The 67565-nt window shown below is 38.1% G+C and overlaps 2 protein-coding genes across 7 annotated transcripts in view; both read right to left on the bottom strand.

The window, feature by feature from the left end:
* Positions 1-5049, bottom strand: part of LOC131153552 (protein ANTAGONIST OF LIKE HETEROCHROMATIN PROTEIN 1) — a 10007-nt gene extending 4958 nt beyond the window's left edge. For 3 of the 5 annotated variants that reach the window (XR_009136255.1, XR_009136257.1, XM_058105933.1), the window contains exon 1: positions 3445-5028. Coding sequence is in view for 2 of the 5 variants with exons in the window: in XM_058105933.1 (XP_057961916.1) it covers positions 3445-4884 (1440 nt within the window). In the remaining 3 variants the exon portion in view is untranslated. Of the gene's footprint in view, positions 1-3301 lie in introns of those variants that run through there. The other 2 variants (XR_009136256.1, XM_058105932.1) reach the window with 2 other exon arrangements.
* A 1806-nt stretch (positions 5050-6855) lies between these two features.
* On the bottom strand, positions 6856-56932 carry LOC131153551 (uncharacterized). 2 transcript variants are annotated; one of them, XM_058105930.1, is made up of 11 exons: positions 56626-56932; positions 55954-56062; positions 50760-51158; positions 46245-46355; positions 45741-45831; positions 34212-34280; positions 33743-33820; positions 30575-30667; positions 21014-21064; positions 20281-20517; positions 6856-7313 (listed from the first exon to the last, which is right to left on the bottom strand). In XM_058105930.1, exons 2-11 carry the CDS (start codon positions 56034-56036, stop codon positions 7179-7181), a joined length of 1347 nt encoding a protein of 448 aa, XP_057961913.1. In that variant the 5' UTR covers positions 56037-56062; positions 56626-56932; the 3' UTR covers positions 6856-7178. The 2 variants fall into 2 exon arrangements, with proteins under 2 accessions (XP_057961913.1, XP_057961914.1); XM_058105931.1 differs by lacking the exons at positions 55954-56062; positions 56626-56932 and adding an exon at positions 51406-51681.
* Positions 56933-67565: the final 10633 nt, after the last annotated feature.

Genomic DNA, 67565 nt, shown 5'->3' with positions numbered 1-67565 from the left:
AGGGGAGTTGCATAAGGTTTTCCAATGGAATAAGACAATCTGTGGACTCAAAACAATCCTCAAGAGAATGATTTAATAAATTCAATACTGTTGTGCCTGAGATTGGAATGAGGCAAACAGTAATTGATCACTAGGTGTTTGTCAACCATATGAAGAGTGGCAGCATACTTGCTGTTGTGTATGTTGATGACATTGTTATTACAGGTAGTGATACAGCTCACATACCAAAGCTCAAAAGCTACCTGGCTTGTCATTTTTATATTAATGATCTTGCAAAGCTCCATTACTTTGTAGGGAATAGAAGCTGCCAGATCCAAGGTGTTGTTCTCTCCCACAGAAAGTATCATACGATCTGTTAGAAAAGACTAAGCTCCCATCAAGGCTGTGGATACTACTAAAGAACCTAAGGCAAAATTAGCAAAAATATGACAAACAGGTGTTTGAGAGGCATGGGAGAGTTCCCAAGCTTATTTATCCAGGTGTTATTCATCCTAATAAATCTTTCACGCTTGGAGCTGTCAGTCAATTTTAGAGTCCCACACAAGAACATTGTGTAGCAGTCCGAAAATTCTGATATGTCTCGAGAAAGCTCCACTGCTCCAGGGAAAGGATTGTTGTCGAAGAGTAACTCTTTAAATATCATTGGTTTTCCTTCAACTCTCATATGTTTTACGCCTTCTGCCCTAAAATCCTTTGTAAACCCTCCACAAAAATGCTCCACCTATGGCCTTGTAAAACCTCAAACAAAAACCAAAAAATCGTTTACTTTTGAAACCATACCCACTACCAGAACTTTTCCAAATCAAGTCAGTCTACTCATCACCAAATACCAAACATTCTCCTATAAACAAAGTCATACAACCAAATAAAATAGAAGATAAATTCTAAACTATCAACTGAACAGCCAATAGAGGCAATTTCACCGAATTACTTCATATCCAATCTAAGACGGCCATAAGACCAACTATGCTATATAAATTATAATTTTGTACAACCAAGAAACAACATATCCCAAATGTAATAGTCACTAAAATGAGATTACTAAGGTAGATGAGTGGTATAACTCTTAAGAAAAATTAAGGAATGAATATATTCGCTGTAAGTTAGACATAGCAAGTATAAAAGAAAGATGAGATCAGGGATGGGCGGTTGAGATGGTTTGGGCACTTGCAGTACAATGTAGGTCAAATCATGCACAAGTGAAGAGATGTAAGCTAGGTATAATGTTAAAGGCAATATAATGGGTAAATGCAGACCTAGAATAACTTGGAATGAGATAGTAAGGATTTAATAGTGTCCTCTGTTGTTAGAGATATTGCCCAATATTGTGCAGATTAACAGAAAAAGATTCATGTAGCCGACCCCACATAGTGGGATTTGACGCTGGTTCTTCTTATTGTTGTTGTTGTGATTTCATATACAATTTCACCTAGTATTCTCTAGCCTCATATTGAAGGCTTTCCCTTCAACTGAACTTTTTGCAAAGGAAGATTTCTCTCCATCACATAGAATCATCATCCTTCAAATTCCATCTACTTGTCCAGGTGTTTCTGGTTCACATGCTGCAGAGCTCAAGACATGGCAAAGGCAAGAGATACAAAGATAAAAACACCTGAGGCAAATTTGATAGGACAGAGAATGATCCAAAATGATTCTCAGCTGAAGCAGCAATATGTAGATGTTAGTGGACAATGTGCTGGATAAAATATGAGATGGGACAATGCATGCGAGATACAATAATGTTTCTGGGCCAGGAAGATCAGGTAATTTGCAGTAAAAAGAACAGTCAAACAGTTTCCAAGTTTCTTTGTATCACTGGTGATCACCAAGACTACTCAATCATCCCACAGCGGCCCTCCTCTGGGGAAGCTTTTTGTCTTTCCTCTGTGACGTGATCACGGAAATATATATTCTAGTATGGCATTCCTGGATAGGAAAACCTGAAAGTTTGATTTGCTTAGTGCAATGAGAGTAGTTGAATCACAGAGTTTGCTGGACAAAATAATTGTTTTTAACATTGACAGAGGAGAAATATAAATGGGAAATGGGACATATTCAGCTTTTTTTGGTTGGAAAAATCGGATTACACTTCAGTAAGAAGTTCCAAATGGTCTCTTGAACATGATATATGACCAATAAGAGTACAAGATGGAGCATTTCATCTCCATTGAGAAGATTTTGGCTGCAGGGAGGGAGTTTTTCAGTGAGGATTCCAGGCAGGTATGAAGAATCGGGGTAGTGGCATTTTTCAAAGCTTGGGAGTATTTGGTATATGGTAATCCTAAGGTTAATCAAACAGTTAATACCAATGGGCAGATTCATGAGAGACTCCAGCATACTGCGAGACTGGACTGTGTTGCTTCATTAATGCTGCTTTGTGGGGTTTTTTTTTTTCCTTTTCTTAGTCCTCTCCTAGTGTTGTTGGAAGATGCATTGCACTCCACGTTGTATTTTCCATTTCTTCTCAATAATTTATTTGTTTATTAAATAAATGGGAGGGGTGTTACATCCAAGATAAAGGTCACCCATTCAAGTTACAGAGACAGCATTTCCAAGCATGGAGGTAAGGCTACCTACAGCATGCCCTCACTAGACCCCAATATGGCGCTGGAGCTTTGTGCATCAAGCATTGCATACATGGGATGGAACACAGTGAAGAAGAGGAGGTCAACACAGAAGATGGAAACTCTCCTGACAAAAATTGGACAGAAACTTCAATTTTGAATCTGCAAGAAACAAAGAGTTGTAATGAAGAAGAAAGCAGACTTTGCAACCCAAGAAGTTAACCTTGGGGGCTGAATGGAAGTGGTTAAACTCAGCCCACTGTTTTCAGCCCCACGGAAAGATCGAGCTCAGAGACGAGCTTGAAGGGAAAAGTAAGGAGATCAATCAGATCAATATGCCCGGTAAGTTCATGCATTGCAAGCCAGCGGGAGCTAATGTAAAGTAGGGCACTATGAAAGGAGTAACACAAATAGGGAAGACGGAAAAGAGACTTGAGCTCAATGAACAGGCGGAAGGAATGGCAAGTGCAGTGAACTCCATGAAGAGGAAGACAGTGAGATAAAAACAACAGGTTTTGATGACATCATCCTAATTAAAGAGTGCTTTCCATTTATTCATAAGCTATAACTAAACATAAACAAATACCATAAAACGGTAACCTACGATCCCACTGTGGGGGATTGGCTAGCACTGTTGGCTTGATGCCTTCTACTTTTTTGTTCTATTTATTTTGTTACTTCATTTCACTTTTTTTTTTTTTGGCTTGTTTCTTATGATGACACAGGGGAATCACGCATGCACAAAACTCAATTAACGGAGACAATTCTCAAATTCAACTAATCCAAATTCACTAGCTACCAAAATATACACAACAAATTAGTCACTAAATGCGAGGGATAACAACATACATAAATACAGCACTCATCTCCTATGGCTTACCCGGCTCAAGTGCAAGGCAAGCGCATCCCTGATCCTTCTCCCACTCTCATTCACCTCTCCTTCAAATACAGGAAGATTTTGTTCCTTCAATTGTCCTAAGAATTCATATGGCAGCGGCTCGCTACACTTTATCAGAAAATTGTGCAGCAGGCAACCAGTGACAATAACAAATGGGAAGAAATCAAGACATTCTTCTTTCCACCGCTTTGATAGAAGCTGCCATCGAGCACGAAGTCTGCCAAAGGCTGTTGCAACTAGTCCCATCCCGCGGCTATGCACAGAATTGAATGCTCGTTCTGAAGAACTTAAACTTCCCCTCTCGCCAGATCTTGTAAAAGGTGTAAGAAGCCATGGCAAGAGGGGAAAGCAAGAGTCTCCCAGTATGTATTGAGAAACCGAACTCCCATCACTAAGCTCAAAGGATGGGCCATCCAACAAATCCCTTGTTTCCTCAACCCCCAAAAACAGCTTCGTCTGGCGCAAAATTGCTTCCGGTTTCATTGTACTAGGCCAACCCGCTGAAACATCCAAGAACCTCCCTTCTGAATCCACCAATGCTTGAACCATCAGTCCCCCATCTTTTCCCAACAATTCGCCTTCCACCGGAAAGCGACAAAGCCCCAAAACCCCGCAGCAATTCGGAAGCGAAATCCACCCAAAACCCACTACGATTCTCCCTATATCAGACCGAAACTCAAACATATGCCCCAATTTATCATTCACCACCTTACAGACAACGAAAAAAGCGCGACAAGCGCCACCGGAATCGAGCCCGAACCGCCGACCGACCGACTTATACGACGCCGCATGAGCTAATCGGAAAATGGCGGCCGCGAGAGCACAATTGGGAGGGATAGACGGCAGAGAGTGTTGCAAAGAGGGAGTGAGAATTCTGAGGAGGAGAACGAAGGACTGCTTGGACATTCGAAAGGCATCGAGCCATCGGCGGTCGTAGTCGGCGGAGGCGGCGGAGAGGAAGCGTTGGAACCAGGAGGAGGGGGGCGAAGGGAGTGGGGGAGCGATGAGTTTGGGGGGGTGGTGGAGGAGAGAGAGAAGGGTTGATAGAGCACGAGCGGTAGAAGAGAGGTGGGACTCTAAGGCTAGAACTTGAGACGGGAGGAGGTTGAGATCGTGGTGGGAGAGGAAGGAATGTGCGGCGGAGGCGGCGGAGGAGAGGAGCGAGATGAGTTGGGTGAGCTCATTCTGGCGGTGGTGCTCGGGGTGACGGGAAGGCGTCGATTCGTGGTCTTCGGAGTTGGCGTCGTCGGTAGCGCAAGCGGGAGCGATGCTAATCTTTCTCGGCCTGCCTCTGCCCCTGCCCCTGCCCCTGCCACTAACACTGACACTGCCGCTGCCTCCGCCGCTGCTTCTGCCTCCACCTACACCTCTGCCTCTGCCCCTGCCTCTACCTCTACCGCTGCCGCCGCCGCCGTCGGCCATGAATGGTGGTTTTGGGGAGCAAGGCTCGCAACCGATGTAGCCGTGGTAGTAGCAGGAAAGGCTTGTGGGTTTGTTGAATGAAATCGGGGTGGTTGGCCGGGGATCATAGACACCATGGTTGAGTCATACGAAGAGTTCTTTTCTTTTTTCTTTTATACCCCCAACGTAGTAATAACTTTTAATAAATAATTCCCAAAATTGTAGAAATTGCAAAACCATCCACTCACCACTTAAATTGAGTTTTGGGATCTCTATTTGACTTTTTAGGGTTTTGATGAAAAATAAAAGTTGATTTGGATCGGGTTTTTATTTTCTTATGAAAATAGAATTATTAGAAAAAAAAATAGAGTTATTATAAAAGGTTTTGTTGTCAAAAACATTTGAATAAATAAATGCTATTTTCGGTTTCCAACAAATATATAATTCTTTTAATAAAATAATATATATTAACATAATTTTTTTAAAAATAAACTATATATTGTTCTATTTTTTGGTGCAATTCTTTGTAAAATCAAATTGGACACCAACTATCGATTTTTTGTAAAATTCATCATCAAAACCAAAATAAAAAAAAAAACACGAACTAAAATTTAAAACGACTCATGTTTGTACACCCCCGCCCTAGAGAAAGAAAGGAAGAAAGAGATAATCAAGAGCCTCTAAGGCAGGATTAGCAGCTAATTTAAAGTAATGTACCTTCTATTATGATCAAGTCACTACTAAAATTATGTTATTAGAAACATCGATGTCATAAGTAGTAAAGACTATTCATTCTATTAGTTAGAGTCTAAGATGGACTATCTAGATTCAATAATGTACTTCTAGTCTCATTTTGCATCGAAATTTCACAATGTTAAAAAGAGATTTCTTTGTGTTGCAATTGTGCCATATGATTCCTCATATGATTCCTCAATTCCACCATCACGTATTGCAAACTCTCTACTTGGTTTTTCTAAATTGAGAATACTTTTTTATTTTCATATGCAAATTAGTATGAATGGGTCACTAATGACATTGCGTACTTTGAATCACAGTCGACCATTTAACATATCCACATTGACTAAATAATTTATGGTCGACTTTAACCTAGTACCTAATATGTCGGAAAAAAATAAACATTTATACGAAGAATATGTAAAATTATTAACACTAATTCCATCACATTCCATTTTATTCTTGTGTTTCAAATAAATCTTGAATGACAATTGAAATTTCAGTTTATTTACCAAAAAAAATTAAGCATCAAACTTCATTTGACCCACATCGAACTTACTTACAACAAAAATAATTCAATTCAAGATAGACTCCTATTAATGCAATTTTTGCGAACAATGAATGTGCTCAAATTTACTCAAATCATTATTTACCTAGTTACTACCTTACCTCTCTCTATTTCATTGGACATCCAAATCAGAGTTAGGCAGGATAACGAGATGTGTCGATAACCAATCTCATATTTTCAAAGTTTTTCGAACTTAAAACCTAAAACATGAATACATTAACCTATGTAAAAAGGTTTTTTTTGCAGGTTAGGTTTAAAAGGGACGGTTCGAAAGACATTACTCAACAAAATCAATAGAAGAGGAAGGTTCTTCAAAATCTTTTAAGTCTTTGTTATCAGTAATCAAGAGCACTATTTGCATTAATTATCATGAAAAATAAAAACTTATATTTTTTTAATTATTTTACCATCTTATTACCAAAACATTTAAATAACCAATATTAGCTTTCATGGATTGAATTATTCATTTTACAAATAAATGTCAATCAAAAATAAAATAAAATAACCAGGTAGATTTAAAATATAGTTAAAATCCAAAAAATTTACAAAAAAATTTAAAAGATAGTGTGTTTAAAAAATATTATCGTTGAACATTACAATTATTTTTCTGCATATTCTCCATTCATACCATGTAGGGAAAATCAACTAGCAAAAAGGTTGCACTAGAAACCACCAGAGGAACAAGCCCGGCCATCAAAATTTAAAGTTCTCATACAGAAATAATTTGAATTAACATAATTTTGTTCTGTTGTTTCTCTTTCAAGCAATTCTGGCTGCTTCAACATTATCATAAGATATGAAAGTTCTCAAACACATCATCCATCCTAAATCAGCAAGGAAAATTAAAATGCTGCATGCTGCATTTTCAACCATGCAAGTATGGATGATCCAAACTCATTGAACTAGAATTATTAGGTATGTCAGTTCACAACTTGAAAAAGTACGCAAAAAATAAATGACTGAAGGATAACATCATGCAGCAAAGAGAGTTTGAATTCTCTTGATACAACTGTTAAATGCTTCCCTGTAAGTCCAGTAGAGAGTTCCAGAGAAAGGCTTTTTCTGGGGATGCCTTACTCAGCAGTGTCTTCAGGTCAAGTGCTCTAACCTTCTCTTGAAGTTCAATCCCTTGGAACTCAAAGATGCGCTTATGCACATAATGGAAAAATGTTAGGACCTAACCAATCCAACTCGAGCATGGTTTTAAAACTCAGCCACTTGACTCAAAACTTAATGAAGCTAGCTCAACTTGGCAGTATTTTGATGCAATTAGATAAAAGTATCAATTAGACAATAACTACAATGAATTGAATGCAAAACTTGACAAGTTAACTTGAAATCAGTAGGACCATGCCAACCAAACCAAATAGTCTGCAACCCCTTCCAAATTTTGAATTTTTTTTTTAAAAGGAAAAATTCTTAACAAAATCAAGGATGAATTTGGATTCGTAGTTAAAACTATTGTACAGGAAGACTTCATTGATTTGGACCATGAACAAGAAAACAAGAATTTCATTGAAAACAAAAAACACCCAAAAAAGAATAAAATTTAATTAGCCATTCCATGCTACAACTCTGGCAAAATTTTTAAAACTTGAATATTCATACTATTTGATCTCAAAGAGAGATTCATGCATACTGTAGCTAATCTTCAAATTTGAACAAAAAGATAATAAAAAGAAGGGTTCTACAGTAACTATACTGGAAAATGCAAACTACAAATTAGTATATATATTATAATATCCATACAAAACCATGTTTTCTATGCGACAACGCACCAACTGAAATATATGTTTCAAATAATGCAAGTTATACTTGCATTTTTAGGAATTTAATAGTGAGAGAGTGGCTTTTTGTGCAATCAACTGTAGCAATACATAATCTTGAGAGCAAAAATATGGAGCTAGCTGAATCCATGACTATTGACACCTCTTACCTCAAAGATCCTGGATAGCACCATTGCAGTGCACAACTAACAAAAGATGAGAATATAGTGGTGCAGTTATTGTGGTGAGAAGTAATCTAGAGGCACTTCCAAAAGTAAACAACGCATTGCTCAAACCCATGATGATGCAAAGCGATGCCCAAAAATGCAAATTACGTTTCAAAAGGCATTATGGAATGAGCAAGTAGGAGGGAACAAAATTATCAAGATGTGCTAATGAAGACAAGTTTTGACAAAGATGCAAGGAAACATGTTTGTGCAATCATTGCACTTGGTTTTATCACACTGCTATGCAATTTCATGCTGCCGATTTAGTATTTTCTTTTTCAGCCATCTCTCAAGCTAGAGCCTAGAGGAAATTATGGTCCCGGTATTATTCCACCAAGACCACATAAACTTAGGACTTCCCTCATTAAAGGTAAGATAGGTCTGTTAAACAATTATCACAAAGAATTTAAAGCTTCACAGATGGAAATGAGTTGCACCATGTTGACTAGCATGACTCATGAAGCTGAATCAGTTTAATTTATTGCTATTCTTTAGGAGCTGAATCAGTTTTATTTGTTGCTATTTTTTAGGAGCTGAATAAGTTTTATTTGTTGCTATTCTTTAGGATTATAACCCTTTCTTCATGCTAATTTTTAGGCACTTAGCTGTTATGTTCAACATGTAGCAGATTTTTCTGCAATTTGATTTTCATTATGCTGTATAAATAGATAATTTGTTGCTCAATAAAATTCAGTCTTCTGCAGTCTCTAAATTAGTTTCTCTTATTATCTATAGTCTCTGTTTTTTAAAATATCCAACAAATTGGTATCAGAGCTATAGTCTTGAGGGACCTGTGAGATTGAGAGAGCTCAAACACAACAACCTATTCAGAATGAATTCAGAAAATTCATTCACAGCAATTGCACCTCCAGTATTAGATGGAACAAATTATCAGATGTGGGCTGTTAAAATGGAAGCCTATCTTGATGCTAATGATCTATGGGAAGCTGCTGAACGAGTATATGAAGTTCCACCCCTGCCAAACAATCCAACTCTTGCACAAATCAAAAATCAAAAGGAGATGTAGCAAAGAAAACCAAAAGCAAGAGCAACCTTGTATACAGCAGTCTCATCCACCATTTTTAACAGAATAATGACATTGAAAACAGCCAAGGAAATTTGGGATTTTTTGAAGCAAGAATACAAAGGAAATGAAAGGGTCAAAGGGATGCAAGTGCTGAATTTGATCCAAGAATTCGAGATGCAAAAGATGAAAGAATCAGAAACAATCAAGGAATAGTCTAACAGACTTCTTGGCATTGTCAACAAGGGAAGACTCCTTGGTACTGATTTTTCTGATTCTAGAATTGTTCAAAAGGTCTTTGTCACAATTCCTGAAAAGTTTGAGGCTACAATTTCATCTTTGAAAAACTCAAAAGATCTGTCAAGCATTACCTTGGCAAAATTGTTGAACGCAGTGCAGGCACAAGAACAAAGGAGGCTTATGAGGCAAGAAGGATCTGTGGAGGGTGCTTTTCAAGTCAAATCACAGAACAACAATGGTGGCAAGAACAACAATGGTGGCAAAAAAAACAAAAAAAAAACAGAACAAAAACAAGCAGCCTGGAGGTTATGCAAGCAACAACAAAAAAAGAACAAAAATAGCTAGAGCAGCAACACTCAAGTCTTTCCACCTTGCTCCTACTACAAAAAAAACAAATCATCCACAGAATAAGTGTTGGTGGGGGCAAAATATAAGATGTCACAAGTGTGGTCAATTAGGGCACATGGAAAGGATATGCAAGACTCAACAGCAACAAGGAGAAGCCAAGGCTGCTGAGGATCAACCACAAGAGGAGCAGTTGTTTGTGGTATCATGCTTTGCCACCAACAGCTCCACAAAAAGCTGGCTTATAGATAGTGGTTGTACAAATCACATGACTTATGATCAAGAGCTCTTCAGAGAGCTTGACAAGACTGCTATTTCTAAAGTCAGAATTGGAAATGAAGCACACATTGCAGTAAAAGGCAAAGGAACAGTAGCAATTGAAGGCCACACAGGTCTGAAATTAATTTCTGATGTTTTATGGTTCTGTAAACAAGTACAAGGCAAGACTTGTTGTCAAGGGATATGCCCAGATGTTTGGGATAGATTTTTTTAAAACTTTTGCCCTAGTTGCCAGGTTAGATACCATAAGGATGTTGCAAGCTCTTGCTGCACAAAAAGGCAGGGTTATACACCAAATGGATGTTAAGTCGGCCTTTTTGAATGGATACTTGGAGGAAGAATTTTTTGTGAAGCAACCTGAAGGGTTTGGTTTTCAAGGACATGAGGAGAAGGTATATCGACTGGAAAAAGCCCTGTATGGTTTAAAACAGGCACCAAGGTCCTGGTTTAACAGAATTAATGCACACTTAGTGAACTTAGGCTTTCAAAAAAGTCTAAGTGAATCAACTTTATATATCAAGAAGACTGATGATGAAATACTTGTGGTATCTCTGTATGTTGATGATCAACTCGTTACAGGAAGTAGCAAGGACTTGATTGACAAGTTTAAAGAAGAAATGAAAGATGTCCTTGAAATGATAGACCTTGGGACGATAACATTCTTCCTTGGTATGCAGGCATGTCAAAAGCAAAATGAAATATTTCTATGCAAGCATAAATATGCAAAGGAAGTCCTCAAAATATACGACATGGAAGAGTGCAAGCCAATTACAACTCCAATGAATCAAAAGGAGAAGTTTTGCAGAGAAGATGGAGCTGAAAAGGTGGATGAAAGGCTATATAGAAGCCTAATAGGCTGCCTAATGTATTTAACTGCAACCAAGCCCGATATCATGCATGCAGTGAGTTTGCTATCAAGGTATATGCACTGTGCTAGTGAAATTCATTTACAAGCACCAAAAAGAATTCTTAGATATGTTAAGGGCACAATTGATTATGGAATAAGATTCAATCAAGTTAAAAACTTCAGTCTCCATGGTTATTCTGATAGTGATTGGGCTGGATGTGATGATGATATAAGAAGCACCTCAGGCTACTATTTTAGCTTTGGTTCTGGAATTTTTTCATGGTGTTCTAAGAAGCAAGAAGTCATAGCTCAATCCACAGAAGAAGCAGAATATGTAGCTGCTGCTGCTGCTGCTGTGAATCAAGCCCTTTGGCTCATGAAACTTATGACAGATTTGCATATGGAACAACAAGAAGGCACACAAATACTTGTGGACAGCCAAGCTGCTATTTCAATTGCTAATAATCCAGTGTTCCATGGCAAAACAAAACACTTCAAAATAAAATTTTATCTTCTAAGAGAGGTACAAATGGAAGGAGAAGTGCAGCTGATCTATTGCAAAACAGAATATCAAAGTGCTGATATCCTAACAAAGGCACTTCCGAAGATTAGATATGAATTCTCGAGGAAAAAGCAGTGTATGCAGCTCCGGAGTTGAGGAGGAGTGTTGACTAGCATAACTCATGAAGCTGAATCAGTTTTATTTGTTGCTATTCTTTAGAATTATAACCATTTCTTCATGCTAATTTTTAGGCACTTAGTTATTATGCTCAACATGTAGCAGATTTTTCAGCAATTCGGTTTGCATTATGCTATATAAATAGATAGTTTGTTGCTCAATAAAATTCAGTCTTCTACAGTCTCTAAATTAGTTTCTCTTATTATCCTTAGTCTCTGTTTTTTAAAATATCCAACACACTACCATGACTGATGGATGGAAGGAGTTGACGAACAAACAAGAAGGGAAATCAGGGTTTTATGCACACAAGAAACAATGCCTTTTTTTATAATAAAATAAAAATTCCTTAAAAGAATAAGAATATACAGCTAGGAGAATAAAACATCTCCTAAACAAAGTCTGGAAAATCCAGAAAAAAAAAAAAAAAAAAAAAAAACACAAATGAAAAACCTACAGACTAAAGAACAAAAGAGAACAGAAACCATCATGAACACACACTCCAACACATAACGCCAATCGTGCTGAATATCAGAAAAACTCACCCCCTTAAAATTCCCTTGTATCACACACCAAAGAGAAGCTAAATAATGTATCTTTTCATAAACCAACAACTGAGCCGACTTCTTCCCTAGAAAAATGCACTCATTACGCTCCATCCACAACCCCCAAAAAACTGCAAAAAAAAAGAAGGAAAAAACACATTTCCAAAGCACTGCCCCTTGCTTTTTCCTGCCGAATCCAGCAAAAGTCACTGCCAAAAAATCCTTCACTGTCTTAGAACTCATCCAACATTCGCCTAAAATACCAAATAACTTATTCCAAATACTCCCAGCATAGTCACAATGAATGAACAAATGCGATGATGATTCTGAACAATTAATGCAAAAAAAGGCACATGAATCTGGAGATATAACCTTCAAAGGTCTCCTAACCTACAGCAAGTTGTTGGTATTAATTCTATCAATCGCAACCAACTAGATAAAAGCCTTAATTTTAAAGGGGGCTTTGGCCTTCCAAATGTAACTATAGAGACGAAAAGAAAAATTTGACCTATTCAAAAAATTGCAAAAAGATTTGCACGAATAAACCCCCCAAAGGATCCAAAGACCAAGACCACCCATCCTCTAAAGAAAAATGACAGTTATTCAACAAGATAAGCAAAAAAGGACAGCTCTCCCATTTCCTTATCATTTAACAATCTGCGGAAGTGGAAATCCCATGAAGGCAAAGCACCACTAGGATCAACAACAAAAGAAGAAATGGACTCATCCTGCCCTGAGCTTATGCGAAAAAGGCATGGAAAATAGGCGGACAAAACTACATTCCCCAACCAAGGATCTTTCCAAAATCCAATTTTACCACATGTACCCACCAGGAATTTAATATGGGGAATGAAGAGGGGAAACTCCAAGAGATAGCTTTCCACGAACTCTCTGGAGAACACAAGTCTCAAATTAGTATCCCAACCATTCTCATCTAAATCCATACTTTCAAAAACCAAAAGGGTTGAGTTCCAATACCCAGACCATCCTCCTATTTAGACGTACCCACCACTCCCCAACTAATCAGATGATCCCTACTGCACCCTACCCCTAACTAAAAATCCCTCAATACTCTTCTCAATCTTATTAGCAACTCCCACCAAAATATTAAAATTCAAAAGAAAATATAGAGGGTACTGGAAAAACAGACCTGGATAAGAGTAATTCTACCACCAATAGAAAGAAAAAAAAAAAGAACACCTTTCCACCAATCCAGCCTCTTAGAAACCCTTTCCAGAACAGGATCCCAAAAGCTAGTAGATCTAGGGTTACCACCCCGCGGCCCACCCCCCCCCCCCCCCGCGCGCGCGGGGAAAGGAACCCCAAGATAGGACAATGACCATTCCAAAACACTATACCCCACCTCCATATAAATCTCCCTAACATTCTCAACAGCCATATTGATAGCTGCAATACTGCTCTTACCCATATCAATCTTAAGCCCTGAAACCTTCCCAAAAACATGAAGGAGACCCAAGATATTCTTAAAGGATACTTTATGATCCTCTAGAAAAAGGATAGTATCATCAACAAACTGAAGGTAAAAAACCTTGACCCCCACTCTCCCCACTTTCAAGCATTTCACTAAACCTCTATCCATTGCCCTATCCACAATCCTACTCAATGAATCAACCACTAGAACAAACAAAAACAGGGAAAGAGGGTCACCTTGCCTAATCCTCTCATAGCCTTAAACTAAGATTTAGACCCACCATTTACTAATACTGAGTAGCTCACATTAAGCACACAGCCTCTAATCCAATGCCACCATCTATCTACCCTTCCTCAAAAAAAATTTATCCAGGAACTTCCAATTCACGCTATCATAAGCTTTCTCAAAATCTAACTTAAAGATGATATCATTCTTCTTCCTTCTTTGAATATCCTCCGCAACCTCATTAGCAACCAAAATGGCATCCGCAAGTTGCCTCTAATCCAATGCCGCCATCGATCTACCCTTCCTAAAAAAAATCTTATCCAGGAACTTCCACTTCACGCTATCATAAGCTTTCTCAAAATCTAACTTAAAGATGATATCATTCTTCTTCCTTCTCTGAATATCCTCCGCAACCTCATTAGCAGCCAAAATGGCATCCGCAAGTTGCCTACCCACCCCCCCACCCTCCAAAAAAACAAATGCACTCTAAGCCTTAAAAATAGTCCTATCAAGCACCATACTCAGCCTATTAGCTAACATTTTAGTGATAATTTTATAAACACTAGAAACTAAGCTAATAGGTTTATAGTCCGAAATAATAGATTTATTTTCCTTCGACACTAGAGTTATGAAAGTGGAATTGATACTCTTACTTAAAATCCCATTCATGTAAAATTCATTAAAGACCTTAAGCAAATCATCCTTAACCACCTTCCAACAATCTTGGAAGAAAGCCATATTAAAATCGTCTAGTCCTAGAGCTTTATCCCTCCCCATCCCAAAAACTGTGGCCTTCACTTCCTCTACCTCAAAACGTCTTTCCAACCAACCCATCCTCCTCTCCAAATAAAAGGTCCCACCTTAAACCTTCTCAATCATAGGTCTGCTAACATCCTCCTCACAATACAAATTAGAATAAAACACTGTGATTTCAGCAAAAATTTGACTCTGATCGGTTATAATGACCCTCCCATCCACTTCCAACTTTGATCAAATTCTTCCTCATTTTCCTTGTCGCTATCCTATGAAAAAATCTAGAATCACAATCCATCTCATCATATCTGATCCATTTAAACTTCGTCTTCTACCTCCAACTTCTCATTTCCATGAAAATCACCTCTTCCAACTCATTCTTCAAAGTTACTCTTCTCATCTCTTCCTCCCCCCAATAGATATCTTCCACCTTCCTATCTAACTCAACCAAACTCTACTAAGATACTAACCTTTCTAAACCTTAAGTCTCCAAACACCTCCCTATTCCATTCTTTCAACTTCTCTTTTAACCTTTGAAGTTTTTCATGAATTTAAAGCCTTCCCAACCTCTTTCAACATCCTCATTACAAGAATTCCTGGCTAAAGGTAGAAAGTAATTGTGATTCAACCACATATTTTCAAAACTAAAAGGAGTACATCCTCAAGCAACCTTCCTCGTTTCCAACAAAATGGGGAAGTGGTCAAAAGTGGGCATAGGTAAAATAGATTAAGAGAGATTAAGGAACTTGTCCTCCCATCCCATACAAAAAAGGAATCTATCAAGCATACTTGCCACCATTCTAGCCCACCCACCGGCCATGTAAAATTAGCATTATCAAGAGGAAGGTCTCTCAAATCACACTCCCTAATAAAGGATTCAAAACTCAGCATAGTAGCAGTAACTCTTGTCACCTCCTTTCTTCCCTTGGGGAAACCTCACCGCATTAAAATCACCTCCACAATCCAATTAGGAGCACAAAATCTGTACACATAACCAAGCTCATCCCAAAAAGAACTCCTAAAGTGTTGGTCTAGAAGGACCATACAGCAACAAGACCCACCACTATCCTTGGCCTCTCACATCTCCTAAAACAGAAAGAGAGAAAATCTACTAGACCATTCACTTTATCAATAGAGTATCCCACATTACCAAAATATCAACTGCAGATCGTCATGAAGGTACGCAGGCCCATTCCTTATTGCAACCTTCCCAAATCCCTCTAACTACCCCCCCCCCCCAATCAACATTCTCAAGTTTGGTCTCCTGAATCAAAACCATATAAGGGGAGTATCTAAGCAGGACCTCCTTTATAGCCCTCTTACATTCCAACTGACAATTTTCATAATTTCACTTCTTTACCTCCCTTCCCTCCCCCATAGTTAATAGAAGAAACCGAATTCTTAAATTTTTTCTGCACCTTTTTTTTTTTTCGCTCATAATTTTAGGACTCGCCAGCAATTTCACCTCAATTCCTACTGGACTAACTAATTTTAAATCCAGGTCCTCTAGGAGTTTATTTGGATTTGAATTGTCTCTCTCACTACCCCCCAAGCCCCCAGGCCAATACCAAAAATGCTATCCCCAAAAGAACCCTCACTGTAGCATAAAGTGTCCAAGGCAATAACAGATTGAAAAGAAAGGGGAAGAATACCTTTTCCAAATTTGGAAGAGTTCAGACTAGCCATAGAAACACTGCCTCTTCATCGTTACCCCACCCCCCATTTTTTTACCAAAGGAATATCAACAAAATCCACCATATCAGAATTAGGCTCAGGTAAAAGGGGCAAGGACCCCTTATCTATCAATTATTTCATCAGATTCAAATTGTGCCTAGTATCATTAGTACTCCCTTGCGCAGTTTTAGAGAATAATTGAACACATCCTTCCTCATGCAGTTGTGTGCTTTGTGTAGGTTCATCACCCTCTCCTAAAGCTTCCACTCCATCTCCTTCAAAGCTTTGCTCTGCTAATTGAGCCAAGTCTTCCTCTTCATACAAGGTTAAATCATCACTCAATTCATCCACCAACAATTCCTTCTCATATTGACAAAAGCTACTCATATAATATTCCATATTGGGAACCTCCTCAGCTCCTCTACCCCCCCCCCCCCCCCCCCCCCCAAAAAAAATCTTAGTAATCTCCGGCTCCCTTTCTGATGTCCCACTAGCTAAATCAAACGATAGTTGTGGCTCAGTCTCAAGTGGCGCAATCTAAGATACTCCTCCATCACCTTTGAGTCTTCCAAGCACGGTGTTTTTAATACCTCTCCACTCAATTTTCCTTGAGAGCTTTGTCTGCCCTCCCTTTCTAACTTCCCCTCAACTCCAATCCACCTCATTTACTCATCTGACCTAGAAGGGATACCCACTTCATTTAGTCTTAAATTATTAGGTCCGGAAGGTCTCATTTCCTTCTCTTGAATGAAACCACATTAATTACCCTTTCAACCCATCTGCAAACAACCCTTCTTAGCCCATTATTTAAATGCCCACATTTGCAATCCCCACTACCATCATTAGGGGAGAAATTACACCTGAATTGCCCATTTCTTCAACCCCTTAACAGCTGCTCTTTGAGAACTTCGTAGAATGATCTGTTACCCAAAAGCCTTTGAAACACATTATGTTTCTCCAAGGTCTACTCCCGATGAACTATGTTTTTGGAGCTACAACCTGCACATCTCATGATGTGGTATCCCTCAAAGTCAATAGATAGCTTCATCAAGACTTCTAAATATTTGTGCCATCCTCACTCTGATTTCCTTCTGGGACACGAAGTGCCTGCCTTCAACCTCCAGGATGCCACTTCTCAATACAAATAAACCTACCCCTCTCATTGATTCTCAGTACTATACAAATCCTGACACCCTCTCTACAAAAAAGAGCATCCCCTGCTCACCCATTCACTACTTCTAACAAACCTGAACACATCACCCCCAAGGATCTCAAGATCCATAAGAACTCCTCCAATCTCCCAGCAAATTCAGACAGCCTAAAAGCTGAACAGTCCAAGCGGTTAGCATTCAAAATTTTTCTCTCAATCTTCACAGTAGCATGTCCAACTATCTCCTTCCCTCCCCACATACCCATGAGCGAATAGGCAGCCAGAAAATAAACATTGTTCCATTAGGCAAGCGAACACGAACAACCAGCAAATTGCCAAAACAGAAGGTACAGCAAATAACCAGAAACAACCAACCAGCCTAGGTAGGAAGTTTGAGAGCCTCCCAAAGTGAAGGTAGAAAGCTCACACAGCCCTGCTAAAGATTAGCAAGAAATCGGGTGGGGTTGCAGAACCATCTCTAACGCTGAAGAATTCCAAGAAAATACTGTCAAAAACAGGGCCATTTCAGACTCTGAAAGTCGAAGAGGGCAACACTAATGGGGAACCAACCAGAATAAATCGCTGAAGGGTACACCAACAGAGAATCGACAGAGAGAGTCAGCGAGAATCCCTTAGAAGGGAAGGAATTGCTGAGATACACTGCTCCTGTTCGATTATCACAGCGAAGGACTTGCTGAAGTGAAGCACTGCTCCAATTCGATTCTCACAATCAAGGAAGACTTGCCACTATGATACACTAGGGTTCAAAAGAGAAATATCTCTGGAGAGGGTCGAGAAAAAAAGACGAAGCAAGGTGCAAAGAACAACCCCTTCAATTGATGAATCAAGTCGCTAACCTTCGTATCATGAGTTTCGCGACCTTAAAGAACTTCAGTGATGGAGTAACAACCACCACAATGTCCTCTTTGATTGCTTCTAAGTATTACTTCCGGCGACAAAGGAAAACAATTGCAGAGCGCTGTGCTAGGGTTCAACGCAATAAAGGAAGGCGATCAGGCTAGGGTTCGAGACAATAGGTACAAAGATGAAGAAAGATCGACTTAGGTGTGTGAAGGAGGGCTAGGAAATGGTTGGCGGAAGGTGGAGCCATCCTCGAGGACTCAAAAGCCAGGGATAGGGGCACCGAGAGGAGAACATAGAGTCCACTCCCGACTCGTCTCTGGAGAGAAAAATTTTCACAAGGAACATTGCTTATTAAAGGTGGATGTGTCAAAATCATAAAAAGTGGAAGAAACATGTATTCTTTGTTGGTGAAAATTGTTGAAGAGGTCAGAGAAATAAATGCTCAGAAGTTGAACTGATGATCATTCAAGTTAAGTGTTGGTTGGAAAATAATACAGTAAACACCCAATTTATTCCGGAGTCAATTTGTTGCTCGCTGTCTTGTTTATAACTTAAAAATACTGGGAAAATGGAATGCATAGAAAAAAAGTAATATATTTCCAAAAAATGTTACACTTTTAGCAATGACAGGAAATTCCATGGGAGGGGATTCTTAGACCAAAAGCAACAAGATTTGCCACAAATTTCATCCTTACTGAAAGCCTTATTAAGCAAGTAATTACATTTTTTAAAATTGCATAATGAATTTAAATATTAATATATTTACCATTTAGTAATTTAAATTCTTTTTTGCAGAGGGGTTGAAATGATGATTCTCTCATAAAATTGGGTGACAATAAATTTCAAGAGTATGGAGGAAGGGATCACGGTTGAACATATCATAGCTGATCCATCATGTTGGAAGGAATTAGAAGAAGGGTTAAAAGTTGTCACTCCTCTAACTTCTTTGGCTAGATGACGAAGGTAAAAAGCCTACTACAGTACATTATCTATGAAGCAAAGAAACAGCCAAGATTACAATTGCAAATGCTACCTGTAACATTGAAAATCGTTATAAATACTGGGATCTTATGCATAGTAGATGGCACGAAAACCCTGACTCTCCAACTCATGCTGTAGACTATTTCCTTTAATCCCTTATTCATTACCATAATATTTTTCAAGACATGGCAACACAATGCAAGGGCTAAAAAGACAATTGACATTCTTGAAGTTGAAATGGATTTTAAAAAATGAATTATTGAGGATCTGATATTTTAAAATTGATTTCTTTTTTTAAGTTTGTTAGATTATATAACTTATATCAAAAACTAATATTTTTTATTATTAATCCCTATCCACTCAGCTGCTGCACACAACCACAACAAAATTTCAAAATCATTTTGCAGATCAAGAAGTTTGTTGATGCAGTATGCAAATTTGGAACACATTTGGCTATACAAACTCCAACAAATTGAAATTCATATTTTGAGAAAGAATTGTCCATCTTCAGACTCATAGAAATTAGAGCACCTTTGATCAAATTCACACAAAACATAGAGAACTGTTTAAGGCAGGAAAACTAACGAGTTGGTCTTCATCCATTACAATCAAAGACACGTAGAAACAAATGCACGGGCATTCAGAAAAATATGATTGAGTTACTCTTGATTCCAAGTCACTTGAAAGAAAGGTACATGAACAAATTGCTTATCACGAAGAAAGAGCCATGATGACTTTGAAGGTGATAATTGAGTTGGTTATATGGCACACATGGAAGAGACAATTTGGAGACTAGTCAAATACCAAGCCAACCAAATGCCATTTGAATCTATTGAATTTATTATTCTAAAAACTTTTGTGATTTTCTTTTTCCAAATAATAACTAAATTTGGGTTGGTTCTACAATTCTTCTCTCCTTGCATTTTTAGAATTACAAGTCCAGGTGCACATATATCAGACCAGGGTTTCATTTAAACCAGAGTTGTCAAGTTCACCATACTTAATAGAGTTTGAGCAAAATCAAGTTTTCAAACCATGCTTAAGAGTAAATACCAAGGTAATCAAAGTGGAGCATAAATGTATTACCTTTGTCGACCACAACATGTAAGTAGCAGAAAACATTGCTTGTGCTTGGAAGTCTTCAAAATCTTTATCTGGAATACTTGAGCAGTACTGAAGGAGCTGCAATTCATTGTCCATGAAGTTACTAATCTTATTATTCATGCTATTTTTGTTCTCAGACTGAGAAGATACACCCTGCTGGTCAGCTGCAAAATGCTTTATCCAACAAAGGGAAAGGAAGCGACGATGAAGCCATAAAGCCTGTTTACAATGAATACCCTGAGATATGAAAAATAACACTAAAAATAATTTATGGAATAAATTTCAACTCTGCTAATGGTGCCATAATATCCCAGGAGAGACTCTTCTCAAGCCCATTGATGGTGGATATAATGGTATTTAAGTAACATTACATACAAGATCAATAAAACTGTAAAATATGGCCTTCTTGCACACACACATCAAAAAGGAAATGTCAAGAATATAGGGCATAAGATAAATCAGCAGTTCTATCGAAGTGAGAGATGAGAAATGGACTCAATATTCCCAATAGATTTGCACAGTATAAATAAGACCAGCTTTATAAATTTCCAATGGTAAAACACCAATAAAATCAAAACACCTGTACTATAGAAAATGAAATTGCGTGAGCAGCATCGAATCTTACTTGGATCCATTCAGGAAAACCATAAAACAACCCCATTATCATGTCAATATAATCTCAATGACCATTATAAAAAGCTCCATTGCCATTTACCTCTCTCCCTACGTAAAGTTTTATTAACATTTCGTCCCAATCAATCTCCTCCTGCAACACCAACATTGCCAAAAAATTATGAAACAAAGCTTCAATACTTGCATATGCAAAGTTAAACAAGAAGCAACAAGTACTTGATACAAAAAAGTTAATTTCATTCTATAGTAATTCAAGTAACTTCTTTTTCTTCTCTTTCTTAAGAAAGCTCATCTACTTTCGGATTTTAAAATTACATTAAACTTCCAATTTTTATGCCATGATTTGTCGTTATGATGCCAATTTTCTAGCTGCCTCTAAATTTAAAAAATGGATTTACACACAAAGTCATGAAAAACAGAGCATCATGGGCATCTTGTTATGCCTTAAGGGAAAAAGTCATTTGGTATACATATGATTATGCCATTTTTAGGTAGGATAAACACTTCTCAAAGAGTAAATTGAAACTCATCAATTTTCAATAAAAGACTAAGTTTTTCTATAATCCATAACAACAATCCACAGTGGAGTATGCAATATTCGCATGTACAAATTCTTAAAAAGAACAGCATAACACCACCAAGCTTGTTAAGCCCTTGGACAAATGATACAATCCCCTAGGCTTGCTAGTTAACATAAATTATTTTAAATATTCATAAATAATCTACCATAAAATTTAACTGTTTGAAAATGATTCAATTTTGATTTTTACAATATTTACACAGCATTTTTTTTGTTGTGTACTAATGAAATTACAACTTCTTTTAATCAGAAAAGAATAATTATTAATAGAGAAAGAATTTACAAGAATGAAGAATAAGAAATACTCCTAAAAAGAACAGAAAAGCAAAACTACAAACACATAATAATAATAATAATAATAATAATAATAATAATAATAATAATAAAGGGAGATTGAAATTTTTCACTTATCAATTTTCAATAAAAGACTGACAAGTTTAACATTTAAAAATTAAAGTCCATAACAATGATCCGCAGCAGAGTATGCAATAGTCTCAAGTACAAATCTACAATCCTTCAAAGGAATACATAACATCGCCAAACTTGTTGAGCCCCTTAGTTACAAATGATACAATTCCCTAACTTGCGAGTTAACATAAATTGTGCTTATATATTCTTGAATAATCTACCCCATAATTCAATTATGTTGGCAAATCATTCAAATTTTGATTTTTACAATATTTGACACAGCATTTACTGTTGTGTATTAATGAAATTACTATTTCTTTTGTTGAAGCTTGATATACATTGTTGGCCCACAATCTACCAACTTAGGGGCCATTTGGTATCACCGTCAAAAATTAAAGAAACTAAAACCACAAAATTAGAAACCAACAACCTGTTTGGTTAACATTTATAAAACTAATACAAATTAAAATATTAATTAAAAAATACTCATTTTCATCTTTAAATCAAATAATGTTATAAAAATATGATTAAAATAATAAAATTACAAATAATACGCATTAAAAATTACTATATTAATAGTACAATTTATTATAATTATTTTACTTAATTGTTCTACTTTCAAAACTTACTTTACGATAAAAATATTTTTGGATATGACAATTGAAAAATAGTAAAAGTATTTTGTAATTGGCTTTATTGTTCTTTTTTAAAATTTATGTATATTTTTATTATATTGAAATTTATATGATTATTTAATTTTTATTTTAATTTAAAAGTGTATAAATGAATAATTTAATCCAAAAAAATATTTCTAGAAATTAAATTTCTGGCAACAAGTTGCCAAAACAACTGAAAACCATAAAATTTGGATTTCAGTTTTTTGGCAAACAATTGAAAATTGGCATCAAAAGCAAAAGACTGAAAACATAAACAAAAGCATTTTATAATTTGTTTCTTCAATGTGGAGAAACAGAAAGCAAAAAAAAAAAAAAAAACATCAATTATACCAAACAGACCCTCAAGCTTTTAGGTAAAGTGGTTATCTGACATGGTATCAGAGCATTAATCTCCTCAAAATCTGATTTTTTCTGATATTTTTCCCTTGAAACTCTGATTTTCGTTTTCTTTTTTACCTTCCCCTACTCATCTCTCAAATCTGATTTTCTGTTTGGTCTGAAAGTCGTTTAAGGTCACTTCTCATCTTGGTTTTGCTGTACAGAATCCCTGGCAGGATGCTGTGTTCATGGTGATTTGCTGATGTGAAGTAGCTCTGTTTCTGGTATCTGCTGTTGCTGTGTGAAATTGTGTTTCTGTTATCTGCATTTCATTTCCTGCTCTTGCCGGCACTCAGTTCTAGGTGCTACCGACTATCAAAATTACAGCTGCTGTGCTGCCTGGTTGTTTATCAAGAGCCTGCAGTGCTTGTTATGGGCTGCCCACTTTGCATGGTAAAGTAATTCCTTGGGATGTTGGAACTTATGTTTCGTAGTTAGAGCAGCCCTCTTGAAGTTCTGAAGTTCTGCTCTCAGATTGTGTGTGCAGCCTGACTTCATATTGTTGCTGTGTTGTTCATTCCATTCCAATAGCATTGTGCACTTATTGTTGCATATTTGCGGTGGTTTTGATGGCCTCTACAGAAGTAATTTCAACTGATAATGTTAACGTACAGATCACAGCCATCAAATTGGCTGGATCATCCAACAACCTGCTATGGTCTCAGGCAGTACAAGTGTATATTTAACACCAAGGAAAGTCGAAGTGTTTGTTTGTTTGTTGCATTCTCCTCCATCTCCAGACTCCAAGGATTATAAACATTGGATGAATGAGAATGACATTGCTTGTGTGGTTGTGGAATAGTGTGGAGCCACAAATTGCTGTGAATGTGATAATTCATAGAACAGCGAAGGCCATATCGAATGATCTCCGTGAAATCTTCTCAAGATAAAAATCAAACTCATGTCTTTGACCTGTATGAAAAGTTTTCTTTCAAATATAATCAAGAAGGTAACCTATTAAAGGGTATGTGGGAGAAACTCGCCATTTATCAACCAATTAGTTCTGACACTGAGATAATTAAGAAGCCACAACCAACAGGCAGAGTTCTTGGCTGCCAAGTTTTTAGCTGGGTTGACTCCAGAGCTTCAACCCATTTGTGATCAGATTCTTGCCGATGAACTCATTCCATCTATGAGTGAAGCATATGCTAAAATCCGAAGGATCACCAAGGGTGGCTCTGTGTCTTCTTCTCAGGCTTCTTCACGTGATAGTTCAGCCATGGCCGGCAGTGTGTTTAAACATTGTTGGGGAAGTGCTATAGGACGAGGACAAGGTTTGGATGGCAGTCATGGCAAAAGTAATGTATCAGGACAAGCAGTTCGCCATGGCAATTCTCACGTTTGCACACATTACGGCAAGGACAGTCATACTACTGATCAATGTTGGGATCTCCATGGGAAACCTACTTGGGCCAATAAGTCTCTTGCTGAGGGTAATTCTATGGCTGACAGTTCTAGTGCACCAAGTGACTCCACTAGGGAGTTGAGTACATCATATATCAAGTCCCCATAAGAATACAACAATCTTCTCCTCATGGTTCAACAACTTCAAACCCAATCTTCAACGTCTAGTGCTACTGCCCATCTTGGATCTCCAGACAAAGAAGAGGATTGGTGGAGGGCTTGAGAAGGATGGTCTGTACTATTTCGATGGTGGTGGTGGTAGTTCCAATTATTGTCATCAGCTTCTTCAATTTCTACCCATGGAATTTCTCTGGATCAATAGCATGCTCGTTTAGGTCATTCATCTAATCAAAAATCTCAACATGGTACTAAAGCTGGTTACCAGGAGATCCTGGGTCTCGTTGCCTGCATTTATTATGTTGTGTTTAAAAATTTATTATATTCCCTGTAATGGGTGTAATTTATTATATGTTTATCCCAACATCTGCTGTCGGGCTGCACGTGCAGGGGGGGACTTAAAGCTTGATATACATTGTTGGCCCACAACCTAAAAAATTAGTTATCTAACATCTTCTAAACGAGAAAAAAAAAATGGGAATGTTATTAATAGAGAAAGAATGTACAGCACTGGAAAATAAAAAATACTCATATAGAAAACAAGAGAGCAAAATTAGGAAGACAAAACATTTTTTTACAAAAAACAGCAAACCAATCACGCTGAACATCCTCAAAGGACAATCCCCTGAAACAGCCAACGCCCAGCAGCAACATCCTGTAATGGAGCCAAATACTTAATCTATAAACCAAACCAAAGACCAGAAAGTCTTCTTCCCCTTGAATATACAAGTGTCTCTTTCCATGCAAACACTGCACAAAGCGGCGTCTTCTTACCCTTAAATATACAAGTGTTTTTTCCTATCCAAACACCCCACACACAGCATACAACTCACATCTCCAAAAGGATGATTTGCCTTTGCTTATTTTGAACCCTAAAAATAGCCAACATATCCTCCACCAAGCCTGTACGAACCAAACTTTCCCCAATAAAACAAATGAGCCTATTCCAAATCCTCCAGGAGAGGAACAATGCAAAAATAATGAGGCAATTCTTAACCATAAAAACAAAGAACACACACATTCAAGGATAAAACCTTAGAAGGCCCTTTACGCTGCAAACAGACTTAGTCTTAACTCTTAAAAACAACCAACCAAATAAAAGCCTTAATTTACAGGGAACTTTGGCCTTCCAAATACTACGATAGAAAGAAAAAGACAAGTTCTTCCGCATCAAAGACTCAAAGAAGATATGCAAGAGAAATCCCCCAAAGACCCCAACCTCCTTTCCTACATCCTCCCTATTGGAAGGATAGCAACACTCCAACAATCACAATAAATATGCAAGTTCCACCATCTCTCTATCATTCAAAAATAGAAATCCCAAGAAAAATTTACCTCATTAGAAATAAAAAAAAAAGAAGAAACAGCCCCATTATGGAACGATGAAAGTCGATAAAGAAGAAACACAAAAAACATTTGAATCCCTCACCCATGGTTCCTACGAGAAACGAAAGTGAATCCTTTTACCTAGCCATTTTATTCTAAGCAAAATTTACTTTCAATCACTTTATGCCAAAGAAAATTCTCCTTTAAAGGAAACCTCCATAACCATTTATTCATCAAGGCAATGTTTTTAGACACAAGTTTCACAAGACCCAGCCCCCAAAGAACCTCCCAAACCAAATGATCCTTCTTCTCCTCCACCCCAAACCAAACAAAACCTCTCATGATTCTCTTAAATTCTTGATAGACCTAGCTACCCCTACATAAACTTTAATAATGGACCAAAAATAATATAGAATACTAGAAAAGCGAGACTGAACAAGAATAACAAGGTCACCTAAATAAAAAAGGAGCAGCCTTCCACCCATCAAGACACTTAGCCACCTTCTCTACCATAGGAGACCAAAAACCAGTCAACCTAGGGTTACCACCCAAATGAAGCCCCTAAATTCGACCAAGCCAATCTCAAGTAGAACACCCCGCTAAAGAAGCCAGCTCCAAACATCTATCAACAGCCAAATTGATGCCAGCTATCCCATGCCTTCTATATCAACTTTTAACCCTGAAACACACTGAAAAAGCTGTAAAATTTAAAAACTATACTCATAAGCAAACTGAAGATGAGGCACTATACTCCTCTCCCCACCCACTCCAACACCTTCACAAACCCTCTATCAAGTATCAACCGTCCTATCAATCGTTCTACTCAAACAATCACCTACCAAGACAAACAAGAAGAGGGACCATGAATCTCCTTGCCTAACACCCCTCAAAGCCTCAAACCATGATTTAAACTCCTCAATGATAATAATAGAATGTGCAGGCTTTAGAAAAACCCTTCATCCAAGTCCTCCAAACCCAAAGCCTTGCTCTCGAAAACCTTATCTAAAAGCATCCGACTCAGGCAATCATAAGTAATAATCCAATTTGAATGCAATACCCGTCCCTTTACTCCTTGTCACAACCTCTACCACTTCATTAGCCACTAAAATGGCATCTGCAATCTGCCTACCCCCCCCCCCCCTCCCCAAAAAAAAACAAAAGCACCATGTACCTAAGAAATCATATCTACTATAACCTTATCCAAAAGCTTCTGACTCAGTCGATCATAAGTCAAAATCCAATTTGAACACAATACCCTCCCTTTACTCCTTATCACAACCTCATTAGCCACTAAAATGGCATTCACAATCTGCCCAAGCCCCCCCCCGCCCCCCCCGTCCCCACAAACAAAAGCAGTGTACCTAAGAAATCATATCACCTAATAAACTCGTACTAGAAAACACATTTGCGATGATCTTATACATGCTACAAAACAAACTTATAAACTGAAAATCAGCAACATTAATAGATCTACTTTTCTTAGGCACCAAAGTAACGAAAGCAGAGTTAATACTCTTACCCAAAACTCCATAAAAGAAAAACTCCTCAAAATCTTCATTAAATTCACTCTAACCACAATCCTTACAATCCCAAAAATAAAAAAAAAAATAAAATAAAAAAAATAAAAATATCCATCTTGACACCAGCCGGAACCTTATTGTTGCCAATGTCAAAACTACCTGACTAACCTATTTCCTCAAAAGGTTTCTTCAACAAAACTGCTCATTCAAAGAAATGGGATTCCACACCAACCCCGCTACCATAGGCATACACTCAACCTCCTTTGAAAAATAAAAAATCTGCAGAAATCAATAAGCTCCTTGCCATCACAAGATTCACAAAGATCAGAAGTGCTGATCTCTCGCTCCTTCACCTCATCTTCAACTCCCTTATTACACTCTTTCTCTTCTTACCATTGGTCAAAGTATGAAAGAGTTTAGTGTTAAATCACCCTCCCTAACCCACTTAAATTTTGTATTCTTCCTCCACCTCTTCATTTCCCTAAAAAATACCTCTTGCAACTCACTTTTTCAACCCACCCTCTTAACCTCCTCATCCCCCACCAGAGACCTCTACTCTTTCCTGTCCAACTCAGAGATGAAGAGAATACATAATCTGGGGCAAGAACATGAAATCCTCAATAAATAAAAAAATTGAAAATGAAAGTCGAAAAACAAAAAGAAATTGAAAAGAAAACAAACCAAATAAATAAATAAATCTAAAATTAGCCAAGAAAATCGCTCTTCAAGCCCTTCCCATCATAATTCACCAAACATTTCCAATTTCCTAATTCCCTCTACCCTTCTTCACCTAAGATTTACCACCATCAAGCCAAACTTCATTTCTCCACAACCAGATAATCGAAAGCCCAAATCATCCAACAATGTCTAAGCTTGAAGGTCCTTCTCAGAAATCTCTTGAATTGGGTGGGCAATATTTAATCAATACCCTTTTGCTCATTAAAAATACCATCATCTTCAAAAATACTAATTGTCCTCCAATCTTTCCATTGAAAACAGCAGCAAATAAGTTAAATCCTCAAAACAATTAGAAGAAGAGTCAGAAATATAGCCATGCTGATCCTGAAACAGGTCCAAAAAGTAAACATGTATCACATTTAAAATCATAAACTCCTTCACTATCATCATCCAAGACATCACCCCCACCGTTTTTTCCCTTGCGAATGGTAGTCACTCACCAATTGGCTCCTCCACAATACTTAAAACACCTTCTGGATTTCTCTTAAGAAATTTTTTTCTATCAGCAGAAGAATTTCAATTTTCTTCAAAATGTTTCCTCATTTCAAAACCCATTTTGTACTTCCTTTCCGCAAGCATAAACCTTTTTGACTCCACAAATTATCTGAATTTGCTTCCTCACCAAATGTATTTCCCTCCAAATCAGCAGTAATATCCTGAATTTCATCCTAACAAGAATTATGATTCTTAGAGGAAACTTTCCCTTTTTTATCCCCAATAGTCTGCCCACTAACAACCCTCTCCGGTAAAGGAGAAAATTCTGCCTCTAGAATACATGTTGAATTTTAGAAACTAACCTTTCGAATTCCACATCTTTGCCTCTTCTATTTCAAGAATAGCTCCTTCTATCCTCTCAGTCACCACGGATCTGCTTTGAAGATAAGCGATCGGTGTTATCTTCTATACTCGCCTCAGAAGGTTGATGCTGTCCAACCACCTCTTGAATTTTCAAAGACCGCATTTGGGCTTCATCCAAAAGGAGAACCTGATGCTTCAGGAAAAGGTTTTCAATCCTATATTTAAAGGTGGCTAGGAGTACCTGGAAGATTATCCTTGTCATTGAACAAGCCCAGGTTATTAACTTCAGTTTGATTATGAGCCAGCTTCACAGACTGGCCCAGCAGCTATTTAAAAAGGTCCCATTTGCAGTCAAGAATACAGCCCATGTCTAAAATAATCATAAGAGACCCAGGCCCTACCCACCCAGCCTTCAGCAATCCTTCTTCGACAAGGAAAACCCCAGCTGCCTCTGGAACCATCATCTCACTTCATCTATCATTAACCACTTCATGCAATAAAGGCCAAAAGAGTTCTTCTTGTCCTCATCTCCCAATCTGCAGCCGTTGTACTCATCGACTTCATCTGATCATTAAGCACTTCATGCAATAAAGACCAAAAGAGCTCTTCTTGCATCTTCTCCTCCCTTCTCCCTCGCAAATTGGCTAACCCTAAATTCTCCAGCACGGCCACATCCTCCTTTCTAGCCATCAAGACAACTGAACATGTGTTAATCTCTGCCGCTGGCTTGGGAAGTTGACTCCTGAAAGAAGCCATTTTTTAACCAGATGAAGTACAAAACAACTCATCATCCTTCCTCAAATTATTTGATCCCATCAGGGTACGCTTCCGACATTTAGGTTGAAATTCCTTCGATTCTGGGATGATTGAACCCTGCTGCCCTGAAGAACATTGTAATTCATCAACAAAATTCTCCAGCTAAGACCTTGCAGACCCCCCAGAACAAAATTTGAATTGCCCTTACCTCTAGAAATCAAACCCATTTTTCTACAGATTCTGGCTCAAGTTGGTTTGATTGCCATCAGATACTAAAATCAACCAAACTTTTCCACATAAATGAAGCTACTCAACCAAGCCCAATTCGAGGTCAACAGCAGAACTTTCACCCACCGCTTGCAAATCTGGTTCTTCTCGCAAATAATCACAAACAACTGTCCCTCCAATTTTCTCTAGCCTCAGATGGATAGCTATCCATCAATTCAAACTAGAATCTGTAGAGGGCTTCTTTCATCAACACGACAACGGATTGATGGAGCATCTTCACTTCGTCAAAAGAGAGAGGTTTCATTCTTAGTTGTCTTTTTTTTCCCCTAATTTTGTTGTTTCCATAAACTTAAATATTCCACTTTTACACTGCTTCCTTCAACCTTTTTTTGAGCTTTTCTCATGAGCCTAAAACCCTCACAACCCCTCTGAACCTCCACATCTTAGGCATCTCTCATCAAATGGAGAAAAGATTTATGGACCACATATATGAAAGTATGAAACATAAAAGGAGTAGGACCTCACCTGCTTCTAGACTCTTAACAAAATAAGAACATGATCAAACAAAGGCCTAGACAAAATCATTTGAGAAGGGTTTGGAAACTCATCTACCCACTCTCAACAAAATAAGAAACTATCCATTTCAACTCGCAACTGCTCACCTCCCAAAAAATGAAATAACTATTTTAAAAAACAAGCTGGAAGAAATATACCTTCCAGACCAGAGAAATATCACAGCTGCAATCAAAAGATGCATTTTGATTCCGTTTATGGCAGTAGTCCTCTAAGATCCTGAGCAACAGCCTCTGCAAAAAATATAGAAGCTAGAGTTATGAGGATATAGTATACGATTGAATCATGAAGGCCATTGAATTTGTTGAATTCCATTTCAAAAGATCATAATTCATGCAATTTTCAGACCTTAAAAAATTTCTATTTTCTTCTAAAATAGATTATGCTCCTTCCCACATTGTGACTTTTCAATCCTGAACAAAAGCTAAGGGTACACGCACAATAGTCTAACACAGTCAACCTGGTAAAGCATTTGTCAATCTGCAGATAGCCCATACCATGATTGTTATTCCCTGGTATCTAATAACTTTGTAGGGATATTTACTGTATTTTTCCATCTTATTACTAATAAAATCGCAAGTATTTATTCGCAAGTATTTATTCATGTTTGATTAGTGTTATATCTCCATAATAAGTCCATAAAATTCAGAAGACTAAGCTCTTATCTCACCAAAAGACTCAAACATTCACAGACTGGATTTGGTAACTTGAACCTGAATATGGAGTTAGGCATGATTATAAACTAGAGAATTGAGAATAAATTTGTACCCTATTGGCTTGTTAAGGGCATTTGCCGATAAAGGGATTTATTAAAATTTGCAAGTGAATACCTTCACTATAATTCATTATAATTTGTATTGACATAATATCAATTCACAGCTATTCACTCTAATCAAAAGGTCAGCAATGCTAATTCATTCTAACTAGAAGGGATTTAATTGATACATTTACATAGATTAATGCAGTATTACAATTACCATATTAGAATGTACCTAAAAGGTCACACAATAGGTGAAAAGCATACTTAAGAAGAAAATAGAGACTTATTGGATGAGATGCATAATAGAGGAGTTAAATTGCAAATGTAAAGAATATTAAAACCATTACTACGTACGTAAAATCCTAAAAAAAGAGGGCTCTCCCCATCTTTCTCTCCTTTATAAAAGGAGGTAGGAAGGTGGCCAAGGGTACAGGCATATTATAGTGCCCCCCACTCTCCTCATGCTCATTTCTCTCGCCCCTTAGTGGATTTGTGTGAAAAGTGTGCCTAAGGAACTTTTTAGCACAAGCTCCATGCAGATACTCCACTAGGCTAATGTAGAGAAGTCAAAGCTACATCAAATCAAAAGTTGGTATGATATATCTCTCCTTTGAGGTAAGCAATCGAAACATGGTCTGATCGAGAATTTGCAAGCAAAAAAAAAAAAAGGATGAAGAAAAAGAAGAAGGCAGACATTGACCTCCCTCGAGGTATCAAAAAGATGTGCACCTCTCCTCAAGTTTCAAAAATTGCACATACCCTTGATATTTGATTTATAGGAAACTTATAGTAAGTAGCTATTAAAAATTGACTATGTTGCCCTTAATACACATGAAATAGCATAACAATGACTAGAAATTCATCCTTGCCATTTTTTGGGGAGAGGAGGGGTGGGATTACATAGTTCTTTGGTATTTGAAAGAATTTCGTCCCTAATTGAAGTTGCACTTTTTTCGGCGGAGATTACACAATTTTTGGATATCTAATTAATATTCATGTTATTTATTGCTTGTCAAGGGAAAATATAATCAAATTCTTTAAGTCAATTGATGGCAAATTGATAGAGGCGGTATATGTGTTCTAGAAATCAAATGTCAAGGGAAGTTCATGAGATTTTTGAAACCTCTAGGAAAGTCCACGTCTTTTTGCCAAACCTCAGGGAAAATCAATGTATTCTGCCTGAAAAAATTATTTCCTACCACATTCTGCATGTTCAATTTTTCCACAGGAATATTATTTAAATATCCATGGACTACACTTAGGAGAACACCAATAAAGGGACAAAACTGGGAAAGCAAAGTTTAGGATTGTCAAAAAATCTCCAAGAGAGTGCTCATTCAAAGCCAGACAAGTATATGACTCAATTAACCACTGAATGTAGCTATGGAATTTGAACTAAAGGCTTAAAGCTTTCAATCAACTGCACATGCAAAGGATCAAAAATAAAAAAACATGCACATTGTCTATGTGTTTGTGCTCACATGCACACACAATCTCTTTACATATGGTCGCATTTATCAGCACATTTCTTAGAGATGTATTGATAATTGTCTGGATCAATGCTAGCCTCAAAAGTACCATCCATTCTACTCACTTTAGTTTATCCTGATTCTTAGGGGAAAAGACAAATTCTTGAACCTTTTACTGTTTTAGAAAGAACAAAAAAATGTCAACTTTATAGTTTATTCATCCATGATAATAGAAAGGGCCATCTGCATTGAGCTGGAGTTGGCCATTTTTTGACCTTGGCCTGTAAATCAATGCAACAGGAGCATGTATGCAGAGTCAGGGGCAATGCAAAGAAGGGAAAAAAACTGTTTGCACAGGGTTCATGCTAATCCAGGCAGACTTCTTCTTCCTTTTTTTCTTCTCCCTAACTCCAACTTGAGCAGATTTATTCTGGTTGACACTATTGCAACCTAAATCTAATGAATTTAGGTCAGAGACAACAACGAACAATCAAAGTTCAACCTAATTATTAAAAAATTACAAATGATTATTTTCACAATGTAGATAACCTCATGTTCTTTTCTTATTCTCTATATTTCTTTAAGTGGGTCTGTGGGTGGGCAATAACTGAGACAAGCTCAAGTTTGCATTTTCAACTTAATTATAAGTAAATTGAATTGGATAACTCTGCAACCAAAAAAGTCACTGCCGACCACAAAAAGACCCACGTAAATTCAGCTTTGGTTTTTTGAAAGCACCAAAAAAATAAGTGAACAGAACCACCACTCAAATCAGGGTTGACCAAATAATAAACAGGTTGGAACAATTTTCCCTCATTTACAACCTGCTCCACTTTATCCCAGATGTCATCTTCACTCTTTTCCCCTATCTAATCAAAACAAAATATATTACTTTTGGTCTTCAGTGAGGTATCTCACACATGAGGTGCGATGCCGCAGTGTACCCAAGCTCACAAATTAACAAAAATTAATTGCTCATGAAAATCATGAAACACTGTCAGAGAGAATAACACCCAAAAAATTTAGATCACAGAATATCATCTGTTATTATCAGTTCCAAGATATAGAAAGCAACTCACTCTGCGATAGTGAAAGCAACAGTTGTCAGCAGCATGCAACCCAGCCCAATTTCTTGATTTCTTCAACTCAAGCAACGCCTGAGGCACAAACTAGATTCATTAGTGCCCAAAAACACTTATTAAAAAAATATATTATAATAATGATGATGATGATGATGGCAACGACAACGACGACGACAATGACAACAACAACAACAACAATAATAATAATAAGACAATTCAATTACTCAAATATGACACTTTCCAAGCCACAAACTCTCCCAGATCATAAAAAATGACTGAAAGCATGGACGCTCATCAAAACACAAAAAAAAAAACGAATAGGGAATCTGTTATTAACTGTTTCTCAGAACATGGATGCTAGTGCACAACAATTCTGAACCTTCACCATTAAGGGAATAAAATTGACAAGTAAAAATGGTTACGCTCTCAGAAAAAAACTATACAGCCAAGAATTTTGGAATCTAACCTGTGCCCCAGCCATGTAGGGAACCAACTGGCAACGATGATTCCATGCTCGGTAATTCATTTTTGATTTCTGGAAAAAATTTAGGCAAGCAACAAATTAGTGCAAGGCACAACTCTTTATCAGCAATATTCACTCTGTGAAGCTAGTGTAGTTGCCCACTTGCCAATCATATAATCACATATGCCTAGCAGTTATGTTCAAGAAATGCAGTGCTCCAAACCTTTTCAATTTAGCCACCCAACAGGCAACAGGTATGGACATAAAAACCAAAAGGTTTTATTCAAGAACACATTGCTCATGTTTTTTTTCCAGATAAATAACTAAGTTCAATAGAAATGCTAAAGTAGACAGACCCGTCACTGTTCTGTTGATCACAAAATATGCAAGATGAAAATAAGAGATCAAACTTTCTTAAAATTGCTGAAAGGAACTTAAGATTTTATTGGGTTGAGAACTAAAAATAGAGTTTACAGTAACCCTCCCAAAGATAGTGGTGAAGGCAGCAGGAGAGGAATGGCCATGACAGTTGCAGCATCTTTGCCAAGAATCACACCAGATTTAGGGGAAATATTTTAAAAGTTTCCACTTCATAGAGCAAATTATTTAAATCCTCATAGAACAATTCCTATTCATGAAAGATATGGATCCTCTCTAAAATTAGCAAATTTGTCTTTCAACAAGGATTCACAGGCTGACTACAAAAACAAGATCCTACCTTTTTTCCCCATACATCTGATTGCATGTCCAATCACTATATGTTTCTACTATGCAGAAAGGCACATTATTTTTTATCACAAAGTGAATATATTAAGAAAAAAGAAGACGAAGAATTACAACCAAGGAGAGGACAAGAGATCCTCATAGCAAGAAAAAAAAAACAAAAGGAAAAACAGAAAACGAAATCAAACATGGCAAAAACAAACAAAAGGAAACCCCTCTTTAAGCCCCTTCCCATCGTAATTGACAGTCAACACTCAACAGAGCTCTTAATTTTTGCTAATTCACATTGTCCTTTCTTCATTTTCCTTCTAGCACCATCCAAAATGAACTTCATTCTGTCCGGGATCAAGCAGCCATAATCCCATATCATCAGAAGTTTTCGAGCATTAACATCCTGTGTGCTAACCTCCTATACAGGACTCAGGAGTAAGTAAGATTGCATCCCTACACTGATTACTCCCTAGCCAAGTCCACCAAATCCCCTATCCTCGGGAATACATATATCCTCCAAACCATCAAGTGAAGGAGTCACAAAGAGGCACATTATAAAAATCCTTCCCCCATTGCTCACAATTCTGCTATTCCTTCCCTTATTAGCGCTTGCTCCCCGGAATGATTATGTGCTTCCATAGACTTATTGTAAAACAAGGACTACAAAACTAGCTAAGCAATCGATGGAACTGTTAGAGGTTATATATGTCTTTTAGTATTATTATTATCGAGCGTGTTAGTATGTCAATTAGTGATAATTAGTAAGGGTATTAGTGTCATTAGAATGTATATAATTTGTATTATAAATAGAGGAAGAGACCTATCTTCAAGTTAGGATTCATTTTAATCAAGTCTTAACATGATATCAGAGCATGATCCAACCTAAAACCCTATTCTCCTTATCCGTCGCTGAAAAACACCATTCCCGCATCTGTTCTTTCCATATCCACCTCCATCCCATATTATTTCATAAATCCAACCATGCACCCATAAATAGACCCCCCCCCCCTCTCCCGGGATAACTCACACCACAAAACCCTATTGCTGGAGGACACCCAACGCACCCTCACATGCTGGCAGGGCCGACCCCACGCACCAGCATGTGAGTGAAGTTCCAGCCACTTTTTTCTACTTTTTCCTCTGCCATGCTCTGATTCCTTCTTTAGGCTATATTATCAAGCTGTTAGGCAAGTCTTGATCAAAAATTCAACTTTTTTCGACCATGCATGTGCGGTATTCTGTTCATTTCTGTTCAGGTTTTGTGAAGGCTTCTTTGTGAGTTTTTTGGAGCCAAGACAGCATTCGTATGTTCAGTGGTGAGGCTGTGGCAGTGCTATATCCATTGATAAGTTGTTCACCTCGTCCGTGGTTGTGTCGGTGCTTCACATAGTTTGTGATTGTCCCGATTATTGATTGTTCTTCTTGCTTTTGGTGTGGTTGCTGATTTGTGAGTGCTGTGGCAGTGCTATATCCATCGGTGAGTTGTTCACATCGTCTGTTGTTGTGTCAGTGCTTCAGATAGTTTTTTATTGTCCCGATTAGTTTTGATTGTTCTTCTTTTTTTTGGTGTGATTGCTGATTTGCGAATGTTGGGATGGAATCTATGAATCCCAAAACTGTGTTCCCTACATCGCTGCCACAAATAACAACTCAAAAATTGGATGGAAAGAACTATGTTCAATGGTCTAAAGCTGTTCGAATTTATGTAGCAAGATTAGGGAAATCTGACCACTTGCTCCAATTTGATTCTTCTTATGAGAAGAGAAAAGATGTGTGGGTTTAGGAGGATGCCTTGATTGTTTCCCTTTTATGGAATTCGATGGAGCCACAGATTGCAAGGATGTGTATGCATCTAGATACATGCAAGGAGATTTGGAATTATGTCAAACTTCTATACTCCACTAACATTACACGTATGTATGATTTATCCCAAGAATACTTTCAGTTACAAGAAGGAGACAAGAGTATTGCAGATTATTTCGGAGATATGAAGCGTATTCATGAGGAGCCTAATGTCGTACAACCTATAACTGTCAACGTTCATGAGATGAAGATGCAGAGGGAGCAGATGACAGTTATTCGTGTTCTAGCAGGCTTGAGACCTGAGTTTGAGGCAATTCGGTCTCAGATACTCAACAGTGCCGAGCTGCCATCATTTGCCAATGTTAATTCTCATGTACTTCATGCTTCCTTCAGCACACATTCTCCTGCTCTTGCATCTGGCTCTGAGAGGACAGCATTTGTTGCACAAGGTGATTCTAATTCTCTACCAAATAACTGCAAAAATTATCGCAGTGGTTCAAGTGTGTGAGTCCGTAGTTCAAGTCCTTCTCATCGTCTTGAAAATCCTAATTTGCAGGTGTATTCGCGACGACGGCTCCAAAGAGGAAAGTCCCCTTTAGCTTCTACTACCACGCCTTTCTGATAATCATAGTTCCCAAGATGTTGATCCTCCTATTGTTGTTTGGAAAGGTAAACACACATGTACTCAACACCCCATTTCCAACTATGTTCCTTATGACTCCTTATCAGCCTCCTGCTATTGTTTTGTTACTGTTTTATCATCTACTACCCTTCCTAAATATTTTCCAAAAGCCTTAGCCCATTTTGGGTGGAGGAATGAACACTTTTCATGACAATGGTACTAGGGACTTGGTACCTCTTCCTCCTGACAAGTCAATGGTTGGTGGTCGCTGGGTTTACAATATGAAAGTCAACCCTAATGGTTTTGTGGCTCGTCTAAAGGCTTGTCTTGTTGCAAATGGATACACTCAGGTGTATGGTCTGGATTATTCTTATACTTTCTCTCCGGTTTCCAAACTTACATTAGTACGTCTGTTCATCTCCTTGGCTATTATTTTTCAATGGCCTCTACATCAGCTAGATGTGAAAAATGCCTTCTTGCATGGTAACCTTGAGAAGGAGATTTATATAGAGCAACCACCTAGGTTTGTTGCTCAAGAGGAGTTGGGCTTAGTGTGTTGGCTCAAGAAGGCTTTACATGGTTTAAAACAGTCTCCCAGAGCATGGCTTGGTCGTTTCAATGTTGTAGTACTTGAGTTTGGTCTTCAACGGTGTGTTGTGGATCATTACGTGTTTTATCGTCATACTTCATCGAGTAGGATCCTTCTTATGTGGATGATATCGTTATACAAGTGATGATGACAAAGGTATTCAGAGTCTCAAACTTTTTCTACAAACTAAGTTTCAGACCAAAGATTTGGGACTGTTGAAATATTTCTTAGATATAGAAGTATCTAGATCTCGTATCAGAATTGTTGCGTCACAGATGAAGTATGTTATTGATCTATTGGATGAAATTGGCTTCTTGAAATCTAAACCGATTGACACACCCATGGATCTAAACCGATTGAACTTGTTGGAAAGTTGAATTATCCAACAGTAACTCGGTTGGATATATCTTTTGCAACAAGTGTTCTGAGTCAATTTCTAGAATCTCCGAGGACAAGACATTGGGATACAGTAATTTGCATCTTGAGATATCTCATAGGTACACCTGGGAGAGGCCATTTATATCATCATCAAGGCCACACTTACATCCATGGATATACAAATGCAAATTGGGTTGGATCGCCTTCCAATCAGAGATCCACCACCAAGTATTGTGTCTTGGTTAGTGGTAATTTGGTTTCTTGGAAGAGTAAGAAACAAACTGTGATGGCAAGGTCGAGTGCTAAATTAGAATATAGAGTTATGTCTCACACTGATTGTGAACTCGTCTAGTTGAAGAACATGTTGGAAGAATTGGGTTTTTCGCATTCTCAACTTATGAAGTTGATGTGTGATAATCAAGTTGCTCTTCATATTGCCTCCAACCTGGTCTTTCATGAGCGGATGAAGCACATTGAAGTTTATTGCCACTTTGTTTGGAAGAAACTTGTGTAGAAGCTCATTACAACTGCTTATATGAAGTCGGGCATGCAGCTTATTGAGTTGTTTACCAAAGTGTTGGGGGCTGCTCGTGTTAAATTCATTTGTAAGCTAGGAGCATATGACATTTATGCCCCAGCTTGAAGGGGAGTGTTAAAGGTTATATATGTCTATTAGTATTATTATTATCATTGAGTGTGTTAGTATGTTAATTAGTGAGAGTTAGTAAGGGTATAATTGTCATTAGAATGTATTCAATTTGTATTATAAATAGAGGAAGAGACCTATCTTCAAGTTAGATCATTCATTTTAATCAAATCTTAACAGGAACATAAATTAACACTGATACAAAAAGATATAAATGCAAAAATATCAAAGGTACTTCCATCTTTGCAAAGTGCAAACGAAGTATTCTTTGCAAAGAGGATCATTCATGCCTTAAATGATCTTTCTTTTTTTCTTTTTTTTTGTTGATAGAAAAAGAAATTCATTAGATAAAGATAGAATTTACAAGCAGGAGAGAGGACATCTAAAGTCTGATAATCCTCAGGAAAACCAAAAAGAAAATTCCAAAAATAAACAATGATAAAAAACTCAAAAGAGACTTCCAATCACGTTGAACTTCTGAAACACACATTCCCTTGAAATTTCCATAGCCCATACACCATAAAGAAGCCATAAAAGAATCTTTTCCCACACCAACCAATATAGTGACTTCTTCACTGCAAATATACGCACATTATGTTCCTTTCAACAGCCCCAAAACACTGCAAATATAGCCCAATTCCATAATGCAATTCCTTCCTTCTTCCTCCCAAACCCCATAAAAGAAATTGCCGAGAACTCCTCCACTGTTCTAGGACAGACCCAGCTTTCTTCAAAGTAATTGCCTTAAATGATCTTGACCTCCAGTATAAGTCAATGCTGCAAAAAATTAATAATAATAATATAAAAACAAAAACAAGAGGAAAAAAAACCTACACCCTCATTATTTGGTGGACAATGCAAAGGATGTTATTTTCAGCTTTGTGAAGATGGAAACAGATTATTCACATTTATCACCAGGTTCTGAAAGTAATTAATTACTGGAATTTCTGCAAATATTTGTAGGAGTTTTTTTACTACAGGCAGTTTAGGGTAAGACAAATACAGTAGCCAGGAAAAATAGATTAAAACTTACAAAAAATATTATATAGTTGAGGGTTAGGTTAGGCCTAAGAATGAGTTTAAAGATGAATTAAGCACGCACAATAGATCAAGAGATAATAAAGAAAGAACAAGATATAGACATTATTGAAGAAGGAGAAGAGGAAGAAAAACTAAGCAATCATGCCTTCAATAACCTTTTTAAATTGAAAAAGAAGAATGTTATAATAGAGAAAGAATGTAAAAGAATGAAGAGCATGAAATCCTACTAAAAAGAACAAAAGAACAGAAATAGAAAAAAAAAATACAAAACAGCAAACCAATCACACTGAACATCCTGAAAAGACAATCCCTCTAAAAATCCAACAACAACAGGTCATAATGAAACCAAATATTGAATCTTATCCAAAACTGAAGAGCAAGAAGTATTCTGTCCCTTGAAAATACAAGTGTCCTCGTACAATTCACATCTCCAAAGGAATGATCTGTCTTTACTCATGAACCTTAAAAAAGAAATAGCCAACATATCCTCCACCAACCCTGAACAAACCCAACTTTCTCTAATAACGCCATAGATGCTGTTAAGGCTAACAATCTGTTACAGAGTAGGAGACCCTCCAAAGCAGTCGAATATCTCCTACTCTGCAACAGATTGTTATTGGTAACTTTATCAAGAATAACCAAACAAATAAAACCATTAACTAGAGAGAGACTTTAGGGCCTTAGGCCTTCCAAAATACTATGATGTAGACAAAAATACAAGCTTCCCTGGAGCAAAAATACAAAGAAAGATTTGCAAGAAAAGTCCATGAAGACTCCAACCACCATTTCCTCAGATCCTCCCTATTGGAAGGATAGCAACCCTCCAACAACCTCAACAAAGACGCAACTCGACCATCTCTCGATTGAACCAGGCTGGTAATTTTGAGGATTCGAACCCCACTTGCATCATCTAGGAGGCATGGGGTGGTGGATAAGTTAGGCACTTGGGGTTTGGTCATATATATTGAGCGTGTCCTGGTGGAGACACTTTACAAAGGTTCACACCCCCTAAGAAAGAGGGAATCTTCACACACACACAAACAAAAAGAATCCTAGCTAAATTAAATTTATATTCACACCCTTTGGCAATGGAATAATACCTTTATATAGAAAACTCTAGTCAAAGTCAAAAGGAAGTGTGGAACAGTGCAGCCACCAGAAACTATAGGTAAAAGAACAAGTACTCCTCAGGGTGTGTGTGGATAGAGGAACTACCATTCCATTAAGTGCTTCTGGTGTGCAATGTGTGTGTGTGATTTGTGTGATCCATCCCACATTGCTTGGTGTCACGGTCTCATATTGGATGCGTACTAGAAAAATCTTAGGCTTATAAGGAGGGTTTGAATTCCAACTAAGTGAGACGCCTTTTATAGGATAAACCCGCAAGGCCAATGGGCCAAAGCGGACAACACCTCACCGGAGTTGGCCTCAAGACCGTTACATTTTGGGTCAAAGTCTCCCTAGGGGTACTATCATGTGAGTTGATCTACCCTAGGGGTACTATCATATGAGTGGATCTACCCTGGGGTACCATCATGTGAGTGGATCCTACATAAAGGTATAAACCACTTTGACAAGGACATCAGAGATCGGACAAGAGGGCTTATCGTGGTCTCACATCGAATGTGTACTAGGGAAATCACGCTGACGAGGACGTCAGAGATTGGACGAGAAAGCCTGTCACGGTCCTATATCGGATGTGTACTAGGGAAAACTTGGGCTTATAAGTAGGGTTTGGGTTCCAACTAAGTGAGGCGTCTTTTATAGGACAAACTCGTGAGGCCAGTGGGCCAAAGTGGACAATTCCTCACCGAAGTTGGGCCCAAGACCATTACACTTGGACTCATGAAGGTTGAGACTCCGTGAGGTCCAAAGTGCCAAGGAAAATTTTTTTATAGCAAAACTAATAATGAAGGAGGAGCATGTGTGAACAGTAAACTCAATCGAAAAATGTCCCACATCAACCACGAAAGGAAACACAAAGTGAATTATAAGTGAATCTATTAAACAAGCTTACTAACGCTTAAAGCTTTTATCTTGGCTCTTAAGCAAGTTCAAGTAGTCACACGCTAGGTGACCATGTGTGAATATTGAAATATGTCAAACAATATCCCACATCAACCATGGAAGGAAACAGCAAGTTTTCTACTAGTGAAAACTCCATCTAATAATAATAGTAACTATCAATTTAAGCTTTTAGCACGAATCTTGAGCACTGTAAGGTAGTAACGCACTTACGTAGCTCCCTAGATTTGAATCATTAGAGGTGTGGTATCAAAGCCAAAGGCAGTCGAAAATGTAGGTCTGTGCACCCAGCAGAACTGTGTTACAAGAACGCATTCCACACCATGCATGAGAACATACACAGTGAGGCGCTTCTGGTGTGCAACATGTGTTTAAGTGTGATCCACGCTACATAGCCAAACAAAGTACATGCGTCGAGATTTGTGGAATATCTAGCTGGGAAAGAACCTATAATGTCTCAAAACTAACAATGGAAGAGGTGACCGGATGTGAATGGTGAACACATCCAATAAGTTGGTCAAAAAATCTCCCGTTCCAACTAGGGAACTAATAAGTGAATACATCCGACAAGAATGGTAACCACCGAGATAAGCTTTAAGCTTAATTGTTGAGCATGTTAAGTTAGACCCCCGAGACTCAAATCATTATATAGTGTAGTGATGCACCAAAACTAACAAAAGAAGTAAATTAGGCAATGTCCCACATCAATCATGAAAGGAAACATTAAGTGGTCTGTTAAGGCTTGATATACATTAAGGCCCCACAATCGAACATCTTAAACTTTTAGATATGGTGAGGCAACATAATATTAGGGCCACACAACTGTCACTATGGCTAATTCTTGTTACCCTAATTTTTATATCATTTCCCATAACAAGTGTTGCTCAAAGTTTGTTATCTATTCACTTGGAATCAGGCTCCAAGTGTAGGAGATTGTTTGAAACTCAATATACATTGTTGACCCTCAACCTAATAGTTTAAGCTTTTAAGCAAAGTGGTGATGAAACATACAAGAGCATCCATCTGTCGAAAATAGTAACTATCGGCTTAAGCTTTTAGCTTGGCTGTTTGGCACTTTCACATAGTTACGTGCACTACTAAGGCTCCATGTACTAGAGTTATTACATGTATCATAGTCAGTGCCAAGCAGAAATATGGGCCACCCACAACCACCATCAGAAACTATGGGTAGGGGAATACATTATCCCGCAGGAAGTACAAGTATAGGAAACATACCCCAGAAGTGCTTCTAATGTGTAACATTAGCGTGCACTATGTCTGATCTGCCCCACAAAACCTCACTAAGCATGTGAATGAGACATGAAAGGCATTGTCAGGACTGTGACACTTCAAAACTAATAATGGAACAGGTAACCACGTATAAATAGGAAGTAAGTCAAATAAGTTTATAATTGATTCCACTCATAAGCATAGCAACAGCCCAGGTAAGATTTTGGCTCATTTGTTGAACAGTTTCAGGCAGTTACATGGTGCAGCATCAAGAACAACTGTGACTTAATCCAACACAAGTCTCTGCCATGCGAGCAGATTGCTGTCACTACTTGGCCAACAGATGAAGTGAAGAAAGTGCATCGGCAGCACATTGCGCGTTTGACGCAGAGCAATGTTTTAAAAGGCAAAGGTGTAAGGCGAGGCGTTTTACCCCTTAAAAGGCGAGGCATAAGCCTTAAGGCATTGGGGCATAAGCCTTTTAAGAATTTATTTTTAAGATTAAAAAAATGTAAATAAATTTTATGCATTTCAATGTTTTAAAAGGCGAAGGCATAAAGCGAGGCGTTTTACCCTCCTTGAGGCGAGGCGTAAGCCTCAAGGCGTAAGCAATTTGGGACTGTACTTTTTAAAATAATTAATAAATAAATTCAATTTATATATAGTAAAAAAAAATGAGAAAAATTTTAGAATAATGGAGAAAAAAATAAATACATAATTTTTAAATATCATATAAGCCAATTTTAGATAACAAACACAAATAATACATGTTTAAAAATAAGCATGAACCACATTACCAAAAGAATAGAAAAAGCCAAATTAAAGCATCATCCAAAAGAATAGAAAAAGCCAAATTAAAGCATCATCCACTAATTTCTAAGAATATAAAACTAAATGAATAGAGTTCAGAGGCAGATCAAATTGGAAGGGCCCACGACTCGTCGGAGAGAGACGAGAAGCTTGGAGGAATCGTCAGAGAGAGAGAAGGAGCTGGAGGAAAGCTACGGAAGCTTCATCGACACGTCGGAGAAGACTGGAGGCTTCGTCAAGAGATATGAAGCTTCGTCAAGAGAGGAGAAGACTGGAGGCTTTGTCAAGACGAATTGTCAACAGCAGAGAACACTGGAGGCTTCAAAGAGAGAGCAGAGGCTATCGTCGAGGCTTCGTTCAGAGAGCAGAAGAGAAGAAGCTTCGTGGGAGAGAGGGAGGAAAGGGTTTTAGATGCATTCAGGGTTCTGTCGTTTTTAATTCACGTTTTACAGCAAGAAGCCCAAAAGGCGTACGCCTTGACATTTGAGGCGTAAAAATGCGAGCCTTTACATCTAAGGCGTACGCCTTATTGGAATTACGCATTTCCACTTGCGCCTTAGGGCGTTTTAGGCCAAAATCACCTCAAGGCGCACCTCAATAATGCCTTTTAAAACACTGATGCATTTTAAAAATAAAGAAAAATTACGAAAATCACAAATATAACGTAAGAAATAAAAATTGTATATAATTTGCAAACTACTTGTCGGGTATTCAAAAATTGCTAACTTGAATACATGACATAAATCATGACGAGATAGCTATACTATTACATAGTTCAAACTATTTTCATGATCTAAGATACAGCTCTCTATTATTTTGGAAAGATTGAGGTTCAAGAGTTCTAGAAATCAACTCATATTATGAGATTCCTTTTATACAAACATGCAGTTAAAATTTTTTAACCAATTTTTTACCTAAGAATCACACAACCAAAATGCATAAGCCTCAACTAAAAAGGTGCAAAAGCCGTGCCTTTTGTTATAAAGTGTTAGCCTCAGCATATAATGCATTAGCCTTTTTGGAATTTGGTATTTTAGATTGAGCCTCAAGGCGTTTTAGGCATGTTGTGCCTTGAGGCATGCCTCAATTGAGCCTTTTAAAACACAGGTGCAGAGCATAACAAAAATATTGACAAAGAAGATGCTGGCAATGGAGGAGAACAATAGTGAATTTTACAGATTTTGGAAAAAAAAGAAATAGAGAATGAAGTCAAAGGGAAACCAAACAAAGAGGAATTGACGAATATAAATTCCAAAATAAGGAGCAAAGACTGATGATTTTATCATAGTAAAAAATGCATGAAAGTTAATGTCGTGCATACGTGACATGCATATAGATTCAAGTGATAATTTGGGATTAAGTGATAAAATTGTTCGAGTTTTAGGAGGAAGAACTCTTGAAATAATGGCAGCTTGGGTAAATGTGAAGCAATTCTTGGATTACAAGGAGCCCCTACAGGAGTTTCAAAAGACATGCAAAATTCAAGCAGCATGAAATCTGTGGTGTATCAAAATGAAGAAGAAAACAGGACATGCTAATAAAATAATCACTTTTTCAAGCATGAGAAGGAAAAAAAAAAAAAAAAAACAAGCTTAGCAAAAACGATGTCTAAAATGAAGAGTAATTAAACCTTTAGTAAATTAATAATATCCAATTCCTGAGCTGAAATAAAACCTCAGCTATTTTTTCCACTAACTCAGATTCTCTATCCACAATCTCTTGCAAATTTGAACACTTCCCAGCAATCATTTTGATAGTCCATCGCCTGTCAATAATTGAAATATGGGTAAGAGTAGAGTGTCAGATTTAAAGCACATAATACATAAACTATTAAACAGGGGGAAAAATATCACCAGTCATAATAATAATCTGTCAGCTTTGATACAAGTGCACGAATAATGTTTCAAACTTAGAGCATAGATACTACATTGACCATTATAGAAGTTCAAAAAAAATATAAAAAAATAAATATTCAAGAGGATAATCATTCAAACGAAACCATACACATGTAACACATCAAGAAATCCAGATAATTGAGAACTAAAAGTCGACCCCATTTTGCTCCCGTGAAGTCAACATTTTTATCATTTATGCCACTAATGGCACCCGTAAAACACATAAATGTGACAATACTTTCCGTATAGATATAAAATGAAGAACCCTGGTTAAATGCACTACCTATGGCTCCAAGCATGATCACTTTTCGGTGAATATGAAAGAACTAGTGCAGACAAGAGGAGTTCATCCATGAAAATTGAGGAACCTTGCTTCTTTGATAGAACCAGCTTCCTGCATGACATCTAGAAGAAACAGTTAGGTGCTTTGATCAAGATAGGGAATAATACAATGCCATAAGACAAGTAGTAAAATCAATACATTTCCAAGTTAAGCAAGGACCTGGCTTGGCATGCTTTGGTTAATTTATGAATACCCCAAACCCAAACCAAATCCTGTCCAGTAGAATTGAGACCAAAACCCCCTCGAGCCTATACTCATCACTGGCTCACATATCACCCTATGTAAACATATTCATCTGAAACTGTGACAAGGACAATCATTTTTTTTTATTGCTAAAGAGATACATTAAGAAAGAGAAAGAAAAGGAATTACAACCTAGGCGAGGACAAGCGATCCTCATAGCAGAAAAAAAACCAAAAGAAATCAAAAGAAAAAATAAAAAGGAAATAAAAACTCAGCAAAATTAATAAACCCTAAATAAAAAAACCATTCTTTAAACTTGCTAAGGCTTGATATACATTGTTAGCCGACAACCTAACAGCTTAAGCCTTAGGGCCTGGGTGGTGCTCAACCATGTATATCAAGCCTGCCCATGAGGACTCCCGAGGTACTAACAAAGCCCTTCCTTCATAATTGACAGAGCTCTATAATCTTGTTAGTTCCTGCTGACCTTTAGTTGCTTTTCTTTTAGCAACATCCAATCAAATTTCATTCCTCTAGGATCAACCAGCCACATACCCATCTCATCCAGAAATTTTTTAGCACCAACACCCCGCACACTAACCTCCTCCACAGGAGCAGGTAAGGTCCCATCCTTACACTGATTATTCACATCCAAGTCTACATCCAATCCCCCATCCTCAAAAATAGACACATTCTCCAAAACTTCAAGCAGGGAAAGCGGCACATAAGAAATATTCAGAAGTGCATTAAAAGAATCAAAAGCATTATCCAAGTGTTCGAATCTCATTCAACAATAGACCACCATGACACGCAAAATCACTATCATACTCACAGTACTTTCCTGAGATATCCCTCCACTTCCTTTCCCTTTGAAAATGATTTCATCCACTATCCTTCTATAAGTCAGACTCGAGCAATTCTGAGATTCCTCAACATAAAAATTTCCAGAATCATCTGAAAAATGTGTTCTCCCACATGTTTGAGTCCATACAGATGTTAACAAACAAACTTTTCCTTCTTTTCCTGTCCTTCCTAGCTGAACGATGCATATAAACCTCCATATCCACAGCCTTCTTAAATTCTTTTTCATCCCTACATTCCCCAGAAATACTCACCACCTCTGGGTGTGAACCGCTACCAAAATTCTCCTCATTCTGACCTCCAACTGGTTATAGCTCCAACTCCACTAGAGAACTTCCCCAATTTACATCTTTGACTGAGAGTTCTCTTATAAATCCATCACCCCAGGCAAGCCATTATTACAACCTCCTCCTTTGTCTGTAGAAAATGTCATAATTTGAGATATTAAGAAAGCAGCACTGCTCCTTAGGCTTATACCTTAGGCTTTGGATCATGCAATAAAGAAAGTTTTTGGGCCTCTCTGCTGCTTGAACCCCCACAATAGAATTATCCTGGTCCTTTCCCTTATTTGAACGCTGATCAGATCCATGGCCTATTGCGACTGCCTCTTGGGCTCTATCAGAATGTTTAGATTATGATCCTGTTCATTTGAGTGGCACAACTAGGAAGAAAATAACCCTTCCTTTCTTTCCAAAGAAAAACCAAAGTCTAAACCAGAATCACCCTGAATATGGGCCTGTTAAAGTGACTGACCCACCTTAGATAAAAAAGATAGTTTCTTCTTCCAAGAAACTGGCCCCGAATCCAGAACAACCAACAAACAACCCAGCCCAAACTTCATTTCCTCATCCTCCACAAGACGAACCCCAGTCACCTCTTCCACCCTCATAGCCCCTAACATAAACCTGGTTGCCTTGACTGTCTCCAGATGAGAATTCATGGCATCAGGCAACAAATGCCCAGGGATTCCTTCAATTGCAACTCTCCACTACACCATGCACAAATCTGCCTTTTCCCTGCTAGCATACCCTGATCCATGGCAAATCACCTCATTTACTTCCTTCTCCTTCACCTACAGGTATTCATAGAACTGCCCAACCCAACCCAACCCAATCCAAACCACCTAAAAAGAACAGTTTCAGAAGTGTTTGGACTGGGTTGTGGATTCTAGTTCCAAACAAACCGAACTTGTGGATCAGATAGTAGATTATAGTTCCTTACAAACCGAACTTGTGGATCAGATGATGGGTTGAGGGTGCAAACCAGTTGACCCAACCCAACTTGAATATAATATCAAAAAAGTAAAATAAAAAACAAAAATAAAGGGAGAGAAGGTCAAAATTTGCATATTGTGGGTGTTACTTAAGGTTAAGGTTCTTTATAAAAACTCTCTAGTTCAATCTCTATGTTTCGAGCCATTAGGGACTTAAGTCACTTAAACATGTACAGTGAATTTTCAAATTCAATTATATTTTTCTATGTTGTTTTTCTTCTTTAAAAAAATAAAACTAAACCATCAACCCAATCCAATCCACCCAAGTATCAAACTGATCCAAACTACACCCAGTATGGTTCAACTTTCGTTCAAGTTTTTTTTTCAAACTGATCTAATCGGTTTGGTTGGAAATTTGAGCTCAACCCAACCCATGAACAGCGCTACCTTCTCCATTCTTCTGTGCCACCACCACCTGACTCCATGATAGATGAGCCTGCTGACCACCTTCACCTTCTGCACCAGTAGCAGGATGGAGATTCCTAGCCAACTCACAAAAACTCCATCACAAAGCTTCGCCACCCATCACCTTTTGAATCACCAGGAATGAACACCAAACATCTCTTCTCTTTATACCCCAACGCAAACTCCAGCAACTTCCCCACCTTTTTTAACCAAATCAACATCCAAAATATAGCAAAAAGGTGCTTGGGAGTCAAAAGGAAGATGTATTTTTGGGAAGTGATAGGCATGTTTGGAATCTTGATTCTATTGACCCTAATGGGTCAGCTCCTTTGGCCTCTATTCTCTTGTCTGGAAAGCTAATGTTCCTTCAAAGATCAAGGCCTTTTCCTGGACTGCCATTCTCGAGAAAATACTAATGATCTACTTCAGAAGCAAGAAGTCCCTATCTCCCAATATACTTCAGAAGCAAAGACCCAACAAGTCCCTATCTCCCGATATTTGTGTTCTCTACTTCAGGAATGGGGAAACCTGCAGTTGTTTCTATATTGTCTCTTCTCCTCCAGACTTCGGAATAATTTATTTTGGATATTTGGAGAAAATTAGACGTACCCGGGTTCTTTGGAACATTTTTGCATTACTCTGTTCGGAGACTTTGGAAAGAGAAAGGAGAGGAAAGTTTTATGGAGGTGTACCATTCTAACGCATTTGGATGGGAAAGAAATACCAGAATCTTTTAAGGGGTTGCCACCTCCAGTAATATGCTTTGGAACAGAGTTGCCTTTTTGGCGTCTCTTTGATGTTCAGCAAATGAATTCTTCCAGCATGTTTCTTTGGATGGCATGGATCAGGATTGACTGAGGTTTTACTAGTTTGATTTGCTGTGTTTTTACTTTATGTTTAGTTGTTTTCTTATTGTAATGGGAGGATATCTTGCTCTCCCTAGTTTTTTCTTTTTCCCTCTTCTGTTTTCTAGATTGTAATCCATCTTTTTTCCTCTAATACAATTATTTGTTTACCCAAAAACGACAACAAAAAAAACAAAACCAAACCTTAAGTCCCACTAGGTGGGGTCGGCTACATGAATCCTTTTCCGCCAATTTATGCAATCATGAACAATTTCCATCAACAAATTCAGGGCTACTTCTTTGTTTATCCAAAATATACATATTCCAATAAAATCAGCATATTAAGTTAAGTGTTCCATTTACAATTGCATTGTCTTCTACTGCCCCGTTGCCCTTTCATCATTTTATCCTTAAATTTAGTACATTTTATCCTCTTAAGTTCCACCACATAGTTCTCTAATTCGCTTATATTTATCTATTTTGCCCTTTCACTTCAATTTTCTAATGCATTATACATCTATGATGTATCTTAACACCAACATTGTGGAGTTAGACTTTCCCCCAGTTTGATCTACAAGAAATTTTCTATTTGACTTCCATTTTTTCACTCTTGAACATCAGGTGCTGATCAGTTGAACCCTCTTCTTAAAACACACACAGGAGATCATAAGAAAGGAGTTTAATGTTGTCTTCATCTCAATACTGGAACCAATTAACTGATAATAGCATGAATAGAGTAGGGAAAATGTCATGTTACAATGAAAAGCCAAAAAGAGAAGGCCAAGGTACTGGAAAATAATTTCATTAACCCTTCAGATAATCTTATCAAAAATGGATGAAGGCATTTGTGCTAACCAAATATATAAATAAAAAGGGAAGGGGTTGAACCTGGAATTCCAAGCCGTGCCAAAATCACAACTAAGCAGCAAAAGAGCCTTGCTATGCTTCATGACTTCACTTTCAAGAGTGTTGAGCGAAGATGATAAGCTAGACATATCTTCATCTCCGGAAACATTGGTAGACCTTTTATACTGACAAATTGCAGCCATAAATGCATGTTTAGCTGCTTTGTATAATGGAAGAAGTACCTGAACTGAAATGCCCAACTTATGATCAGTATTCCAAAATATCATATTTTCCTGCTTCAGAGCATCAGTAGCTGATATTTCAGATTTCAATTCTCCATCTGCTGACTGCATCACAGTTCCAGCAAAGTACAGTTGGGAACCAGCTGCTTCTTCATTCAGTTTGACTAACAGCGATGGATGAATAAAGCCTACTTCATCACTGGAAGCAAGAAAGCAAAAAAAAATGTAAACACACGCAACGGTATAGCAACATAACCAGCAAAAATCAATCATCTTTCAGAGAAGAAACTCTACAGTTACTAATATGCACCAAATTCCCCTTGCTGGTATCAATAAAGCACAATATAATTATAAACAAAATAAGAGGAGGAGAAAGGAAATTTGCAGATACAATAAACACACAATGTCAAAATGGGGAGTTTTAAAAACATAGTTGAATTACCCACCACTCTATTAGCAAAAAACTTGTTAAGAACTCTAAAAAGATGTTCCTTCAAAAATCCCAACAATCCAGAAAGAAAGCAATTGTAAACCCATCCGGCACAAGAACCATTTTTCGGTCCATCTCAAACATCACACCTCTAATCTCATTTTCCTCAAAAGGCCTCTCCAGCACACCACTTTTTTATACTGGAATAGGAAACCAATTCAATATCTGAAGCATAGCCCTACCAAGGGCCAACTATGTCATAGCCGAGTGCAGAAAGAGTTCTCAACTTCTTGTGATCACTGTTGAAATCATGTGTCTGCATGCCTGCAAGCAAGTGTGCATGTTTGTGTGTGAGTGCATGCACGCATTTGAAAGAGAGAGAGAGATAAAGAGATGGTATGCCCAAAACCTCGGCCAGACCAACTGGTCCAGACCCATAAAAACTGTCAGAACAAGTTGCATCACCAGTCTGGGACATTCCACAAACCTGGAAAAGTGGAGAACATAGAACAATGCCAACAAGTGCACTTGGGATGCTAAACAAAAAATATGTATGCTAAACACAAAATGTATTCTGGCAAAACTCAAAAGCTCCGTGCGCATGCACACGCACACACCGAGCGAGAATGGAAGAAATGCAGTAAATTTAACATTTTTATTTTCAAATAATACATAAAACATATTTCTGCACAGTGGCACCACACACACACACAATGAGAGAAAATGGAAGCGACATTGTAAACTTAATATTTTTTTTAATTTTTTTTTATTGCAAAATAAAATATTGATGAGTTAAGGACACATAAACATAAGGCAACTTCTCAACAAAATCTGGGAACGTCCAGACAGAAACAAAGAAGACAAAAAACAAAGAAAAAACCAGTGCGTGCTAACAATCCAAACCAGCCAATACGACACTTTCTTCTTGGAGAAAATACATGAATTACGTTCCAGCCGGACCCCAAAAACTGCAAAAAAAAAAAGGCACTCTTCCATAACGCGGCTTTTTCTTTTTCCTACCAAAACTGACAAAAGAAACTGCCAAAAAAATCCTCCACTTCCTCTGAACAAACCCAACATTCCCCAAAATAATCAAATAGCTTGTTCCAAACCTTCCAAGCAAAATCACAATGCATAAAAGATGCTAAGCAGATTCTGAACTGTTAAAGCATAACAGACACAAGTGGAGAGATAGCCTTCAAAGGTCTCCTAATCTGCACAAATGATTGGTTTGTTGATTCTATTAAGCACAACCAATGACCAGGACCAACTATCCACTTCCAAAGAGCCCCGACAATTGTTCGATAAGCCTAGCCAAAGGGATAACTTTTCCATCTCTCTATCATTCAAGGGCCTCCGAAAATGAAAATCCCAAGAAGGTAAAGGACCACCAGATCAACAATAAGAGAGGGAATGAAATCATTCTGCCCTAAGCTCAAACGAAAGAATCGAGAATAAGAGGTGGACAAAATAACATTTCCCAACCAAAGATCTCACCAAAATCGAATATTACACCCCCCTGCCCAATTGAAATTTAGTATGGCAATAAAGAGAGGATAATTTTGAGAGAGAACCTTCCATGGACTTCCCTAAGAACATCTAGATCCCAAATGCCAAATTAGTATCCCACCCATTCTCATCAAGATTAAACTTACTTTTAACAACTTTATGCCACAAGAATGAATCCTCTAGTGGAAACTGCCAAATTAGTTTGGCTAGGAGAGTCATGTTCTTAGACACCCCCCCCCCCCCAATTTAGACCTACATACCGTTTCCCACCTCACCAAATGATCCCTAAAGCCCCCAACCCCCAACTGCAGGAAATCCCTCATTATTCTCTCAATCTTCTTAGAAACCCCCATAGGAATTTAAAAATGGACATAAAATAGAACGGAATACTAGAAACCCAAGCTTGAAAGAGAGTAATTCTACCTCCTAGAGAAAAAAGAGCACCCTTCCACCCATCTAACTGCTTAGAAACTCTCCCCACAACTGGATCCCAAAAACTAACAGATCGAGGATTAGCCCCCAAAGGAACACCTAAAAAGGGCAGCCACCAATTTAACACAATGCAACCCACCTCATCAGCCAAATCCCTGACATGCTCAATAAGCACATCAACTGCCGCTCTAACACTCTTCCCCATATAGATCTTAAGCCCTGAAACCTTTTCAAAAATGTGAAGACCCAAAATGTTCAAAAAAGAAGGCATGTGATCCTCTAAGAAGAATATAGTATCATCAACAAAGTAAAGGTGCGAAACCATAACCTCCTCCCTCCCCACTCCCAACCCTTTCACTAAACCTCTTTCCACGGCCCTATCAACTATCCTACTCAAAACATCAGCCACTAAGGCAAAAACAAACAGGGAAAGAGCATCACCTTGTCTAATCCCCCTCATAGCCCTAAACCAAGACATAGGCTTACCATTCGCTAAAAGCAAATAATTCATGTTAGGCATAAAGCTTCTCATCCATTTATGCAATCTTTCTCCAAATCCCTTCCTCATAAAAATCTTATCCAAGGCACGATGCAGTTTTCAACTAAACAGACCCTAAACAAACAACCAGGTTTCATTTTTCATTTTTTATTTCATATTTTCGTTGGACTACAAGGAACAAACAAGAAGTGACGGCACATTTGTCTATGTTGCTAGTTTTCAATTTCTCATATGTTTTAAACCATTGTGGCAACTTGAACATTCAGAATTCACTTCATTGTGTAAAAAAAAAAATATTAATAATGAAAAATTAAAATAAATGACCGTGTTAGCTTAAAATAAGACTAAAATAAAAGCATCCTTAAATTTTCTATTAAAAATTAAAATAATGATTATCCCAACATATTTTCACCAATTTCTATCTTCCTATAGACAAGGATTGTTCTTGGAATGCTAAAAGGTGAGTCTAAAAAATAATAATCAAAAAAAAATATTACAGTTATTTTTTTATTAGAATATAAAAATATTACAGTTATTTTTTTATTAGAATATCTTTTAATTTGCATTCATTTACATTTTCAATATTCTAATCATCTTTATTAATCCTTACTCAATCTACGGACAAAAATGAGCACACATTCAATTAGATTTTCATTCGTTTCAGTTTTAAAAATACTAAGTCTGCTAATTTTCATCTTTTAGTTCCCATTTCAAGCTCTCATTTCTTATTTTTGTTTCTAGTTTATGTTTTCAAAATTTTTGGCTGTGATATCAAATTTCCCTTAAAACTAAACACTGAAATTTGGCCTATTTGGTTATATTCCAAATATTATAATAAATCAAAACCTAATTGAGCGCATGTTCTATTGGAGGTCCCATCTCCCATTCCACAGCCCTTCCCAACCCTCCCAATATTCAATACTAAGATCTCCAAGATGGTAGTCCAATTTAACCATTGGAACGTCTCGAACCTAACCGAATGCATGTTCATTTTTTTATTTTGATAATATAGTAAATAATTATTTGAACCATCTTTCAATTGTATAAGATTTTTCATCAATTATTAAGCAATTTCAAAAATGCTACAACCAACCCTAAAAAATCAACATTACAAAAAATTTAAAGACTGAATCAATTAAATATAATTAGCATCCTATCTGAAGGTTGAGAACTAGTGATGATTTGAATGATTTCTTAATTTAATTCATTTAAAAAAAAATTTTGAGGTGTTTTATTTTATTTTGAGTTTAATCTTCTTCATCAAAAAAATGTTTGTGCATAATGATACAAATGTGAATTTTGGATATATAAGCATTACTGCAGCTGATGAAAACTGCAAACTTTAATTTTAAATTATTCTCACATTAGTCGAAAAAAATAATTAAAACTGAAAATTAATAAGCTGGAATGTTGCAACCTCCTTCTTCACTGTACAGAACAAAAAAAAAAAGTGAAATGATAACGAACAGCCAAAGAAAGATTCTCTTTTGCATAAGCCATTTTCCTAGAGTTCTTGAAATTTTTCACAAAGCCACAAATGTTGTTTTGAGTTTTTTGACTTTTGATCCTCTCTTGTCACTTTTGTTGATGAGTTGGCACCCCACCACAGTGTCCCCAAATACCCTCACTGCAAATATAAAAATAATAAAAATAAATAAAGAAACCACTCAATCCACTGTAGTTCAACAGAGAAAAATAAAAGGAAGAAGAAGAAAAAGAAGATGAAAGTAACAACAACAGCAACAACAAAACTAAAAACCAAGGAAAAATTCAAAATCCAATTTGTAACTTATTCATTACCATTTTCTCAGATACAATATGAATTATAAGAGGTTATCTAATGTTTGATAGACCACTTTACACATTGCCTAATTATATAAAAATGAAATAAATTATAAAAGATTATATAATGTTCGATAGACTGCTTAGCACATTGCCCTAATTATATAAAAATGAAATAAATTTTAATCACATAAATAAGATTTCATCCAAGGCAAATAATCAAATTTGTAGAACCCACCAAGCCACACTAATCAGCTAATGTGATTAATTGATAATTATTCTAGAAATATATAAGGAAATTAAATAATAAATGTTCAACAGTAAAACGAAATAAAGACTTACATGAGAGGATCTTGTTCCAAAATGGACTCCAATTGATTCAACAATTCCATAGCCCTTGCCTCAGACAATGAATTCACTCCCATTTTTTTGTTCTGATTTATCTTTTACCCTGGAATAAACAAGCTAAATTTAGACACACAAATACACAGCTGACAATGCGATCCACAAGTTCTATTTGTCTAATTTTCCAGCAATACTTCAGCCTCTCCAATAGATGTATTGAGATCACTCGAAGAGGCCATTGTTTTCTACTGACAAAAAACTTAACAATTATTAAAAACTAATTTTTCTTTTTCCTGCGTTTTCTCAGGCAGGCAAACTGAACGTAAAAATGCATCAACTATGCAAAAGATGCTGATCGTCAGTTTTCCGTTTAAGATGTATAGATGACACGAACCAAGTGAAAAGAAAAATATTAGAAATAAATAAAATTAAATTTTTTTTCTTCCAAAATTACATAAGAAAACAGACAAGATTGGTTGATACGTAAAAGTGATTCAACTCTCCAATACCCAATTTATGCCTCTTCTTTATACATGTAAAATTGAGAACCCCTTCCAAAAATCCGAATCGACACATACAAGATAAAATAGGAAATTCCCAATAACAAATTAAAAATTACAGACACGGAGAGAGAGAGAGAGAGAGAGAGAGAGAGGGAGGGAGTTGTACCAGAGGTTTCGTATGGTGAAGATCAGAGATATTAATATAAGAGTCCTCCAAGCGCCAAGTTCGAGCTGTGCGACACCAAAGGCGGCATGGCCAACGTGTTCATCGCCCACCTTCTCGGCCTCCACCCCTCACCAGGCACCTGCGACGCAGGAGCCGGCAACGGCCAGCGGGAGTTCTGCTCCTTCTAGCTCCACCTCCGACGGCCCCGTAAGGAAAATCAAGACCTAGACAGATGTACTTCCGGCCGCACTTCCTAACATCATCACCTGCGAATGAACGAAGATCTTGGAACAGCCGGGGTCTTCACTTGGAGTTTTTTCCCGTTTTAACTTTTTTTTTTTTTTTAATATATTAAATAATACCTCATCCTGAAAAGTATTTTCCAGAGTGATTCTAACGTAATCTCGCTACTTTTCGCTGCCACGCGTTTCCACAAGAATAGGATCTCGCCTTTAAATATCTTGAAGTAGCGAGTTTTGATTTGGTTAGAATGTAATATATAACAATCATACACTATAAATATATATACATTAACTATATTTAATTAAATAAGAAAATCTTTATATATTTTATTATTGAGTAGGAAATATTTAAATGTCATGTTCCATTTATTACCGCTATCTATAGCACAAAGAGAGTCGATAATCCATCAATTTATCATACTGTTTTTTTGATCGAAAAGTAAATATATTGATCAAAATGAGTATTTACATGAAACACTGAGTAGAAATAGGGGGAAAAATAAGTTCCATCAAAATTACAAGCAATAAAGTTAACACTTGGGATCTTAAGAGAGCCTGAGCAAATCTAGGGACCTTTTGACCTAGTACTGTGTATATATGTTTCTAAATGGTCACAATCAGCTCCATTGGGGATATGAATTTTCCTTCAAACTTTTTCCTATTTCTAGCATTCCATATGAGATAAACAATAAAGGTCGAACCAACTCTCTTACCAACCAAAAGGAACAATATAGGTTTCCTTCAAACCCAAGAAACCTATCACAAGTAGGTAGTTTCCTTATAATTCCCAGCGAAAGAGTGAAAGCATGTATAGGGGTACTTCCACTCTTCCAAACCACCATGGACCAAGGAACCATAGTTCCTTTAGTTATCCAGAAGTTATAGTAAATGAAAGAGCTAGAATGATCGAGGTCCCATTCCTCAAAAAGCTGAAGCAATGCATCTAGGTGGTTCACACATCTTCGCATAATCTGATTCTTAATTCTAATGAGCTTTTTGTATAGTGAGAATTCATCATTTGATACCCTGGCCTCCCACAGACTTGAACCTTTTGGGTAGATTTGATTGACGCATTTGGACCAGACAAAGTCTTTTTTAGAGTGGATATTCCAGAGTGTTTTTGCGAGTAAGGAAAGATTCCTGACTTTCAGATCCAGCACACCCAAACCACCTATCATTTCACATTCCCTCTCCTTTCCCATCTATCATTTCACAGTCCCTCTCCTTTCATTCAGTAGTAGTTGCAGGTCACCATCTAAGGGATTGTCGTGCAGTTTTTGTTGGGAGAAATGGGATGCATTAAGAGCCTTTACAGGTTTTTTCAGGCACTGAAGTCTCCTCACCAATTTGAATTGGTCAAAGCCCTGGACCTACGCATCCTAACCTTGTCTGATAATGTCGAGAAAGTTATGGTTTAGAGTCCACATGTTGAAAACTTTTAAAGATCGTCTTCCGAGACACCCCTCTTCAAACAGGGAAATTAGGCAGAACGAGTGATTAGAGAGAATCATAGGGAAAAGGAATTCAACCTTAGCCCTCAGATCCCCCAGAATCCATCTCTGATTAGCAACCACCCTGGCAAATTTGCTCCAAACTGTACCATTTGTCCAAGTAAGGGAACACCCTGATGATCTCAAATCAGATAGACTAGTCATTACTCCTCCAATGACTACTACAATTATACTTATCGAGTCTTCTGCTCATTTCAAATTATATTGTTCTTGATGTTGGGAATTAACATGAAATTCCCCAAGTGCCAGCGAGGAAGAAAGTATCAAAGGCTGCAGCACAGAAAAGTCGTTAACTGTTACAGCGATATCTGATAGGGAAGATGAAAACGATGATTTCAACGATGAAGATTTTAAGGTGGATGTGGTAGCTACTGGCCCAAAATTTGGAAAGAATGGGGGTAGAAGAAAACAAGCAGCAACAAATGCCAAATCGGTAGCAACAGCTGCATGAAAGAAAAGAGGACAAGATAATAAGCAGCAGCCTCAACTAGTAGGCCAGAAGCTGCTGACGGACATTTTGAAGCCTGCAGAGAATCCATGGATTTCACCAGAGAAGAAGAGTAGTTCAGTGTTCGGCAGGGTAGGTGGTAATGAAGAGAAGGCAGCGAGTAGCTGAGAGAAGCTGAATTCTGATTCTGCTTCTCCTTCAGACGACAATCCCCCTTTGGATTGTCTTTACATTTCTGAATGTTAAAACGGTTTCACCCTTCATGAATCCTACAAAATTTAGAGATTTCTAAATTATTTCCTTCTTCTATGTTGTTAACATGTTCTAGCATATAGAGTTGGGACAACACTGTCCTGCATTTAATGTTTTTTAACTTTTACTTCTTCATCATATATGTATCCATTATCGATAGGAGTTAATAGAACTTCCTCCTTTACAGATCATAGGTTATTATTTCCGTCTGGCTCATGTTTAACTTTCTACATTTTGGATTGTCATTACATTTCTGATTTAATGATTAGTTCTATTGTGCCTTTGCTTGGCATTTGGTCTGTGCATTCAATGATTCCAAGTATTCCAATGTTTTCCCTCGTTTAGTTCGAATTCCATTATCGAGAATAAAGATTTTTCATTGAAGCTGTTCATTCATATCTAAATTCGCAACTTGGTATTAATTAACAAAAAATCTTAATTTATATTTAAAAAAATAAGACATAACCTCCTTTCCATATCAATCTTATTATGAACAAAAGATTAATGCTCCATGCCAAAGAATCTATTAGCAATATGTTTGTGGTCAAAACATTAAAATTCTTATGTTCATGAAAATTTTGTATCTTGAGTAACACAATTCTGAAGCATCCAAAAGTGGAAGGATACAATGATGCCACGAACCAACTGTTGTAGAAATACAAATGGCTCGGTATACACTTTTGAGGATTTTATTTTTTTTGGGTAGTTCTAAAGATAAATCATCATATCATACAGCTCTTTTACTGAGTATACAAATCAACCCTATTCAAGTTGAATTGCACCTAATTAAATTCTTTCCTTTTTCTTCGGGGGCCCGTTTGGTGTTACTTTCAATATTGTGAAAATAAAAGTAGAAATAAAACCTAAGAAGCATACATAGAGAGACTAAATTATATTTCACAACGTTACATTCATGAGATTCGTATACATTCAACCTATCAAAACACTATACTAATTTTGGCAGAGTGTTGTTTAGAAATTGAGCATATCCATCCACGCACCTGTGCAAAAAAAACATTATTCAAATACAATTGATACCATTATGTTCACAACGTTACATTCACGAGATTCGTATACATTCAACCTATCAAATTACTATACTAATTTCGGCAGAGTCTTGTTTACAAATTGAGCATATCCATCGACGCGCCTGTGCAAAGAAAACATTATTCAAATACAATTGATACCAGTATGTTCACAACGTTACATTCACGAGATTTGTATACATTTAACCTATCGAAATACTATACTAATTTCGGCAGAGTCCTGTTTACAAATTGACCATATTCATCCACGCACCTGTGCAAATAAAACATTATTCAAATACAATTGATACCATTATGTTCACAATGTTACATTCACGAGATTCGTATACATTCAACCTATCAAATTACTATACTAATTTCGGCAGAGTCCTATTTACAAATTGACCATATCCATCCACGCACCTGTGCAAAGAAAACATTCTTCAAATATAATTGATACCAGTATGTTCACAACGTTACATTCACGAGATTCGTATACATTGAACCTATCAAAATACTATACTAATTTTGGCAGAGTCCTGTTTACAAATTGACCATATCCATCCACGCACCTGTGCAAAGAAAACATTCTTCAAATACAATTGATACCAATTTGTTCACAACATTACATTCACGAGATTCGTATACATTGAACCTATCGAAATACTATACTAATTTCGGCAGAGTCCTGTTTACAAATTGACCATATTCATCCACACACCTGTGCAAATAAAACATTATTCAAATACAATTGATACCATTATGTTCACAATGTTACATTCACGAGATTCGTATACATTCAACCTATCAAATTACTATACTAATTTCGGCAGAGTCCTGTTTACAAATTGACCATATCCATCCACGCACCTGTGCAAAGAAACATTCTTCAAATACAATTGATACCAGTATGTTCACAACGTTACATTCACGAGATTCGTATACATTGAACCTATCAAAATACTATACTAATTTCGGCAGAGTCCTGTTTACAAATTGACCATATCCATCCACGCACCTGTGCAAAGAAAACATTCTTCAAATACAATTGATACCAGTATGTTTACAACGTTACATTTATAAGATTCGTATACATTCATCATATCAAATTACTACACTAAATGATACCTGCTTGGCACTTTACCTAGTGCTGCTCTATAGATTCAGAATTAAGAAAATTACATTATGTACAAATGATACTCCAAACAATTACGTTATGTACAAATAATACTCTAAACAAATACATTATGTACAAATGATATATTCTATACAAATAGATGTTGTACAAATGAAGTCATGAATAAATACATTATGCCCAAATGAATAATGAATAAATACATTATGTACAAATGAAGTTGTAAACATATATCTGATGTACAAATGAAAGTATGAACTAATTAACAAATACATATATCGCCTACTCGGTACCGCATGGAAGTCGTCTCCGGTGTCAGGATGGCTGCCATCTGCATCTGCCCTCACTTAGCTACTCGTCCGCATCTGGTGTCCGGTCACGTCGAGGGGCTACAAGTCTGTCGTCTCCACCCATACGTACTGGATAATCCATCTCTAGGTGAAGCGGACGGGGAGCTATGTCGTATGTAGTCTCTGGACGAATCTGAGCTGGCAACCCGGGTGCGTCCACCTCCTCCTCATTGAGAGGGTCGTCTAGTAAGTACGACATCGACGGCGTCACGGTAGAGTCAGATCGATAATCCGCCGTTCTACTGGAGGGTCCCGCAAAATCAGCAGCTGTCGATGGGCATACGGTGCGGACGGCCCAAACACATACTCCTTATGTACAATGGGCGATGAGAAGACCGGACTCGATGGATGGCTGGAGGTAGCTGCTCGACCCCCTCGTACTGGAGCTGCTCGACCACCTCGTGGGGCTGGGGGCCGACGTAGGGTAGGGATCCGTCCCCCATCCTCGTAGGCAATGTCCAAACCAACTCTCGCTAAATCGCTCACAGCGGGGTCTGATGATAGCAAGTCGACCTGGTGTAATACGTCAGTCTGCAGCATATGAAAATAGTGCTTACAACATTGAACTGCTAATGTAAACGGTAACAAATTAGGTGTACATTTGAGTAAGCGTACGAGGCTCATGTAGACCGCTGCAATCCTATCTACGAAGCGACGTGTGATCGACATGTACCACGTGTAATACGGATCCTCCGGACGCATCGGGCCGTCTGCCCGCACTCCCTCGACGATGTACTCCCGCCTATGTCCCCATATACTCACGTACATCGCGTGCTTCGCAGGCCAATCTGTGTTCGCCCAACCGCGACCATCAATCTCGTGCAAGTGCTCCCCATGTACATCGACCCCCGAAGTACAAAAGCGACTAGGGATGCCCTGTAAAAAGCCAAACTCACGCATCACTCAGTCTGGGAGATGCCACTCGACAATATGAAAACATATAAGTGGCACTCGGGCAACCCAGAGGTCCGACCCAACTGCATAGCCAGTCGGTAGGTCGGCAACAATGTCATCAGTGTAGGGCGCCCATACGAACTGCGCGTATACATATAGTTAATGTTAGAGGTGGGATGGGAATATATGCAAATATTGAAAAATACTATCAATACACATAACTGAGACTACCTCATGCTCCTGGTGCATGTCCAGCTCGAATCTGTACCAGGGCAGCGTGTGTTGCGCAACATTAGGCGCCAACAACTGATCCCTCCACCTATACACAATGAAACGTAAGTTAACAAGGTGTAACCACTAGTACGTAGTACAACTGGAGGAAATGATTGTAAGTGGAGTTACTAACCTCCACGCGAGTGGAGCTGGGTTAATCGGCCGTCCATTCTTGTCCCTCTAAATAAGACACCGAAGACAGCGGCGCATAGGAGCTAACAACGTGAATCTCTCCCATGCCCAAACTTGCAATAAGAGGAGTGCTCCTCCGATCTGTGAGTACGAACGTCAGCGGCGCGGCACATCTCCCGGTACAGCCAAGCTAACGTCGTAGAGCCCCAACTATAATGGCGTATCTCTGCTCGCTCCGCGAGCAGTGGAAAGAACATCAAGTGTGCGTAACTCCCCGATAGGTCGTAGAATAGCGTCCCACATATCAATCACAGCATGTGGGCACATGCGTGACATGTTATAGTGTGATCATCGGCATCAGCCGGAAGCTGGCTAAACATTTCCCCCTCTAGAAACCGCATGCGAATGCGGGCACCAACAAGCTCACCATCTAGAGGCACCACTCCTAACAATCTCTCGCACATGCGGCGAAGTCCTCCCCCCTGACCGATGCCTCCATCCTATACTGGTCCAGTTGTATGACTAGTGACGGGCAAACCATCAATCGGTAGCCCGAACAACACTGCGACATCCTGTAATGTGATAGTCGCCTCCCCATGCGGCAAGTGGAAAGTGTGTGTGTTTGGCCTCCATCGCTCCACCAACGTGGTCACAAGATGCCAATCCAACTGGATATGGCCAATCTGATATATCCCGTAAAAACCCGCGTCACGTATCCAATCAATAATGCAAGGGTCTGTGCCTATCCTATCCTGTACGCTCTGACTGCCCCCTCGGCAATATAACACGTCAGCATGCGAATCGGTCCACGCCCGACTGGACTGGTGCCGATCGCCCATACTCAGTACACTAGTATCGGACTGCCCTGAATCGATCTTGCAAACAAGCCAGAATATTGAAAGCATTAACATAGAAATCATCAGAATTGAGTATCTGTCACCGTGCTTTGTATGGTGGAACCGAACAAAAATCTCAGGGTTTATCCTATTGTGTACAAATGAAAATATCTCACCAAATTTTTATCTGAACATACACTATTCTCGATTGATGAACATAGTGACTCAATTGCTCAGAACCAAATTGAGCATGGAGCATTCGCATGTTCACCGAAAAATGAAAGCGGTCTGAGGATCTTACATTTGGAATATAGGAAAAAGGCTCTCCTGACCTATGCCCAAGTTCATGAATCTTCACGTAGATGGATGCGGCTAACTTATTTACAATCGCCTTGTTCAGAAGGAAGGAGTAGAATGGCAGCTGAAAACTTGTCGTGACGTGAGGAGTATGAGTACGCAAATCGCGTAAACCTATAAGTTATAAGTCAGTGCGAAGGTTCAGCTGCATCCCCAAGTTGTGTCCTTCTCGGACATCTTGTGCGGTTATGTCCTTCTTGACGGCATATGCTACACGTGATATGTTTCTGACCTTCCCGAGCATCCATCTCGTTATGTATACGTGAGCTCCTAGGCCGACCTTTATGTCGAGCGTATGCAGGATTTGCCTGCAATTTTGGCAACGAGCAAGTTGGCCAATATGCCTTATGCATGATTGGATAAAATTCGGCAGCATATGTTGCATAGTGCTCGGCAGTGCTCCAATATAACTCAACATACGTCTCAGCACAGGCTGCAAGAAGGTGCGAGCAGGGATAGTGTAAAGATTGCCACTTCTCGCAGGAGCATTCACGCCTCTGGATGCTCAAAGTTTGGACATTGTTTCCTTTATGGGGTCCCCACTGCGCGGTTGTGATGCTAAAAGTACCCCTAGACCGGTTGAACGTCGTGACTCGTTGTCCAGTCGCCTTCAGCTTCCTTCTTTCCATTGCTAGCAATATATGCAGAGTTAATGTATTTCCTCCAGATATTGCGTTACGAGCAGCCTCCCGTCAGCTATTAAAGTAATGTGTAACGCGATAAAATGTTAGTTGCACGAGAGCCGTTATGGGAAGGCTACGTGCGCCTTTTAGGACGGTGTTGAAACGTTCGACCAGGTTGGTGGTCATGTTTCCATACCTCTTTCTACCGTCGTGGCACTGATTCCACATATGAGGAGGGATCTGATCGAAGAACGACTAGGCTGGCTCTCCACCCTCATCGAATATCCTCTCCATCCAAGTGTCAAATTTTCTCACCTGATGCTCCCTTCCCACTCGCTCAGCCATTCGCTTCATATTGACACTTTGCACTTTCGTATTAAAATTGCTCACGACATGTTGAAGGCAAAATCGATGGTGCGCACATATAGGTTGCCAATCAGAATTGTGTTACACCGCAGCGATAATCCGTGGATGTCGATCTGATATGAGGCAAATGTCGTCCCTGTCGGTAATCAAACACAGAGAACACAGAAACCAATTCCATGTGTCGAGGCTTTCCTCTTGCACAATAACGAATGCAAGGGGAAATATTTGCCTATTTGCATCGGGGCACGTCGCAATAAGGAGTTTGCCCTTGTACTTACCGTGCAAGTGTGTCCCGTCCACACATATAACAGGAGGACAGTGACGAAAACCCTGAATAGATGCTGCAAATGATCAAAATACAGATACGAAGGTTGCGATGTTAGTGCTACCTGGAATAGGAGTTAACCTCCACCTGACTATAGTCCCAGGATTGTACGCGCGCATCGCTTTCATCCACTTCGGTAACGTTTCATACGATTTCTCCCGATCACCGAAGACTTGGGCTATTGCCTTCTGTTTGCCTAACCAAACCTTCTTATAAGAGATTGAATACCCGAATCGACGATCAATGAACTCCTTCAATGTAGCGATCGACGTTGACGCATCTCCCCTGATCATATTCACTATCTCCCCAACAATGAGGGACGACGTGATTTGGTTATGGTCTTGCGATATAAGTTCATTCAGACACGTATACGGACCACCATATTGGGTGATTTTGAAAAAATAGTGTATCATCCGATACATGGCACGCAATCTCCACGCGCAATCGTGGTCCTTACACCTAGCAACCCACGACTCAGGAGTAGATCGCACCACGTGGAAGTCATGGTGGGTGCGAGCGTGATATCTTTGCACTGCATCGATCAGTTGATCCTTCGATTCGAAGAGCATCCCCTTACTCAATTCAGAGGATTCTTCCCAACGAGTGACGCGTATAGGAAGCTCATCGACCGCAATTAAATCTGCAGCAGCTAGGTCAATATAACCGTGCATCGGAAGCTCACCGATGAATTGAGCGTCAAATGTTGCGTCGTCCGTGTTATGGTGAGGTAAGTTCACATCATCGGGGACATCATTTAACTCTTCACCCATTTCCTGCTCGTGCATGTGTTCATCTTCAATATGAACATCGTTCGTAATGTTCATGCCCTCGTCCAATGCGTCGTTCGCAATGGCAAACAACGATGCTGGTCCTGCACTCGGGATGTCTTCGCAACCTCCCTGCGGAAACATGTGAGGAACAGGTGCTTCATACTCCGACGGCTGGAATGATGATCCCGGATATTCGTTAAAATTGACCGTGGACATAGCACGAACCTCCCCACCAACATCGACATGATGTGTTTGTTCGATGTCTTCATCGACTTCATCCAATTGCTCCGCAGGCGCGTCTGGTTGCCTAACTGTGATTACACCCACTTGAGGAATGGTCTCGACATACAATTGCATCGTTAAAAATGGCTCATCGACACAGTGTGCGTCCAATATAATGCGCAGCTCATAATCATCTGATATCGGAACAGCCTCGTAGAAGGCTGTATTATTTAACTCTCGCGCAAGGTATCTTGCGGTCACCCGCAATGCATATTGATCTGGATCAATATGCAAATATTTATATATCTTCATATATAATTTACTTAATTTACACCTACGGCCAATTCGAATAAGTCAAACTGGTCGACTTCTATACCTAACACCATCTAATGCGGTTATAATGTTCCCCCCTATATATTAAAATACTGTGACCGGATCACTGCTTGAGCTTCCTGTCATTTGGATCGGCGATCGGGAAATAAAAAAAACCTATGTAAGACAAAATTGTATGTATAAGTGATATGTGTAAATGAGACGAAATAACTAATAACTATAAACCAAATAGATGTATACAAATTCTAATGAATAAATGAACTTAGAGTTTGGACCTAACTTTCCCACCAAGAAAATAAATAGGTGAATTCAACGCCTATGAATAAACAACATTAATATGTATTGATTTTCCCCATATGACATATACTTCGGATTTTCCCAAAATTGTAATTCAACTTAGAATCCAAAGAACTATGAAATGGTGCTCTTAAGAGTAGTTTTTCCAAAATGGTACTTCGTACCCTGCCTCATTATGGGTTGGGTTGCCACTTAATTTGAAGTTCAATTTTGTTCAGTAGCCTTTTGAAGATTCATTGCTGATTCGAACAGCCATACTCAAAGGAGTTGAAGGGATCATTTGAAAAAATGTTACTTAGGACGCATGACATCTCGATTCATGAAATGGGAATGGGATCGTCTTATGGCAAGTGCTTTAAAATGTGAACGCTACATTTATATCGATATATTGGTGAAAAATACATAAATTCGGGGAGGAAAAAACTCATTACTACTCTCCTCTAATAATGTGACCTTGTAGCTATCATCTCTACGGTGTTCCCAGTCAGCGTCATCGACAGTGACTAGTCGAGGCCGGTTTCGCCCTCGTACCGTTGGATCTTTAAGGGT

Source organism: Malania oleifera, chromosome 4 (genome assembly GCF_029873635.1).
Source record: "Malania oleifera isolate guangnan ecotype guangnan chromosome 4, ASM2987363v1, whole genome shotgun sequence".
Classification (NCBI taxonomy): Eukaryota; Viridiplantae; Streptophyta; class Magnoliopsida; order Santalales; family Ximeniaceae; genus Malania; species Malania oleifera.
Note: the sequence above shows the minus strand (reverse complement) of the source record. Positions and strands in the feature narration are given on the sequence as shown.

Bases quoted from the DNA above. Each gene is read 5' to 3' on its own strand.
- LOC131153551 (XM_058105930.1), bottom strand. From the start codon at position 56,036: ATGGGAGTGAATTCATTGTCTGAGGCAAGGGCTATGGAATTGTTGAAT. The intron at 34,281-45,740 runs GTTTTATTTCAG...AATTTTTTCCAG, and splicing joins TAGTGGAAAAAATAGCTGAG to AAATCAAAAATGAATTACCG. The intron at 7,314-20,280 runs GTAATACATTTA...TATGTGCATAAG, and splicing joins ACATGTTGTGGTCGACAAAG to CGCATCTTTGAGTTCCAAGG.